This window comes from Marmota flaviventris, chromosome 13 (assembly GCF_047511675.1).
Source record: "Marmota flaviventris isolate mMarFla1 chromosome 13, mMarFla1.hap1, whole genome shotgun sequence".
Lineage (NCBI taxonomy): Eukaryota > Metazoa > Chordata > Mammalia > Rodentia > Sciuridae > Marmota > Marmota flaviventris.
Window position 1 is genome coordinate 98,218,640 of NC_092510.1, and position 67,671 is coordinate 98,286,310.

The following is a 67,671-nucleotide window of genomic DNA, read 5'->3' on the forward strand; positions in this document are numbered from 1 at the left end:
AGGAGGTCTTAGTGAGACCCAAGAATCCATGTTTTCTACAAGCTGAGGTTGGCCCAGGTTGTCAGAGAACCACTGCTCACTTGCAGAGACAGAAAAGGAAGCAATTAACAATCCTGTGTTGTGAGGGCTGAGGTAGAAAAGGGGATGCAACCACAGAAGTCCAGTGGAGGCCCCTCACTTGGCCACAGAAACCTTTACGTGTGAACAGACACTTGAGTCAGACTAGGCCAGGCAAAGTAGGGCAAGAGATGTGCATTCCAGGCAGAGGCACTGCATAAGCCAAGGTAAGGAGACAAGAGCACCTTACCTGGCCTGTAATTCATCTAGCTGGAGAGGGGGTCAGAGGGTGAGGTGGGTGGGGACGTATTGAGGTTTACTTAAGAATGTTTTGGGAAAACTGAGGGGTAGGTGGAAAACATGCTTCCAAGATGCCTCATTAAGTAGTATCAATATGGCTGAACCAATAAATCCTTGTTAAATGAGTGGAAGAAGGAAGGCGTCCTTAACCTCAATTAGGCTTCCGTTCTGTAAAGCGTTTAGGGTACCTAAACGTGTGTGTGCCCCCGCCCCAGGAGTTCCCTCTCTAACCCACGAGTTCTTTAACAAAAAAGCCCTCTGCTTCGTTGGACTCGTCCTTCCGTTGATCAGTAAAGGACAAAGAAAAATAAATGCCAGAGTCTTTGGTCTCAGTTTACTTATAATTAAAAGCGGATAGGACCCAGTGGTGCTGAGGTTTCCTCTTTGCTTCGAGCACGCGCTCTTACCGGCGCGCAGGTCCCGCCGACCGCAGAGGTACTTCGGTACCGGGAAACTTTCCTCCAGAGCAAATCCCAGCCGAACCAAAGCTCCCACCAAAGCTCAACACGCCCCCCAAGCTAGCGCCTGATTGGCCCATCCTACCCACACTGTGAGCCATGCTTACCTTCTGATTGGCTGGCCTGCTCTCTGCTCTGGGTTGGAACTCTCCTTCTTCCTAATTGGTCAGGCAACTACTTGCGCTGGTCCTGGATTGGGTGCCGGCTGGGACGGCTCGCAGGCTCCTAGGGGCCAGCTCTCTGATTCGCCGCTCGGGTCAGCCTCACGGCCTGTACGCTGAATGGCTGCGCCAATACCTGTATCGGTCTCCGATTGGGTGCGTGGCGCCTTCCCGGCGTGATAGGTCAGGACCACCGCCCCCCTGGCTCCCCATTGGCTGCTTGGCGAAGCCCGGTCTCCGGGTAAGATGGCAGCGGACGGACAGTGCTCGCTCCCCGCTTCATGGCGGCCGGTGACTCTCACCCACGTCGAATATCCTGCAGGTAAAAGGCGGCCCCGAGGCCCCCCTCCCGGGCCCGGCCCCGAGGCCCTGGGCGCTCCGGCCCGCGTGGGCCCGCGGAGGGGGCGCGGAGGCACCGGGGTGGGAACTGTCAAATAGTGAGCCATGGAGGGGCTCGGCCGGCGCGCGCGCCGCGCAGGCGCAGTGGGGCGGCGATGAGCTGGGCGAAATTGTGTGCCTCTTGATCGCGCACTCTGCGGCTGCGCGCCTGGGGCGATCCCCCAGGGTCCCGCGGCTCCGGTGGGCTGAAATGGGACTGGGGTCTATGTGAGGCGGAGAAGGATCACTGGCCTTTGTTCCCCGCCTTCCCCGAAGCCAGAGAGGCCGCACTCCCTCCTCGGCGTGCGGGGAGTGCCTGTTTCTTTGGGATAGCGCTTTGGACTGGCTGTAAGAGAAAGAGCTCCCTGTTGCAGGGAGTGTGCAAGCCGAGGCCAGGTTTGTGAGTTCTTGTGGAGTCACGCCCTGAGCAGCGCTCACTGGGGGCACCGGGCGAGGAGGCAGTCAGCCAGCCCCTGGGATCCTGACTTTTATGCAGCTTCGCAGTCCACACACTTCTAGGAGGGCAGGGCTTTCCAGTTGAGAGGTCCATTAGCGACCGTTCCGTGGGCAGTCTAGTAGATACACTGCAGAGCTTGGGCCTTGGGGTCAGACGTATCCGGGCTCCAATTCAGGCTGAGGCCTTGAGCAAGTGCCTATCCCCACCCTAACCCGACCCTGCCACTTCATCCCTGAAGTGGCACTAAGCTCAGTGCCTCTCTTCTGTAATGATGTGTGAATCAAACGAAGGCAGGCATGAGTAGTGCAGGGCACAGTGCCTACCACAGGGTAAACAACCCCTAAATACCTGCAGCTGATGTTACCTGTTTCACAGGTAGGATGTTTATGTGGTGGGTGAGGCTGGGGACCCCTCACTGAGCCCTAGTTTGCTCAAAAAGGGCCTGCTGTTACTGCTTTCTTGGGCAGGGACATGAGAACCTGGTCCTGCAGAGGACCTCAGGGCTGGATGCCAGAGAACTTTGACTGGTTGTTCTGGGCTATACTAGGGGTGGGGCCGTGCTGCCAGGTGCTTTTTCCTATCTGTCTGCCTGCCCACCATTCGATTATTGATTTAGCCAGTATCCACTGAGCACCTCCCAAGTGCTAGGCCCTGGGCAGTTCTGGGTTTAGATTGATGAACAGTCCTGGTTGATAGGTCCCTACATTCCTGTTCTTTGGAAGGAGGTCTCTGAGCAGGGAAGGGTCTTGACCAAGCATCTTCTTGACATCCCCTCCCTGGCCTCAGAGTAGCTTCTCAGAGAGCTTCAGTCTTACAAGGGAGAAGCAACTTGGCAGTGTACACACAGGCTGTGATAAGGGACCTGGCTGTGCCTGCAAGGTCTAATCCCCTGTAGATGCTTCTGGAATCCTTTGCTCTCCTCTGTGCCACTGCCTACACTGAACTTGCTTCCTTCATCTTTCACCTCACATAGTTTTTAGGCATGGTGAAGTGGCGGGCAGGGGAGTAGTGGAGTATAGAAAGACTGACCCTCCTTTCATGGGGCCTGAAGTGTAGGGGGAGACACACACTAGGCCAGTAGGTACATGAACTAGCAGATCATGAGCTGTGTCCCGATTACAGATTCTCTGTCCAGACTGAGAGCTATGCAATGGTAGGGTCTTGTCTTTTTTTGCCACTGTGGTGTATTCACTTATGTTTGTTGAGTTCACTCCGGCAGCATCCCAGATGGGGACTGTAGTGTGTACGAAGTCCAGAAGTAGGACAGAGCACAGTTCTTCAGGGAACTAGAGTGCTGTCCCTGGAACTGGAGCAGAAGGTGGAAGGGAAGCAGGCCAGGACTGCCTGAGGGGAACGTATCCCAAAGGCAGTGGGAGCCATGGAGGAACTTAGATCAGAGAGTGGAGAGACCAGAATTCCTGGCAGCACGTACAGGAAGGTCCCAGGGTAGTTCTGGCTCTAGGGCAGGCGGATGAGATGGCTGAAGGTATGCGGCACCAGCTACTTACTGCTGTGTCCTCACAGCTCAGTACCAGGGCATCAGCCAGGTAGCAGAGAGACCCAGAATCTCAGAGCTAAGAGGGGATGGATGGGGAAGCAGAGGCCCAGAAAAGGGAAAGGACTCACTCAGCATTGCCCAGTGGGGCTCAGACAGCAGAAGCACTTGAACCTAGACTGCTGCTCTGTTCTCTCAGACCAGCTCTAAGCCAGATCCCTGGGTAAGTTCAGGGAAGGCCCGATGAGGCACCCATCTTTTCAGGTTTGGAACCCATACTCAGCCCTCTGTGGGCACCTTTCCTGCTGCTTGGGGCCAGCCCAGTGTTGTGGACCGCTTCCCGCTCTGAGTTCTCCCAGCCTCTGTGTGACCCCCACGTGGAAGTGTCCTGGGTGCCAGGAACCAAGTTGGTGTCTCTCGGGTCCCATCACATCCTGTCTACACCATTGGAGGGGGTAGGTACTAATACCTGCACCTCCTGGGAGAGTACTGAGACTCAGGCAGGGGTAATCCTTGCCTGAGTTCTGTGCAGCATGTCCTGGCACAAGGACTGAGCCATCCCTCTAACCCCAGATCGCCATGGCCACCTTGTCTCAAACAGCAGAAGTAGCTTTTGGGCTCATCCTTGCCTTTGGCCTCAGTGTCTCTATGGGCCAGTGGTCTTCATGCCACCTCCCTCCAGGCTTGTCAGGAGTTTAAAACCCTGGTAGTCAGTAGGGCACAATTTCTTGCTGATGGAGAAGCAGTGAGAAACTGTTACCTGCCACAGGCAGCCACTGTCCCAGCTTGGCTGCATTGGAGCTTTAGTGTGGACTCAAGTCTGTGTGAGTCCAGAGACCATCAGCCTTCCCAGCGGCCCAGGGCTTGGCTGGGGCAGCAGAGGTGTGGTGCTGTGCCATTGGGCTGCCCTCCATGCAGGGACCTGCCTCTGGTGTCAGACCAAGCAGGCTTCAGATCTCTGCTCTGGCAGAGTGATGGGTGTGGCATGTGGACCAGGTTGGATCCTTGGATTTCTAAGTCCCTCACTTCTGTGTGTGTGTGATTTGTGGGAGTGACTTTGGGCAGGTCCATAACTCCTTCTGGTACTCAGAATGGGGACAGTGAAGGCACCTGCATTAAGATCATGCTGTGTGATTTTTGGTGGTTAGGACTAGACCTTTCTTGTTATACCGGCTTTACTAGGTTGGCGTGGTCGGTTGGTCTACTGGGCATCTTCACTGCCTCGCCCTGGGCGCCAGGTCCTGTTGGGACCTCCTTGCTGGCTCAGGCCCTACTTGGGTTGTAGGGACTGGCTCCTGTTCCCATGCCTGCTTCTCTGTCTCCCACAGGTGATCTCTCTGGCCACCTCCTTGCCTACCTGAGCCTCAGCCCTGTTTTTGTCATTGTCGGCTTTGTGACCCTCATCATATTCAAGCGGGAGCTACACACGGTGAGTCTGTCCCCTCAGCTCCACACCCTGCTCTGCTCTGCCGTCCCCTCCATACTGCTGCGTGTCTTGCGGTGCAGAGTTCTTTGCTGGTCTAGGCTGTTCACTTGTTGGCCTGGGAGGTCAGTCAGAAGCCACAGTCTTTGCGGCTGGGCTATGGCCAGCAGGTACACAGGCTCAGCTGACTGACATCTTCCCCTGGCAGATCTCATTCCTCGGGGGCCTGGCACTGAACGAAGGGGTCAACTGGCTGATCAAACACGTCATCCAGGAACCACGGCCCTGTGGAGGTAGGGCCCGGGCTGCAAGGGCCTGTGGTTCCCCAGGTTGGGGTGTTGCCAGGAGGCCTGCGTCCTCCTGTGATGCCCTGGTCTCCTTTCTCCCCCAGGCCCCCACACAGCTGTGGGCACGAAGTACGGGATGCCCTCCAGCCATTCCCAGTTTATGTGGTTCTTCTCCGTCTATTCCTTCTTATTCCTGTATTTAAGGTGAGCTTCTGTCCCAGTGGGTGTGACCCTAAAATGGCCCAGGATGGGCTGTGCTGGGGACTTACTGCTAGCCCTTCAGATACCCCTAGGGGTGGAAAGAGCTGCAGCTGAGGCAGAAGGTTCCAGGAGCGTGTGGATGGGGCCAGGGGCTATTTGGAAGGCCTGGACCACAGACTGTGGGCTGAGGCTGGCTGATGGTCTGTTTTCCCAGAATGCACCAGACGAACAACGCCAGGTTCCTGGACTTGCTGTGGAGGCACGTGCTGTCCCTGGGGCTCCTCACTGCGGCCTTCCTGGTCTCCTACAGCAGGTATGAGGCAGGAGGAGCCCTGCCCTGCACTGCCCACTTGAGATCCTGCTAGACCTCATTGTGGGTCCCCTCCCAGGTCTTGTAGGGAAGGTTTGGGAAAGGGCCCCACACCTCAGGTTTTAAAGGGACAGGGTTCCAGTTGCTCCTTCTAGCCCATTGACGGAGCCTAAGATTCTGGGGATATCCCTGTGTGTCAGCCATTTGTTCCTGGGGGAGCCTCTTACAGACAGACTCAGTTTAAGGGCTGGATGGGAGGGAGGCAGATCCCAGCTGAGCAACCTCATCACTTCTAGAGATAGGGAGCAGCCATTGGGCTCCAGTGCCCTGCCCCCCTTTGGAAGGTGGGCTGAGGCATGTTCCTGGGAGCTTGTCCTACCTGCGTGTGACACCACGTGTGCATACAAGGTCCCTGGGAAACTGACCGTGTTGACCACAGGAGATTGTGTAAGCCTGTCCCTGTCTGGCTCTCATGAACTTCCCTTCTGGCCTTGGCCCAGGGTCTACCTGCTGTACCACACCTGGAGCCAGGTGCTCTATGGGGGCATTGCTGGAAGCCTCATGGCCATCGCCTGGTTCGTCTTCACCCAGGAGGTCCTCACCCCGCTGTTCCCCAGGATAGCAGCCTGGTAACTGCCTCCTGTCCCTCCACCTTCCTGGCCTGTGGCACCTGTCCACTCCCACAGGTGTGGCCATCAATGGGAAGTCTCCAGCAACCTGAGTCCAGCCTCATCTCCCTGGGAGAGCCCAGTACCCAGCCACTTGCCTAGCTTCCACCTCCCCTAGGTCTTGCTGCAGGATCTTATGGGGCCTCCCCACATCCAGAAGCCAGAGTACCATCCTCTGTCCTTGCCTAGGCTCTGAGGGACTTAGAAAACAGTCGGAGTCATACAAAGTGGTGCACACCTATAATACTGCGACTCAGAAGGCTGAGGCAGGAGGATCAAAAGTTCAGGGCCAACATTGGCAACTTACCTTGACACCCTGTCTCAAAGTAAAATCAAAAGAGCAAGGGGATAGAGTTCAGTGGTAGAGTGCACCTGCGGTTTAATCCTCAGTACTGCCAAAAGAAAAGGAAGAAGGGAGGGCGGGGTGGGCCAAAGTCCTGCTGGGTTGTGAGTACTGTGGCTCTGTAGAAGTGGGGGAGGGTGCAGCACCAGCCCCAGGATCTGGTGGGGCATCTGGCTTGGTGGGAGGCTCATGCGCTGACACAGCTGTGGCTTTCTGGGTCTGTCTCTCCAGGCCTGTCTCTGAGTTCTTCCTAATCCGGGACACGAGCCTCATTCCCAATGTACTCTGGTTTGAGTACACGGTAACCCGGGCAGAAGCCAGGTAAGTTAAGGGGCCAGAAGTTACTTCTGTCCCCATATTTGGAGGGCTTCATTAAAGCCTGGAACTTGCCTACTTTTCTTTCATTGCTTTATTGAATTCTCCTGTGATCCTCATTTTGCAGATGAGAAAGTAAGCTCAGAGGAAAGGGAAATCACTTGCCTGACATCTTTCAGAAAGTCGGTGAGGGAGCTGGGCAGTGAACTTTTGTCCCAGAGCCCTTGCACTTAACATCTGCAACCAAAAACAGGAGAGCTTGTCCACTGAGATCTCAGGGGTCCTGGGCGTGGGGTCCTGGGCGTGGCCCTCCAAGCTATTTATTGAGATGCTTCCTGGTGGCCAGGTCAGCGGGCACACCCAGTTAGGGCAGCCTTCAGGTGCAGAGCATGTTGGGGCAGTGCTGGGCTTTGGATGCTCCTGACTCACACTCTTCCACTCAGCTCACCCCAGATCTTGGGTGGGATGTCTACTGGCTCCTCTCAGGGTTCAGAGAGGAGCTGAAGCAGGCTGGGCTCCAGAGGATGTTTTCCAAAGAGGAGTGAGAGGAACGAAGAGGTGGGGCAGGGAGGGGTGTCCCAGCAGCTAGGAAATGTGTTTAGTATATTAAGGTCCAAATTATGCTAACAAGCTTAACTGTAAAGCCTCAGCTCCAAGAGACAAGGGGATTTAAAGGAGTTAGGGCTGGGCAATCCCATTAACAGCAGAAAGGCCCCAGCCACCCTTGCTGTGCTCTTACCTGGCTCCCAGAGTGGTGCTGCCTTGCCCGTCCTGGCTGGCTGGCTGCCACCTGCCTTCATTTGCCTGTCCTCCACATGGACCTGCTCTGTGCCAGGCTGTGAGGTTGGGTGCAGTCAGCCAGGGTTCCACCCTGGGGGCACTCACAGCTGCAGGGAGATGTGTGGAATGAAGAGCCTGTCCGTGAGGTGAGGTCCGTGCCAGGGAGCCAGACCCAGAGGTTTGAGGGTTTGCAACAGGAACTTAACCTGCTGCGTGACCGCCCAGGACCACCTCCTAGGAGAAGGAACAGTGGTCCTGTTAGGGCCAGAAGTGGGGGCTCTCAGCAGAGGGAGCAGCATACACAAAGCTTCTGAGGCAGAAAAGTTTGCTGAGGTGCTCAGCAGAGAGGCAGATGTCATAGGAGCCCAGGGAACAGGAAAGGCTGGGGCCACGTCATATTGTGCCTCGTGGGCCATGGTTAGGTTTGTGGATTTTAACCTGGGTCCTAGATGAGCCCTGTTCTTCTTGAGCCTCAGTCAGCTGCTTTAGAAAATAGGGGCAATTCCCTGCTTTGATTAAGTTCCTGAGCTCATATGGATATAGGCACATTCCAAACCAGGATGTCAGCAGTTCCAAACTCTGCAGTCTGCTTTGCTTACATATTTCCAGATGTAGGGCTGCTTTTTTTTTTTTTTTTTTTTTTTTTTGGTGGTGATGGTGTTGGGATTGAACCCAGGGCCTTGTACATGTGAGGCAAGCACTCTACCAACTAAGCTATAACCCCAGTCCTGAGCTGCTGCTTTGTAATTCCATTTTGGTGATAACTGAACTGCTTGGGCTGACCTGTATGTAAGGGGAGTGCTCCATGATTAATTGGAATCAGCCAGGTCCCTCTTGTCCAGGTCTCTGCCCTGCCCGTCTCCTGGCCCTCTTCCTGGGCTCCAAAGTTGAGGAGGTATCATGATACAGTCCAGCAGAGACTGACCCTGTCCATGTTCCAGCCCCAGGGCAGGGGCTCTGATTGGTACAGCTTGGGTAGTCACTGCAGCTGCTGTATGGGCATTTGTCCATTTCATTGGAACTTTGAGTGGGGAGGGGATACCACTGAACACCAGGTGTCCCCACATCTGACCCTATCCTATTTTTCAGGAACAGACAGCGCAAGCTGGGGACGAAACTGCAGTGACTGGTGGGTAGGGCTGGGTCCAGCCTCCAGATCTGGCCTGCATGATGCCTTGCAGGATGGACAGAATGACTGACAGAGGGCTGAAGCAGAGACCTCTACAGACCTGAGTCACCAAGTGGAGCCTTTTTTTTTTTTTTCTTATTTTAATTTTAATGGACAAGGTGGACCAAAGGGCTGAGCCAGCCCCTCAACTAGGACCCTGGAAGGCCTGCTGCCTGGGGGCCAAATGGCCAGAGACATTTACTCTGCTGCTGCCAGCCCCCAGCTGGGCAGAAGGTGCCCCTGACGTGGCACCAGGGTGTGGGGAAGGGGATGAGGGCTTGCATCTCTAGTCTTGGGCCAGAGATTCCAGGGGACGTGAAAAGTGCACACTATTTATTTTTTGATTTTTTGTCAAAGGCAGATGGGAGTTTGGAGATGGGACCTAGAGAGTCCACGTTGCAGTGGTTGTCCTGAGTACAGAGGGGCCCAGGCCTTTTGCCCCGAGCCAGGGGCAGACTGCCTCTTCCTGGACCTGAGGGGCTGGGGGCCAGGAGAAGGGAGTGTCCCCTGTGCCCTCCCTGCCACCATTGCCATTCCAGAACCTCGTCAGTGTTTCGTTTGGGGGCAGGGCCCAGAGCAAGCACGCGTCTGGCGGCTGCTATCATTGTGTTCTTCCGTATCAACCTGACACCACAAGGGCTTTCTCTGGTCTCCTGTTCCCAAGATGACAAAGGAGCCTGCACGTATGGGTGACACACCCAAGCTGTTTACAGCTCCCTGTCTGCCACCCAGCACCAGTCAGTCTTCATCCCTCGAACAAAGGAACCAGGAGCCACGACAAGAGGAGTCTGGCAGCCAGTGCCTGATCCCCTGCCCTTCTCTATATGCTCTGAAGATGTCCTTGTCCTTCCCACCTCACCCAGCAGGCGGGGAAATCTGTCCAGGTGTGAGCTCACAGATCCCCATATGCCCAGCTTGGAGGAGGGCTCTTCCTAGGGACCATCTCTTGAGTCACTCTGCAACACTCATGGAGGAGAGGCTTCCAGACTCCCAGAAGTTTCCAGAGCTGACCCAGGCCCCTGAGGACCTGTGTTTCCCCCCACCCTTTTCTCAGTGGAGGGTCCTAATCTGCTGCTGAAGCACAAGTTTTCGGTGCTTTCTTTATTCATTTGTTAAAGGCAGTGTCCAAAGCCATTCCAGATGCCAGGACCAGGGCTGGTTTCTAGGGAGGTAGGTCAGTCCCCATGTTTCCCTCCCCTTCCCTTAGTATTTTTATTTTTTACTTTTTGCCTGAGACAAGCCAAGTGTAAGGTGGTTTAAGAAAAATCAACAAAATTGTTTACTATTGTTTTAAAATAAAATCTTAAACTATGGCGGCTTGAGCATGTGACAGCTTATGTGAGGCGCCTGGGGGTGGCTGTGGTGACATGTGACCCTTAGGACAAGGAAATCATAAGCATCTTGAGATAACTAGTCCCTCCACTAATGCTGGACAGGGAGCCAGGGGCCTCACAGGTGCCAGGTGAGTGCCTCACCCGGGCGCTGCACCCTAGGCCCCAAGGCAGGGGTTTGAAGGCCTTTGCATTTCCCACCAGGGCCTTCCAACCTCTGGCTCCATCCTCTCTGTGGTCCCACATCCTGCCTAATCTGCAGCTCTCAGCCTTGGGGACCATCAGTTTCTCAGTCTTATTCTCCCTTACTGCCTCATACTGGCTGGCTCTGGCCTGCTCTCAGCAAGTTGGGTTCCATCTTCATGGGGCAGCTTGTAAGACTGGGGAACAGGGCCTGCCTTTCCTAAGGCAAGAGGAACGTCTCCTCCACTTCTTTCATTCCATATTTCTGGGTGCATGGATGGATGAAAATCTTGCTTTTGCAGAAGTAACTGCACACTGAACTGGGTATTTTTTTTTTTTTAATTTTGGCTGTAGATGCACACATACCTTTTATTTTTATATGGTGCTGAGGATCGAACCCATTGCCTCACACATGCCAGGCAAGTGCTCTACCTCTAAGCCACAACTCCAGCCCCTGAACTAGGTTTTTAAAGGCCTAATAAGAGAGGGACCCAAGGATGGCCCTGAGATGCAGAACAGCTACACCCTCATGGGAGGAGGAATCAAAAGTTACCCCTAATCAAATGGGTGTGAAGGCCTGTGAGGTCCCCTGGGGCCACTGAACCTTGACATTCAATTAAGCCAACTTCAGATTAGTGGTGACCCAGGAGCCTTGTAGATTTAAAATTAGTTATCAACTTACTTTTTTTTTTTTTGGTATTGGGCATTTAACCCAGGGGTGCTTTACCACTAAGCTACTTCCACAGCCCTTTTTGTTTTTTGAGACAGGTTTTCTAAGTTGCTTATGACCTTGCTAAGTTGCTGAGGCTTGCCCCAAACTTGTGATCCTCCCTGTCTCAGCCTTCCTAGCCAGTGGGATTACAGGCACGTGCCACTGTGCCCCAGCTAATTATTAAATACTGCTTTAAATCACCATGGAGCCTATGGTCTGGGGTCCATCTCTTGTTCCGTGGGGCTTTGGGCAAGTGGCATCTATCTAGCCTTATCAGGAAAGGAGAAAAGAAGGCCACAATGAGTGTCCATCTTCACAGGTGAAGGAAAGATTTGGTCAGACCTTAAGGGCCTCAAGGCTGGATCAGTGCCTGGTGTACCAGTTCCTTCCTGTACTGCCCTCTCCTGCTTGAAATCCAGTTTCCACCAATAGCCACCTTCATCTCCATCCCCTGCCCTGGGTGGATATGCTGCGGGGCTGGGGGCTTAGCCACACATGTTCCTCAGGCTCTGACCTGAAGGAAATAAGTGTGCTCTCTTGGAATTTCTGTTCTGCTACTTAGTGTCCTGGTAACCTTAACTCTGAGCTTGTTTCCTCATCTGAAAAATGGAAAACCATGGGCCACACCCGATGGTCGCAGGTTGGTCGGGCCATGAAGTGCCTCACATGTTGCTGCCCTCCTAGCCCCAGTGCACCTGCTCCTGGCATTCCATATGTGCCCACTTGACCCTGACAAGATGCTCCACTTCTACTAGGTGTACGGGGTTGAGGGCAAGTACGTGGTGCTGGCAGGTGGCTGCTTCCCCGGTGTACCCCCAGCAGGTGTTTGCCCTGGCAGCAGTGAGGGCTGGGGTGAGCTGGGGCAAGCATGCCTGATCTGCTACCAGTCCTGCTGGGCTCCATGGAGGGCAGCTGGACCAGCCTATGGGCCCTGGGTGTTGGCCACCCCACCCCGCCCATCAGACCAGGGCCTCATGGTGCCACTCAGCTCATGGGACTTGGGAAGGCCCAAGCCAGGACAAGTGGGTGGAGAGTTGATGAAGAACGTGGCCCTGGGTGTGGCACCATTCTTGGCTCAGCACCTAAGGTCCCAGCTGGCCCTTAGCTCCCTGAACCCAAGGACTCCTCTGGGGACCCTTTTGGGACACCATTTTTCAGACAAGGACAGGTGGAAGAAGGCACCTGTCCCCCTCCTTTCCCCTCAGCTGAAAGACCTCTTTGCCAGCACATTTTCCCTTTATTAATTAATTACCTGGTGTGCTCGTGTTTTACAACTGTGAAGTGATTCAGGGACCATGCTGCATGGAAGCAAGAGGGCCAGGGCTCATGAGTCACCTTATCCAAAAAGACCATAGCAACCGTGTTGTTGATGGTACCTCAGGGGGTCCCCTTGACCCGGAAACCTTGCTCTCTGGCTCCTCAGCTCCAGATCATCCTTTGTCTTCAGGTCCTTGAGAGCTTGGAGTTCAGAGTACAGACCCTGACCTGGCTATGGAGATGGCAAGGACTAGCCAGAGCTGAGCTAGGAAAGAAACGGAGCTCTTTCTAGTCTCCTAGTATGGTAAGTGCTGGGCTAGACTGGGTCCCTTCTCCAGGGGATGATTCGCTGGAGGCCTGGGCCTTAGGTCCTGCTCAGTTCTGAACTGAGCCCCAGCTCAGAGAAGGCACTTGCTTGAGCCTGTAGGACCCCCAAGAAGATGTGTTCAGATCCTGGGGCCAAGGGCAGAGGAAGCAAAGGAATTGAGCCCTGGAGGGTGGCTATCCCCAGATGGGATTGGCTATGGCACTAGCAGGCCTGAGCACAAGGCTCAGAGTTTGGCCCGGGGGTGGTTCTGAAGTAGGGTACGCATGTCCAGGAGTGCCTTCTCCAGGTAGTGTGCCATGCGGGCAGCGTTGGTCTCAGCACAGCTGTTGTAGGCAGACACAGAGAAGTTGATATGGGCCTCCATGGGGTTATAGCAGATGCCGTAGCCATCGGGGACCACAGGCCCAAAGAACATGACGCAGTCTGTCTTGGCAGGGACCTGGGGACAGTGGATCAAAGCTCTCATCCCTGGTCCATGGTTTGCCTCCAATCGTGAGGAGGCACTAGCCTGTCTTCTCTTCTGTCTGCTCCCACCCTGCTCTGCTGCAGACACCCTCTCCTTATCTCCAGCAGAGGGGGACTCCCTCTCGTCCTCCAGGGTGCAGTCATCTCCTCTGGGGAGCCTTCCTAGGCATTTCCTGGGGTGTGGGGGATTGTAGCTGCTCCCTCCTTTGCCCTCCCGACCCCCAGCACTTCCCATAGAGGGGAGCAGGCATGGTGGTCTGTCCCTTGCTAGTCCAGCATCTAGCACAGATTGACCCAGATCAGGTGTTTCTATCTGACCAGTGAGTGAAGGAAGCCAGTTTTCTTAAGGAGCTCTGACACTACCTCAGCCTGCCTAGGCTGCAGTGTTGCCCCTGTCCCCACCTCCTTGGGGACTCGAGGCTTTGGCAGTGGCCCACCTGGCTGGTGGAGAGGTTGAAGTGCATGGCGATGGCATAGGAGGTGTCCATGAAGATGTCAGGCATGCTCACTAGGTCCTCGATGGCCTGCAGCTTCAGGCCCAGCAGGTGCCGGTCAAAGGCTTCTCCACGGATGGCCTGTGGGGAAGGGGCTGTCAGAAGCAGGTGAGGGCCAGGAGCAGGAGAGGGCTATGGTAGCACTGCCCCTTCCAGCCACTAGTCCTTGGGAACCAAGACATCAAAGTATCAAGGATCAAGGCAGGAGAGGAAATTTCCAGATGAGGAAATTAAGTCCCAGGGAGGGACAGAGATCTGGCCAGGAGGCAGGACAATGTGGGATTTAAAAGCATGAGCCCTGGAAGTGGGCAGCTCAGCCCTGTCCAGGCTGTGGGGCCTTGACAAACCCTTAGGTTCTGGAGCCTCAGTGTCTTCCATCTGTGGCAGAAAGCAGTAAGATCTAGATGACAGCTGCATGTGATGTGAGCAGTGTATGGCACAAACAGGTGCCACAGCTAGGATGGGCACCTAGACCATTAGCTCCCTGGCTGTAGCCCAAGCTACTGGAAAGCAGGAAACGCATCGTTGCTGAACCACGGACACCCTCAGCATCCCACAATACCCAGGGGCCCGTGCTAACTCTGGAACTGGGATGAGGGCAGTTACCAGGTCCCCCTTAGATTCCCCAGCTTCAAAATGGGGCTATTGCTCTGGGTGTTCCAGAGCTCAGGGAACGAGTGCTTCTCGTGAAAGGTTAGCAGCCATGTAATGCAGGGATGAGAAGAAAGATGGACAGACAGGTGGGGGATGTTAAGGGACAATAAGCGGTGATACACTGGGCTCACTCACCCTGTCAGTGTAGGCTCGGTGGGCTTGCACAGCCTTCCGCAGTAGCTCCACCTTCTGATATTCCTGGTGGGTGTGAAGGTCAGGGAGAGCTGAAGCACTGTCCCTTCCCTCTTTCTCCTCTACTTCGTAGCCCACTCTCTACCCAGCACTACGTTCCCAGCTCCTTCAGAGCCGAGTACTGCTATCTCTTCAGTCCCCAGCCCCCAAGGCCCCAACATAGGGATGACTCCCTTTTCCCTCTGACTATCAGAAAGCTCAGAACTAAATCGATGCTTCATCTTCTGTTGGATTCCCATTGCCCACCATAGGGCTGGAAGAACACACATGCGCAATCCATGTGTGATGGCAGAATGAACAGGAAAGGAGATGGCTCGAGTCCAGCTCACCGGCCCTTGCTAGATCTCTCACCGTCACACTGGAGTCATCAATAGCCTTGACGAAGGCCAGTGAGTCCATAGAGGCTGAGCGGATGGTGTCAGTGCGTCCCAGGTGAAACATGCGCAGGGAGGCACTTTCATATGTGGCACACGCCTGCCCGTAGATCCTGGGTGCGAGACATTGCTAAGCCCACCCTGAAAGGTTGCACCCCGTTCCCAGATCTCTCCTTTCTTCGCAAATAGGAGGTAGCACACCTGTAGTAGGCCAGCTGTAGGGCCATCTGGATGAAGGCATCAGGGCTCAGCTTCTCTGACTTGGGGAAGTCCTTTCCAAAGTGGTGGAACACCATCACTGTGATGTCCAGGTCCTGGATCATTCTTGGAAGGGGGACACAGGAGGAACAGGTGAGAAGCAGGTACCCAGTAGCCCCTGCCAACCCCAGGGAGGGACCCAGAGCACAGGGACAGGTGCCGGGACAGGCCTGCATGGAGCCTTGGGCTTGAAGGCTTGTTGGCCTTGCCCCTGCAAGACCTACATGCCAAGGTTCTGCTTGGCCTTCTCAATGTCGTTCTTGATCTCAGGGGTGATATTGAACCGCAGCTTCCTGGGCATGGGCAGAGGTACCATGGGGGACCGCACGAGCTCCGGCTTCTTCCTGCATGGGACATTGGGGGCTCAGGCTCATGCTGGTGCCCCAGAGCCTGAGTGTGTCCCTGGGACTGGGGTAGAGCGGTTGGGTCCCTGAAGATGGGGGACGAGTTCAGGGACAGTCAAATTTGCTCTTCAGAAAACTGCCTTTGCACCAGCTTCCACGCTGCTAAATGTAGGGACGCAAGGGACTTGTCCAAGGCCACACAGCAGGAAGTAGGGAGCCAGAGTTCCAACTGGCTCTAAGAACCATGTCCTCTGCCTGCTCCCTTTGAAGTAGATTCCCAGGTGAAAAGGAGAGTAACAATCCCCAAAGTTCCTACACCAGGAACTGGGAAACCAGAGTGTGACCTTACTCACGTGTACTCGATAACATGGTCCAGAAGGGCAACAATGGGTGGTCCCTCCGCTGCTGCATGCTCATAAACCAGGCCACAGGAGCCATCTTCTGCCACAATGAACTGTGGGGGGAGAAGGGACTCTGTCAGGCCCAGGTCAGGAGGGTGGTTCCTGACCCAGTCACTCCAGGTAGGTCTCATGGGAAGGGCCTCTCTGAAGTCATCTCAAGGGGTTGTGCTGTTTCTGTTATTAACGACAACTAACACTCGTAGGGTACCCTGGCTCTGCCAGCCCAGGCTGTCCGAAGCCCATCTCATGCTCAGCACAGCTCAGCCAAGCCTAGAAAGCCCCCCCGCCCCGGAGAATTCTGCCCCCACTATGTTAAAGGCGCAGGGAGGAAAAGTTGTGCCCAAGCCTGTACCGCCTGCCTGCCTGACCCCCCAGATTCCAGGCTCTCTGATGAGCCCAACCACTGTTCTGGGGCTGACAGTGGTGTGCAGGTCTAATAATGACAGGTTGGCTGCCTGGTAACTATGGTGGCATGGCATCCAGCCTGCTGGCTTCCTCTCTGCTTTATAAGTGGGAGGCTAGGGACGCCAGGTCCAGAGGGGCAGGAAGTCCCTAGGCCACAGTGGACCAGCTTTGGGTAGGTGTCTGGGGATCATGGCCCTGCCAAGTCCTCACCTGCAGTGTCTTGTCAAACCAGCGGTTGCCACTGTTGAGCTTGCTGCCGCCTCCGTGCAGCATTTGGCCAGCCACATGGTTGCGGTAGACGTCTTCTGAGACCCTGGGCACAGGCCTGTCCAGGCACACGGTGAAGATGCTCCTCTGGATGGAGCGCACGGACTCCCGGTTCACCTTGTCTGTGGGTAGTGGAAGGGGGAAGTGGGGGTGGGGAGACAGGGCTGAGTCCCATGACCTATGGTTTCCTGCCTGGAGATCTTCTGGCCTGTTTGCACCCCTTTGGGGGTGGGCAGCTCCCTACATTGGGGGATTCCAGGACATTCACTGAGTGCTGGGTGCATATTTGGAACTTCACCCCCAACAAGGCACTTCAGTCTTCCCCTGTACCCTCCCTGGAGGGCAGGGACAAACACCTGACCACCATGGACACTGGAAGTGGAAGCCCAGGGTCACACCAGGGGACTAATGTTGCATCAAGGATCCAGAGTGGGTGGTCTGGCTCTATGATGATGCCTTGACCAATATGGATTTGGAGCCTTAGGGGGACCTACGGGGATAGAGGCAGGCTCTGCAGCAGAAGACTTGGACTCTGATCCCAACCCGTTACTTAACAGAGAGAAACCAGCCTAACCAAACCAAGCCTCAGTTTCCTCATCTATAAAAGGGACCAACGACACTCTGATTTGAGAGGATCCAGTGAGACATGTGGCTGCCCCAGCCTGGTGCTGGCCCTGCTCACTGTGCAAAGAGGCCCTGAAGTATGGCCTCAGTGTGGGCCCCACCCTGGAGGCACCTTTGATGAGGGTATTGTAGGCTTTGGCCCATGTGTTGCGATGGTTGGATGTGAGGATGCCCACGGGCTCCTTATTGGCTTGCAGAGATGAGTTCCAGATCTTCTCCAGCTGCACAAAGATCTGATCCGAGGTGAGGGGTGTTCCGTCGCTGTGGTACACGTCCAACTCAAAGAACTGTGCAGGCAGAGGCAGGGGCTGGGGGATTTCGAGCAAGAACCGTCCTGACCCACCCCCCAGCCGCCTTTTGGCAGCTTGGAGGTCACAGTCAGTGCTGTCCCAGGGCCCAGCTGAGAGGATGGAGTCAGGCTCAGGGGAAGAAAGGAAGGAGATCCTCAGATTGTCCTCCCCAGGCTGGGCAGGCCCACAGTCCCTCCTGGCCAGGGCATGGAGTTCCGGGGCTGGTGAGCATCTGTGTTGGGAAGCTGCCTCCTGCTGCAGGGCAGGGCTGTGGCAGGGACACCCACCTGGTAGTTGTGCACCACAGTGATGTGCATGGGTGGCTTCTTGGTCTTTAAGAAGTTGACAACTGAGTCCTGCTTGGGGCCCGGCACTCGGCAGGAGGACAGGATCTGATAGTACTGGTTCATGCACAGTGGCTTTCCCCCCAGATACTCCACAGGCAGGGTCTCACTGTGGGGGAAGGGGAACATTGAGGGGTCACTGGGCAAGTAAACAGGGAGGCGGCCAAGGTGGACAGGAATCTGCTAGGGGCTGGGCCAGCCAAGTGGGAGCTTACACAGGGCCAGGAACCCCTGCATCCCTACTCACCCTCAGCATGAACAGGGGCCATCAGAGCTGGGCAGGGGTCAGGAGGTCTGTATTACTCCTGCCCAAGGGTCCCATTTATGAGTCATCTGGAAATTCCCTCCCTCCCGCTTTCTGGGCTTCGGTTTGCCACAGGAGATATGAGGCAGCAAGTCAATCTCTGGGGTCCTCTTTCTGGGATGGGGCAAGGTTACCTGGTGGTCCCAGTGGCTGGAGTGAGGAGGACCTAAACATTCTAATCCCCAGAATGTGCAGTCTCTAGCCCCCACCGAGGCTGGGTCAACAGGAAGTGAAAATGACTGGCCTCTGGGCCTGCCTAGCACCCAAGCTGACACATTGTGTGAGGGGTGCCACAGGCTCAGGCAGGCCTGAGCAGGAGTGGGACAGGGTTGGGGTAGAGCTGCTCACTTGTCAATCATGGCCTTGAAGTCCAACACACCCTCGATTAGTTTGGCAGCGAACCTGGAGGGATTGGTTAGAGATGTGAAACTGTGTGGACACTGAGGGAGGCCCAGGACACGTCGGATTGGGGCAAGATCACCTGGTGAGGGAGGGGGAGGCCTAGCCAAGGTAACCTACGGATTCCCTCTCCCCACTTCCCCCACTGCTTACAGAAAACTGGGGGCTCAGGCAGGGATCTCTGAGCCCCTCCACGAGAGGCTCTTCTGAGAGCTTTCTTCCTCACTCTCTAGAGGAGGGCCATCAGCAGGGCTCAGGGAAGGTTGGTGGCCTACGGTCTGACAGGACTTAGGTGCTAATCAATGGCAGCACATTAATGGTTAGTGGCATCAGGTCCATCCACCAAGGGTCTGAGGTCCTGAACCACAGGCTGGGGCCAGGAGAGGACGTATGCTGTGAAGTATCAGGCATGGAGGGACCTGAGGATGTGTGTGTGGAGGAAAGGGCAGCGGCTCATAGTGTCCCCTCTGCTAGGTCCCTTCCCCTCTCTGAGACTCTCTGTCCTCCCTGGGCCACTGGTCTCAACTTGGCCTTCCTCCCTGGGTCATCTGGGCTTATGAAGAGGGGTTTCCTAGCCCACACCAACCAGCCCCTATACCTGGGGCCTGCGGTGGCCTCAACATGCGCACCACTGGCTAGGGTTCCTGGGCCTGAGTTCCAGCCCTTCCCCAAGTGCTTTGGTCCATTGTGATGTGGAGATTGAAACCCAGAGCCCTGAGTATGTGAGGCAAGTGCTCTGCACGGGGCCACACCCTCCTGTCTCACCCTGGCCCTTTAAAAGAAGCAGGTGGCAGCATCGAGTGGCTGGCTCTTGAGCAGGAGATCCCTATTGCTGGTATTTTTATCTCTGGTAAGGACTGTAACGTGGAAAAGGGGACTGTGTACAAAGGTCACCCCTGTGGCCAGCTCAGGAGATTGGGAAGGAGTGGACTCAGTCCCAGGTTTGAATCTCTGACCCTGGAGGCCCTGCCTCCTATCCTGATTAGTGGTCTTGGGCAAGTCCCTTTACTGCTCTGAGCCTCAGTTTCCCTATCTGTAGAATAGGGAGGATGCTCCCCACTTCACAAGTCTGTTTGTAGGGATACAAGATCAGGGTTGGGTCCTTCCAATCTCCTGGGGCTTAGACTTGGTGCTAAAAACTGCACAGCCCTGCTGCTACGTCCTTGCCCCACCCCAGCCCCTGCCACTCACCGGAGCTGACCCTGCAGATCCACAAAGTCCTGCTTGGGCAGCACAACTCCAGGGCTGGAGTAGATGACCACAGGCTGGCGGAACTGGAGATAGGCTGTCTTGAGCCACCACTCAGACAGCTGGACGAGGACCAGAGTCTGGTTAGGAGAGGGGCATGGGCACCTGATACCCTTTCTCCCCAGGGCCAGGGACCTGGCTGGCCCCATGCCCTCTGCCCTATATCTGCAGCCCAGATTTTCCAAGTGAATGCTGAGGTTCAGAAACCCTCCACACCTCCTTAAACCTACCATCTTCCCCTTAGCCTGGGCAATTAGCACTGCCAGGAAGGAAACCTGGGGTGGTAGGGTGGCAGGAAGGTAAATGATTTTTTTTTTTGGTGTGTGTGTGGAGCTGAGATTGAACCCAGGGCCTCTGACATACTGTGCAAGCACTCTCCCACTGAGCTGCATCCCCAGCCCTTTATTAAAATTTTATTCTGAGACAGGTTCTCACTGAGTTGCCAAGGCTGGTCTCAAAATTGTGATCCTCCTGACTCAGCTTCCTAAGTAGCTGGGATTTTAGGTGTGTCCCATCACACCTGGCTCAGTGAATGAGTGTTTGACCATCCCCAGCTGAGAGGTTTTCTAAGGAGACAGGGATTTGATGTCAGGACAGCTCACAGGTCCTGTCCTCCTCAGTAGCCTCAGTTTTCTTGGTGTCAGACCAGAAAATAAACTTTGATCTCAAGGTCAGAGCAATCTTGACCAGAGAGGAAGGGTAATTACTGTGCTAGTGACAAGATATGGATGACACGTCCTTAAGATCTATCCTCTGCCCTGGGGGTGTGGGGGGTCTCTCTGGGGACTGGCCATGGGCATGATATTAAAGGCTATCTTGATGATGTGGACACTCCTAGGTGACTGTCCAAGGTGTCCCTGAGAATTCTGTGCTGATTACAACCCCTCTCCAGCACACACTGCCCCCACCACTGTGCACCTCTCTGCAGATCCCTCAGACCCTGGAGACCCAGGCCACCCCCTGTGCACCCTTGTCCCATTCCAAGCAGCATCAGGAGGTACTTCCTCAACACTTACTCCCCTTGAGGAACTGATGGCCTATGGCACCAGGCCACTTGCCTTGGATCCTTGGCAAGAGGGAAAGGGGAGGTGACTTGCCTTAGGATGAATACTGGGTGACTGCTGTCGCTGACTCACAGCCTAAGGACTGGACTCCTGAGTCACGCAGGTCTTCCTGTGTAGCACAGTGCCTCCTGAGAGCTGCTGTGAGGCTCTGGGCTTTGGTCTACCTCTCTGGGCCTTGGTGTGCTTTATGTACAGGGAGGGACAGATAGAAGCTCCCTCACAGTCAGGGGTCTGCACTCTCCCAGGGATCTCAGAGCCTTGGGCTGCACCTTGGGAGACAGGAAAACCTACTGGTATGGCCCTGTGAGATCCTGTTAGGTGGCATCAAAACTGCTTCAGGAGCTCTGAGTGTACAGGCCCTATTCCTTGAGCCAGAAGCTTTGGGTTGAAGGAGTCCCTGGCTAACACAACTGGAGAACCAGTGGACTCCAGACCCTCCAAGGTCCTACCAGGGCCAAACCCTGACTCTAGAATCCAAGGCCTTGACCTGCCAAGCCTCAGTAAATGCTGCCCCGAACCAACTCCCACCTGCCTCTCACCTCTGATGATCCCTGGGCCAGTTTCTATACCTCCCACCTCACAGTGCAGTTGGCCCTCTGAATCTGCTGGTTATGTTCACAGATCCAACACCTCAGTATGGAGAATATTTGAAGAAAAACCTATGTTTGTACTGAACAAGTACAGACTTGTTTTCTTGCCTTTATTCCCTAAGCTACACAGTGTAACAACGTTTACATAACATTTACATTGTATTTGGTGTTGTAAGTTATCTAGAGGTGACGTATAGTACCCAGGAGAACCTTCATTGGTCCTATGCAAATACTATGCCCTTTCCTATAAAGGACTTGAGCATCCTCAGATTTTGGTATGCACAGGGTCCTGGAGTGGATCCCCTATGGATACTGAAGGACAGCTGTACTTCACAGGAACAGAATCCAGCACTGGTTCTGTCCCAATCAGCTTCTCCCTTGGTCGTATCCATTCCTGCCCCTAGCTGCTCAGGATTGGGACTGCACCCCCACCCATCAGTTAAGTACCAGTGATACTGCCATCCAAACCATCCTGGGCCTCATGACTCCCCCTTCTCCCTGCAATGCCAGGCTGAGGCCACCAGCATCTCCCTGGGGGCAAGTGCCAGCCTCCCACTGCCTCTGCTCTCAAGCTTGCCTCCCTCCCAGCAGCTGGGATCACCTTCTCTCTTTATCTTGAAGTATAAGAACAATATAGGGGCTGGGGATGTGGCTCAAGCGGTAGCACGCTCCCCTGGCATGGGTGCGGCCTGGGTTCGATCCTCAGCACCACATACAAACAAAGATGTTGTGTCTGCCGAAAACTAAAATGTAAATAAAATTAAAAAAAAAAAAAAAAAGAAGAAGAATAAAGAGGAAGGCACAGGCACCAGTACAGACATGTGCCACACCAACACACATGACAGTGCAGCTGCAGAACAGGACAACTGACCCCTGGCAGGCACATTTCCTGTCCAAGACTATCCCACTGAGCTCAAGTCCATGTTCCTTCTACTTGACTTGCCCTGCTCTTCACTCCACTGTAGGCTCTGTCCCAGGCTGTTGTCACCGCTGCCCTAGTCTTAGAGCAGTTCCTCTTCCTACGGCTCTCCCTGCTCACCCAATATGAAGATGCTGCCATTCATCAGGCCACACTTGCATCATCATCTTTCTTTTGTAGTGCTTTTGGAACCCAGGGCCTCAGGCATGCCAGGCAAGGGCTCTCCCACTGAGCCATATGCCAGCCCTCACCACCTTCTTTTATTTCCATGGAATTTCCCTGCCTGAAATGACCTCACCCACTGACCTGCAACCTGTTTACCACCTTTCCCTCCTCTCTGCACTTTGTCAGTATCAGATCTGAGAGGCTGGTTACCAGGTCTTTCTTGCCCACTCAGCACCTGCTAGTGTCAGGCCCAGGTAAGGGCTCAGCAAACTCTACATTGCAAATAAGTGAAGACTCTGGGTGTGTTGCTGGCAAGAGGCCACAGTGAGGGGTGCTCAGGAGGACCCAGAGCTCTAGGAGCTGGGGACCAGTGCAGCCTACCATCGCACTTACCCAGTTCTCGGTTTTCTTGGCCCTGCGTTCCAGTCCCTTCTGCAGGCGTTCCCCTACACCCCCGGAGGTCTGAAACTCATCCACCAGCTGCTTGGTTTGGGCCCACTCCTCCTCACTCACAATGGGCTGCAGTGCCTTGAGGTAATGGTCCAGGGACTGCTGAAGTGGGGGCACAGGCAGCCTCGGCAGAGCATCTTGGTGTGTCTTGAAGCGGCTGGAAACCTTCGTCAGGGACGAGGGCCTGAGGAGGCCCAGGGGCTTCACCTGTGGGCAGCAGAAGACCTGCTTATTCTCTTGCAGGCTCTGAGCACCTGAATCTCCCAAAGTTGCAGTCCTAGGTAGGTGCTTATGTGACCACCCCTGAAGGCAGAGATGGCCTCATGGGTGGTGCCTGCCCTGGTCTCCCAACCCTTGAGCTACAGGTGTCCCCGCCTCCCAGGGGCCTGCAGCTACACGCAGGGATGGAGGAGGGTGGGTGTGGCCATTGATCCTGGCAAGGCTCCAGGGACCCCAGTCAGGATGAAAGGTGCTGTTGGAATGGTAGAGGTGAAGGGCCTCCCTGCTGTCTGGATGCACAGGCCCTGCCTTCTTGCTCTGTGAAGATGAATCAGTAGCAGAGAGCTGACAGCCCCCTCTCTGTGGTTCCCATCTTCCTTTCTCCCACCCTTTCCAGGTTGAGAAATAGAAGGGAGAAGAAAATTAGACAGCCAGACATTGAGAGCACCCCTGGGTGAGGCCTTGGCCTCAGGATTTCTCCTGCCTGTGGGGTGGGAGTAGGGGATATAAGGGCAGTGCAGTGGCGAGAGCTGAGTGGCCTGGCGTGGAGGGTGAGAGGTGGTAAAAAAAATGTGAGAAAGATACACAGAGGAATCCAGGAGACTCTGGAGGTGGCAGAAAGAGAGACAGGAGGGTCCCAGGCTGCTGGCTGGTGGCAGGCAAGCGGCAGAAGCTCCATTCCATACCTTTTCTCTCTGCTGCCCGTCTTCCATGGCAAGACTGAGGTTCTGAGCCCTGTCTGTCTGCCTTGGCTGGATCTCTAAGCCTAACTGTGCTACCAAGTGGGTGAGCAGAACCTACCAAGAGGCAGCCACCTGCCCGGGCTGGAAAAAAAGACAAGAGCCAAGATTCAGGGGAGAGGCAAGATGGTAATGGTGATGGCTATGGTGACATCTGGGATTGAGACACTGACGGGTAAAGCTGCCAGACTGAAGCAGCTGCTCCACCCTCCCCAGCTTCCTCAAGTGGAGGAATGGGGAGCAGGTGAATGGGCTGCCGGTGGTGGGCAATGGAGTAGCAGTAAATATTTAAGTATTTTTCCTTTCTTCTCAGGATGGGCCCAGTGCCAGGGAGGCAGGCCAAGAGGTATTTAAAAATCCACCTGTCAAAATCTATGTAGATCTTTTTGATGGGGGAAAACTTGACTGGAGGGCAGAAACTGCCGGGCTACTGAGTCACAGTAGCTCTGAAATCAGTAGTGAAATTGGGGTTGATGCAAGTGAGAGACACCAGTCACCAGTGAGTAGTGGCTGCCAAGAGCCCCATCCATCCCATTTCTCTCCTGGACTAATGAGACCCTTCTGCACCACCCCTCTACCAATGTCTGGTGTTTCTTCCTCACTGTGGCTGGTTCTGCTGGGGGTGGAAAGTGGAGAGCTTTTGTTATTTAAAATAAACAAAATGGGCTGGGGATGTGGCTCAACGGTAAAGCACTTGCCTAGCACTTGGGAGGCGCTGGGTTCGATCATCAGCACCACATAAAAATGAATAAATGAAGTAAAGATATTGTGTCCAACCACAACTAAAAAATATATTAAAAAATAAACAAAATGACACTGGCTTTGGAATTAGGGTAAATTTGAATCAACAGATCCAGGGGGACTGGCCAAGTCCCCCCTTGCCTCAGTTTCCCCAGCAGTAGAGTGATCAGGTCAGTATGGAGGATGACCTAGAGGCCCTCTGTGGGACAAAGCACAGATTTCTTGCAATGGAAATGGTGAGGTGGAGACTCAGGTGCTGGAACACCTTGAAGAGTCTCTTTAAGTCTGAGTTCCAATGTGTATCTTCAGCCACTGGCCTGGAGTGTCTGTCTGGGAAAGAACCAAGCAGAGAAATGCTTGGATCAAAAAGGAAAGGAACCCAGCCAGCACATGCCTATAAGCCCAGCAGCTGGGGAGGCTGAGACAGGAGGAACCGGGAGTTCAAAGCCAGCCTCAGCAAAAGGCGGCTCTAAGCAACTGGGTGAGACCCTGTCTCTAAATAAAACACAAAATAGGGCTGAGGATGTGGCTCAGTGGTCGAGTGCCCCTGAGTTCAATCCCCAGTACCCACCACCACCCTGGCACCCCCCAAAAAGGGAAGGAATCCATATCAGGATAGCAATGGGTGAGACCCTGTCTCTAAATAAAACACAAAATAGGGCTGAGGATGTGGCTCAGTGGTCGAGTGCCCCTGAGTTCAATCCCCAGTACCCACCACCACCCTGGCACCCCCCAAAAAGGGAAGGAATCCATATCAGGATAGCAATATCTGGGCTGCCTTCCGGGGAGAATAGGGTGGCTGTGGACAGACTGGGGAAGTGGGCTGGTGGGGAGAAAGGGCATGGGACTGCCACTTGCTGTCCCCTACCAGTTCCAAGGACTTTGTGTGCAGCTCAGCTTCATTCCTCCAACGAGTTTGTCTAGCTACACACAAATCCCGAGGGAGGGGGCATGTGATACACACAAGGAGACGATCAACTGTAGAACTGGAGAAGTGACTCAGGCCTGCGCAAGGGCGGCTCAGTCTGAGCTCCTGCGACAGGTGCCAGTCACCGTAACCGAGGGAGCGAATGCGGGGCTGCACGTTCCCGGTCCCTCCCAGCTTGGCTCCAGGTCTCAGGGTGCTGCCTGAAGCCAAGGTCTCCGCCGACTTTTGCAAGTGGCTGTCACTGCGCGCCCGGGACGCGGGTTCGCTCCCGCCTCTGCCCTTGCCCCTCCGCTTCCTCCTCGGCCCAGCCGACACCGCCCGGCCTCCCGCCCGGTGCCGGGCCCTACGGGCCGGGCGCGGCCGCACTCACCACGGTCCTGGCGGCGAAGGCTAACATGTCTGCGGTGCGGGCACCGACACTCGGTGCGCTCCGCCCCCAGCGCTAGGCAAAGTCCGCTCCGCAGCGGGCAGTGTGGGTCCCCGCTAGGGCTCCGGGGCCAAGGTCGCCGCGTAGCCGCCGCCCGCGGTGAAGGCGGCCCCGCGCCCACCCACCGGGCCCGCGGCGGGCTGGCGGCCCGGGAGGAGGGCTCTCGGGCGGGGCCTCGGGCGGCCGCGGCCCCGGGCTGGCCGGCCGCGAGCGGCGGGGCGGGGCGGGCGCTGCTAGCGGTCGGGCCGAGACGCGGGCGGGCGGGCGGCCGGCGGCACTCCGAGCGCGGGGCGGACGGGCGGGGTCGGCGGTGCGCTTCCCCACGACCGCCTGGCGTCCCGAGGAGCCGCTCGCGCGTGGCAGGGAGGCGCAGCCATGTCGACGGAGTCCTGTCCTCCGGGGTATTCGGGCTCGGCGCGGCCTCACGCACCAAGATGGCCGGCGGGCTCGCCCCGCAGAGACATGGCTGCCGCCCGCCGCCCCGCAGAGACATGGCTGCCGGCCGCGCTCGCCGCGGCGGTTGGCCGTTGGCGGCCGTTGGCGCGCATGCTCCGTGGCGCCCCGCACGGACATGGCCGCCGCCCCCGCCGGCGCGGACGCCGCGAGCCGGCCGTTAGTGGGCATGCTCCCCGCGCGCCCCGCACCGGCATGGCGGCTGTCGGCGCAGCGGTGACTGCAGTTCTCGGCTTTCGGCTGTAGCCGCCTGGCGCTCGCTCCTCTTCCGGACCTCGGAGCCCGCGCAGCGGAGGGCAGGTGCGGCGTGCCAAGCTAGGGGGCACCGCGGGCGCCGGCCGGCCGCTGGCGGGAGAAGATGGCTGAGGGCGAGCGGCAGCCGCCGCCAGGTAGGCCGGGGCCGCCGGGGTGTGGCGACGGGCCCGGGAGGCGGGGAAGCGGGGCGCGAAAGCCGGGGTGCACCCGGCGGAGACCGGAGTCGGGGGTACCAGCAGGACGAGGTCGGGACCCAGGGGGACAGGATTTGGGGAGCCAGAGAGGCCGGGAGTCGGGGGCTCAGGGGACACAGGAGTTGGGGGTCCAGTTAGGACGGGAGTCCGGGGTCCCCAGGGGCGTGGGTGCGGCACAACCGGGACGCAGCGCGGGGCCAGCGGAGGCGGTCTTCCCCGCTTTCTTTATGGGGCCCTGTTGGGATGGGCCTGGGCCTGCCTGCCGCGTCTCAGCCTCCCCGCGCCCTGCCGTCTCTCGTCCTCCTTCCCTCTCTCCTTGGAGGCAGGGCACTGGGGTTTCAGTGGCTGGGAATTTACTGAGAGAAACTGCCCTCGGTGTCTAGACCACTAATTTAAAAAGGCTGGTTGTGCCAGGAGATGAGAGTCTCTGGCGTCACCTACTGTAACTTTTATTTACACCTTGGCCTCTTTTTAGTTAATCTCAAATAACTGGGATGGAGATGAGGGACCGCTCTAGGGAAGGCCCTTCTGTCCATCCCTCACCTAGAGAAGGCTGTTGGCTGACTCTACTCTGAACTGAGAAGGACAGGCCATAGGTAACTTAGAAGTCTAACAGAAGCAAATAAGTAGTCCAAACACAACTAATGTTCTGAAGGCATTTGATATTCTGTATGTCCTGCCACACATGTTTTTGGTCCCTGGGAAGGTCTCAGGAAGAAATTTTGAAAATCAGAGGAGGCATCCTCTCTGCTCCCCCAAATAGATGAGCAGAGTGCTGGTTTGTCTGTTAGGAAATTCAAAAAAGACATTAATTTATACAAAACCCTCTGTGGGCATGTGCCCTTATAAGTTCTGGTGATGGCATTAGGAGCTGAGATATTCTTTTTGGTCATCTATCGATGACAGCTGGAGATATGAGATATCACTCCGGGTTTTCTGGGCATGACAGCAGGAGATATGAGACATGAAGCAACCAGAATTGTCAGTGAGATTCATGTGTCTCTGAAGATGGTGGGGGAAGAGAACCTGTGGACTTAGACAGGATGGCTCAGGAGTTTCTGGATCAAGTGGAAAGAATTTCTGCCTAGTGCAGGGGTGAAAACTTGGGAGTTTGGAATCACGTAGTCCTGGCTCTGGCCTGGCAAGCCACAGTCTCTGTGAGCCTCAGTTGTCTGTTAAAATGAGGATACTGCACTTTCTTCAGGGAGTTATGTGTGTTCAGTCAAAAGACTGAGCAAAACATGGGACATGGTGGGTAGTCAGTGAACGCTGATGCTGATAAGCTTCTCAAACTTGGACAGGTTGAACATGTAGACCTGTTCCCAAATGCTGGATGATAATCCACTATGCTCCTGGGGGCTTTTTAGGAACATCTCTAAAAACCCTAGATGTTGCTTGCCATCTTGTACTCTTGAGGTCATAGGGGATTCACCGTCCCCTTTGTCCTCTTTCATTCAGGGCCTGGAGAGAGATCCCTCATTCATCACACGTCTTTAAGTCTCTTGCTTTTTGGTACTGGGGACTGAACCCAGGGGCACTTAACCACTGATCCACATCCCCACCCTTTTCTAATATTTTATTTAGAGACAGGTTCTCGCCGAGTTGCTTAGAGACTTGTTAAAGGGCTGAGGCTGGCTTTGAACTCTCAATCTTCCTGCCTCAGTCTCCCAAGCTGCTGGATTACAGGTGTGTGCCACTGTGCCCACAGAAAGCTTGTGTTTTAAATTTAGGGTCCGGGCGTTGCACCAGTGGTGCCTTTCATTGCTTCTGCTAAAGGTAGCCTTTGCCGGTGGAGATGGGGCCAGGTTCCTTCCTCCCTGTGAAACAGCCAGGAGGGCTATTTCTTGCCGAGAAAGTCTACAAAGACTCAATTCCCAAAGATGGCTTGCAAGTTTGTTGGTTGAAGGTGGAACACATTTCCCATAGAAACCTGGGTTACCAGCTTAGCCTACAAAACTTTTTATTTGGCATCATACTTAAAGTAGCAATTTGCTAATTGTGGGGGCCTCAGTTTGGGGCTCTGGGAAACAAGCTTACAGGACAGGTGGGAGGAGGAAGAGCTGGTCTTTTCCTGGGGCCCTGGTTTGACTTGAGTTAGGCAGAGGCTGCGAGGCTTGTCTTCTTGCTCTTGGGTTCTCTGTCCTTCCCCCTCAGGTCTCCAAATCTCCTGGCACTTTTCCTTTCCTCAGGGCCTCTCCAGGCAGGGTCTATTCCCCCAAATGTCACATGTTCCAGAACCTTCCTAGTTCCCCGTCCCTTCATGCAGGTACTTGCAGCTGGATCTTAGAAGGGGGATTCGTGCTGTGTTGAGTGGTAAGCCCTCTTCTCAAGGGCCGCGTCTCTGAAGGAAGCGCCAGCAGCTCACTGCCCTCTCCAGTCGTGGGTCTGGGCCTGCATCCCCTCACCAATCCTGCTGCAAGCTGTGCTTTGGCATTCAGTTTCTCATGTTTAAGAAAGCTGCACCCCAAACCAAATGGTTATTTCCACAAAATGTATGAATCCCCTCACCAAGTGGGCCACACAAAGCCTGTAAGTGTCCTCATATCTCCTTAAGTTTTGTTCCAAATGAGCTTATGGTAAACTCATTTAAAAAAACAAAAAATCTTTGGGTTTCCAGAGATCTTTGGATTTTGGAATTCTGAGTGAGGATTTGCAGCTCATGTTTCTCAACGTCCCAAAGAAGAGGGTGTTCTGTGGCTTAGTGTGAGGTGTGCCTCTGGTTTGGCACATTGTGCTCCCCTGTTTTCCTTCCCCCAACCTCTGAAAATACAAATTTCTATTTAAAATTGTGGCTTTTTTTCGGATTAAAAAAGTGCTGTATGCTTTTTTTTAAAAGTAATTTATAGGCCAGGCACAGTGGTGCATGCTTGTAATCCCAGTGGCTCAGGAGGCTGAAGCAGGAGGATTGTGAGTTCAGAGCCAGCCTCAGCAATTTAGCGAGGCTCTAAGCAATTAAATAAGACCCTGTCTCTAAGTAAAATGCAAAAAAGGGCTGGAATTTTCGGGGGGGGGAATGCCCCCCAAAAGTAAAAAACCCGTAATATGTAACTTAGAAAATGGAAATCCTTTATATCACATCTCCTAGATAAGACCATTGGTAACTTTGGTGGGACCTTTAGGTTTTTTTTGATTCATATACTAATATGTGTATGTGTTGTTTATGTTAGAATGTGTAAATGTTTTTACGAAAATGAGATTATGCTAAATATAACATGCTGCAAATTTTCTTTTTTAAAAATATTTTTAGCTGTAGATGGACACAATATCTTTCTATCTATCTATCTATTTATTTATTTATATGTGGTGCTGAGGATCAAACCCAGTGCCTCCTCACCTGTGCTGCGAGGCAAGCGCTCTACTACTGAGCCATAGCCCCAGCCCACATACTGCAATTTTCTCTCTTTACTTTTTAATATCTAGGCTGCCTTTCCTAGGCCCATAATATAGATTTTCTTCCTTTTAAAAGCTTTGACTATTTCCATTATGTGGTCATATCCTTGTTTACCCATCACCTTATTGATTGATATTTGGGTTGTTTCCAAGTTTTTTTCAGTGCAGTGAGTGCCTTTGTGTGTTCCTCAGTCTCTTTGACAAGTGCATCTGAAGGGAAGGTTGCTGTAAGGAGCTGTTGGCCCCATGGGTACTGCTTGAGTTGGCTCTTGAGGAGACAGCAGAGTGCCACTGAGCGGGTCCTACTGACTGCTTCTCCTGCTGATACGATGCAGGAAAGTTCCTATCTTTCCCCTTCCCCAGTCCAGGGCCAGTTGTTTTAATCCGCCAGCCCTATTTGGGAAAAGGGCTCACTGGTAATTTACTGGTCTCTGCTTATTTGGGAGTTGGTGGGTTTTTTCCAAATGTTGTTTGCAATTTGTATTTCTCTTTTCCATCATTAAATTGCCTGTGTATCAACTTGGTTTTATTTTTCTAACTCTCTTGCCCAGTTAGGCAGTGGGAGGCCAGGCCATGGCTACTAAAGCCTCATCCCCAGCCCTATTTTGTATTTTATTTAGAGAGAGAGTCTTACTGAGTTGCTCAGCGCCTCACTTTTGCTGAGCTGGCTTTGAGCTTGTGATCCTCCTGCCTCAACCTCCTGAGCCGCTGGGATTATAAGCGTGCCCAGCTAGTCTCTTTTTTTTTAAGACAGGGCCTTGCTGAGTTGTCTAGGCTGGCCTCAAACTAATTATTCTCCTACCTCAACTTCCCAGGTTGCTAGGATCACCTTGCCTTTTATCTTTGCAGAGTGAGGAAGGCAGGAGGCTCGTGGGTTTGGCTTAATAAGGTATTCCTTTGTTCTGGAAGTGCATGTCTGGCTCTGCTAGGCTCAGGTGTTAGAGTCTTGCTTTAGAAAAGAGAGATAACAGTGAGCATGCATGTGTATGTATGTATCAGAGGAGGGATTCTAATTACCTATTTGCCATTTCATTATCTTTATAAAGATTCTTCAGAGGAGACCCCTTCAGGCACTCAGAACTTCATCATTCCGAAAAAGGAGATCCACACAGTTCCAGACATGGGCAAATGGAAGCGTTCTCAGGTACCCATGGTGTCTGTACTGTAGAGTTAGAACTGGGAGAGAGGTTGGGCCTCTTCATAGACAGGGTTTTCTAGGCATGACTGAGGCCATGAGTATCTTGGCCTTTCTTATTCTTGGAGCCTGAGTTGTCAGAAGTAAGGGAGAGGAATGGCAAGGTTGCTGACTGTCCCTTGCCCTCAGGGGCAGCCTTCAGAGATGCTGGACCAGGAAGTCTCAGGGCTAGGTCCCTGGTAGCCCTAGAGAGTTCTACTCTGGTTGTCATAGACCATGGCCCTGAATATTGTTGTACTGGCTGAATGTGAGTATTCTGAATAATATCTGGTCACTGGGATCCAGTGCGTCCGAGACAGAAAAGGCTGTTTCATGTTCACTTTGGCCAGGGACATGGCTGAGCCTAAAAATAGCTAGGGACTGTGGGCAGACAGGGCTCAGGGTTTCTCTGCTGCTCAGCTCAAATAGTGGCAAAAAGAAAACAGCTTGTACATGCCAGGCGTCTGGTCCAGCTGTGGAAAGATGGGGACTGAGAAAAACAAAGCCTATTTTGAATTCTTAGGGAAGGCCTTGGGCCCAGCTTCTATCAAGCTCCTACACCTGATCTGGTCAGCTGGGATAGAGAGTGTCTGTCATTCATGCAGGCAGGCAGGCCAGGGGCCCTTGTGTGCCTGGCAGATTCTCTGAGGAGTGGGATCTGCTCTGCTGTGTTGAGCCCAGACCCTGCAGCTCCTGTGCCTTGTCTTGGTGGGGTCAGGGGTCACCAGCCTGTGGCTCTTCCTTCACATGTCTGCCTCTCAGTGTTCTGAGTCTTCCCTGGGTAAAGACCTTGGCCTCTCCAGCTGCCCAGAAAACTGAGTTTGAGTCCTTTTATCTCCAGCTTCTCTGCCTCAGAGTTTCTCAATCTCCACCATGGACATTTTGGGGCAGAGAATTATTGCAGGTGGCTGTCCGGGAGTGGTCAGCTCCACCCATTGAATGCTAGCAGCACCTTTTTACCCAATTGTTAGCACCAAAATGTCTCCAGGCATTGTCAGCTGTCCTCTGGGAGCCATTGAAACCTGCTTCTCTACTTTCACCTGCTAGTGTTTTGGGATCCCCAGGATCCCTGTGAGGCAGTGAGTGAACACATTGTCGTGAGCCATCCATGGGCTGTGTGTGAGCTCTGCGCATTTGAGTGATATGAGGGGACTGGTCTGACGTTGCTGCCTGATTGGGCTCTGCAATGTATGTGTGCCTTTCTTTTTGCTCTGCCTGTGATCCCACACAGCACCTGAGATGGGCATGACTTGCCATGATGTCAGTCAATCTGCTGACCACAAGACATCACTGAGCAAGACTCCACCCTTTGAAACCCAATCCCTTGCCTTATTTGGGTAGAACTTTCTATCCAATGTCCTTTCCCCAATAAATAGAGGGGTTCAGGGTGTGCCTGCTCTCTTGCCTCTTACCTCCCTTGCTCCCCTTGCCCTCTAGCATGGGAGCTGATACCTGAGGTCTCAGAGCCATCCCTAACCTCAGCAGTTGAGAAAAAGTTATTTTCGTGTTTGAGAGGCTTCTTTGCCGTTTTCATAGTTATAGATACAGCAAACTCTTTTGCACCCAGCTCATCTCATCAGCTGGTATGGGCTGACAGGAGTATCTGGTGTAGGAATGCCTGGTTCCCATGTGCATTCCAGCCTGGCTCTGAGGAGGGGTCCAGCAGGAAGCTGGGGTTGCATGTGCCAGGGACCTGGCTGTAGGCAGAACACAGCTCCTGGAAGCAGAGCCTCTGCACTGCAGCCAGACACCCTGGCTTGTGTGCAGCAGGAGGACATCTGGAAGATGATGGGGAAGGACCCTTGGAGGTCTTCCCTGGAGTCCTAGGAGTGTAGCACAGTGGTCAGGCGCCCAGGTACTCTGCTATGGAGTTGGGCTGGCTGGCTCCCAGCTCCGTGTCTGGTGAGGTCTTGGTCCTGGAACATCTTGGGCAAAGCACTCCTCCACTGGAAGTCTTGGTTTCCTCATCTGTGAAGTGGGGACAGCAGTAGTGTCCCCCTCATGGGGGTGTTGTGCAGGAACTGGTAGCGACAGCAAGCATTCAGTGAGCATAACTAGAACCAGGTGTCATTGTACTTGGGAACTGCCAGCTTTACTGAGTATGTGACATTATGTGTTGAGCCCTCCCATGGGTTTGGGAGCCAGAGCAGTGTGGGTGGAGGTGGGGTCTGACGCCCTTTCCTCTGTTTGCTAGGCCTACGCTGACTACATTGGATTCATCCTCACCCTCAACGAAGGCGTGAAGGGGAAGAAGCTGACCTTTGAGTACAGAGTCTCTGAGGTAGGCGGAGCCTGCTGCTGTGCCACTCTGGCTGCTCGCCAGATGCATGGTTTGTTCTGCTGTCCATAGCTCTAACATTTTATGTCTGAGAAAATTAAAATTTATAACTGGAATCAAGGCCAATACACAGATTTGTTTTGTTTTGTTTCGGTAGCAGGGATTGAACCAGGGGCACTTTACCACTGAGCCACATCCCAGCCCTTTTTATTTTTTATTTTGAGACAAGGCCTTGCTAAGTTGCTTAGGGCCCTGCTAAGGTGCTGAGGTTTTGGCTTTGAACTCAAAAGTTCTCCTGCCTCACCTCCCAAGCCACTGGGATCACAGGCGTGACCGCCTCACCTGTAACTCTTCGTACAGTTTATACCTGCATTTTTGCTGTTTTTGGTCCTGGAAATTGAACCCCAGGGATTACCTGGCATTTTAATATAACTTTTGAAACTAAAATAAAGGACAAAAGAAGTAAATGTGCTCCCTGGAGAGATCACTTATTGAAATGTGTGTAACCCTATCAAAAAAACTGACCTTGGGCTGGGGATGTGGCTCAAGCGGTAGTGCGCTAGTCTGGTATATGTGCGGCCCGGGTTCGATCCTCAGCACCGCATACAAAGATGTTGTGTCTGCCGAGAACCAAAATAAATAAATATTAAAATTCAAAAAAAAAAAAAAAAAAAGCTGACCTTTCCCTCAGTGCCCTGGAGATGGCACGCCTCTTGGCACTGCCACTGAGTGACTGCCTCATCCACCCAACCCTTGTTTATTTAAACAGCCCTGACTTGAGGGTTAAGGTTGTGTCCCTGGACACTGCTGCTCTGATCACAGCTGACACACAGACCTGTGGGCCTATTTCCTGAGGTTTCATTCTCAGAAGAGGAAATGTGGAGCAGAGGTCACATGCAGTTGTTTGGTTGGTGTTTGGTTTGCACTGCTCAGTGGTGTTTTCTGGTAGTTCCACAGGCAGATTTGTTTGTTCCGGGTGGTCAGGAACTGTGAGCAGGCAGAACCTGTGGGAGGGCGTATTTTGCAGACTGTTCAATGTGGCAGAGCCATCTCCCAGGGCTAGGTCCTAGGCCTTCAGTGGCCTCTTGGGTTCATGTTCTAGTTGGCCCAGAGCCACTGTGAACCTTTTATCTCTGCCACCAGAGCCTGATGTCCTCTCTCAATGCTTCGGCCTACCCAACCGCAGCCTGGGGCCTGTTGGGTAAGGGCTGGCTTGCCCTGGCCCAGTTTCTTCACCTTCCAAGGCTGACATTGCCCACTCGGCCCTCACACCGTGTCCCTGGTGGAGTACCTCTTCTTGGGCCCTCTCTAGCTACTCAGTGGCCCAGGACTTGTTCCCGTCCTCTTGGGGGAGCTAGGCCTTTGCTGGGTGCAGATAGGTAGCCTTCCCTTGGGAGCCAGCCCACCAGTGGTTTTTAGGTTGGTTCTTCCTGGGCTGTGGCTCAGGGCACAGGTGACTGGCAGGAGAAAAGGTTCCTCCTTGAGCCTGTGGGGAGGTTGCTTATCTTGCTCAGTGGGCCAGGAATATGGAGGGACTAATTAAAGGGGAATGTCATAATTACCCCAGCAAATGCTTAGCTGCCAATCCCTTTCTGGTTCCTCAGCTGCTCCTGAGGGTATATGGGAAACGGCCACCATGCCAGGCATTGTCTTTTTTTTTTTTTTTTTTTTTAATTTTTATTGTTGGTTGTTCAAAACATTACATAGTTCTTGATATATCATATTTCACACTTTGATTCAAGTGGGTTATGAACTCCCATTTTTACCCCGTATACAGATTGCAGAATCACATCAGTCAGGCATTGTCTTAATGTAAGAGCTGTTCTTTTGGCAGGGTGTGGCATTGCTTATGTGCTGGGGTTCTGGAGTCAGGCTAACTGGGATTGCTGTTGCACCACTTCCAAACCTAGTGACCTTGCCCTTTTTGATTCTTGGTGTCCTCATCTGTATGGTGAGAAGAGACAACAGATGTATGTATGTATGGCCCCAGGGAGGGGCCCCTGAAATCTTGTGCAGGGTTTTTCCCCACCTACTGTGCCTGACGCAGACTACAGGCCCTTGCTGCTCTCTTGCTAGTGTTCTCGATAGGTTTTACTGGGTACTAATGTTTATGCTATTGCTTCATCTGTGGTCTTTCTGACCTGGGTTCATCCCAGTGCTGGCCCGACTCTGAGCAGAGATGACTCATTTGGTCTCCAGCAGACCCTCTTGGCTTCTGCCCACAGCCTGCAGGGTGGCAGAGGCACTGTGCATGGCTTGTGGCCTCTCCTCCTTCCGCCTGCCCTGCGCAACTGCTGAGCTGCCTTGTCCTCTCAGCTCTGGCTCCTTCCTCACAGATGGTGGCTGCTGCTCCAGCACAGGCAGAATGACCTGGCTACAGCTTCCACACACTGAAGCCGAGAACAGCCTGGGACAGGGAGCCGGTCTCAGCCTGTGATTAGAAGCTTTTATATTAGATTTAGATTGTACTTTAGATTTAAAAGATAGGTTTTATTTTAGATGCCTGTCCTACTCTTTGGGAGTTATTATTTTTTTGTTTTTGTAAAATAAAGGTGATAGTGGATAGGAGGTTTATTTTTGTTGTTTGTTTTTCTAACATGCTAAGGGGGCACGATGAGATGATGGCTGATAAGAGTTTTAGGGGAGGTTTTCCTGGTCCATGAAATCCGTAAAGGAAGCCCTGCTCCAGGCAGAAGGAGGGCCCTCAGGTTATTCTTGGTGCTTCAAAGGGATTCCAGCCCACAGTCCCCCACCTCCTTCACTCTTCCCTCCAGTGGAGGCAGCCTCTGCATTTAAAAAGCCCTCTCCAGGAGGAGGAGCTGGGAACCTTTTAATCATTCATTGACCCAGCTGAACTAGCAGCTGGGGCCTGGCTCCTGCCTCCTGGAGCCACACCTTGGTCTCCTTCAGTGCCCAGGGAAGCCGGGGCCTGGAGGGACCTCCAGGGGGGCTGTGCTTCCTGGAGCCAGGCTTCCCTTATCACCCTTCCTGAGCCTGGTTGCCTCATGGGGTCTGGTTTGGGCTGTGCTCATGAGCAGTTCCTGGTGACCTGGTTCTTCACAAAGCCAGGCTGTGGCAGCATTTGCTGTCACGGTTCAGCAAGGCAGCTTTATGCCACCCTAGCAATCTGCCTCAGCCAGGTATTAAAGGGAGAGTTCTCTTCCTTTCCCCCATGTGCCGAGCACAGGTACAAGGGAGCTGAGGGGAACAGGGGCTGCACAGCCCGGCACATTGCCTGTGATGTGGTTGGTGCTTCCTGACTGGACACAGCTGGGGCTGCAGACTAGCCCGTATTTCATTGACTACAGGGGGACAACAGCCGTTGGCATCTCCACTCACAACAGCGGCCCTGCACACAGCCGCAACCTGACTCTGCCTTTAAGACACTGCTTTTTCTGTGGGCATTGCCCTGCTGGTTCCTAGCTATTGCCAGGGTTTCCTTGAGGTTTCTCCTGATGCCGTTCATTCCTGTAGACACAGGCAGGATCTGCCTGGCTTGGGATTGCCTTTGTGTGCTCTCTCCCTCCTGCCTTCAGTTCTGGCCAGCTCCTCCAAGCCACAGTCTCTAGCTGCCCAGATGTCTTTTCTGAGTGATGTTTGTGCGCTCATGCCTCCCGTCTCCGTGGCACCGTTTCCACTCCCTGGTCCCTGTCTTTTGAGGGAAAGGTGTTGAGGTGGGCATTGCATGCGATGGTCCAGCATTTCCATGGAGGTTGAGTCGAAGATCGTTCACCATAGTGTGGTCTGTGGTGTGAAACAATTGGAAACGGCCCAGACATTTAGTAGCAAGGAATTGCCAGATCAATTGCCATGCACTGTGCAGTGGGATGTGCCCACTCAGTAGGGGCATCATAGCATTCAATTCGTGCTGATGTGGGAAGAGGTTCCTCTGGGTCTCAGAGTCCACGTATGCATCAGTCACCCCGCCACCCTGTGTGGGCACTGTGCACCGTAGGAACCCTTGTTCCTGGACTTGAGATGAAGAAATGGAGGCTCACAACTATAGTTGCAGCAGCTCAGTAGTGTTTTGGCTAAGATTTGAATACAGGCCCATCTGCTGTCAGAGTTCGTGCTAAACAATGGGAAAAGACAAAGTATAAAAAGAGCAGAGGGGGCTAGGCTGGGGCTCAGGGGTAGAGCACTTGCTTAGCATGTGTGAGGCACTGGGTTTCGATTCTCAGCACCACATATAAATAAAATAAAGGCACATTGACAACTAAAAAATACATTTGAAAAAAAAAGAGCAGAGGGCATGTTGAGATGTGGATCGTTTGTGAATGGCAGGCCACTCCCCACTTTCATTTCCTTCCTTTCACACTTCTGTATTCTGGGAGGGAAGGTGTCCTTATGGAAGGCCACAATAAACTCTATTTTAGCAAAGCTCAGGGCCGGACTTGTGCTTGTCCAGCAGCCCTCCATAAAAAGAGTGCTGAACCCACCCATTCCTTCCCATTGGCCTAGTGCTGGTCCCTCTCTGAAGCTCCACTGCCCCTTGCACCCATGACCCTCCTTCATCTTCAGGATAGTTGGGAAGAAAGGGGGTCAGCAAGGAGGATGATCAGAAGGTGCCATGGTGAGGCGTCACCATCCAGCAGCAGTTGGGACTTCCCTCGGTTGCTCTGGCCTAGGGCCACAGGTCACTGACTTGGTACCTCTCTTTCACCGTGCAGGCCATTGAGAAGCTGGTGGCCCTTCTCAACACACTCGACAGGTGGATTGATGAGACCCCTCCGGTGGACCAGCCCTCTCGATTTGGGAACAAGGCCTACAGGACCTGGTATGCCAAGCTTGATGAGGTAAGGCTGCCACAGCACAGACGTGGGGTGGGCTGGTGGGAGGCTGGTTCTGGCACTGGAGGGAGGGCCTACGTGTGTGGAGCAGGCATTTCAAGCTTTCAGGCACATAAAAGTCACAGGGAATTTGTTAAAATGGCAATTCCATTTTCTCAAATTGCAAATGTGTTTACCGTATGTCCCAGACATCTTCTGGGAACTGCTACTGTGGTTACATGATCTCATGAACAAGCTTACTTTTTTACTTAATTATTTGTTTTTTTTTTTGTGGTGCTAGGGATGGAACCCAGGGTCTCTCAATTGCTGAGTTAGTGCTCTACCACTGAGCTAAATACCCAGCCAGGAGGCTGCTTGTTAAGTTACTGTTGGTATTGGCAGCAGATAGGAAATATCCCAAGTACCCATCGAGAGGTATCCAATACTGAGCCACCCACACCATGGAGTGCCATGCAGCTATAAAGAAGAATAAGGACACTGTGCAGGGAGCTCATTGGAAGGGAATCTGTGACTTAATGTCAAGTGAAGGAAGAGCCTGTGTAGTGATGCAGGTGGTGAGAAAGAGGAAATAAAGTACGTGTCTGTGTTGCTTGCATTTGCATGAGGAGCACCCTGGAAGGTGCACAGGAGGCTCTTCCAGCAAGGCTTCTTCTGAGGGTAGGGAGGGGTGGAGAGAGACCTGAGCAGCCCATCTAAAGTGTTTGCTTGGTATTGGGGATTGCACCTGCGGCGCTTTGTCCCTGAGCCCTCTCCCCAGCCCTTTTTTAATTTTTTTGAGAAATGGCCTTGCTAAGTTGCAGTTCTCCTTCCTCAGCCTCCCCAGCCACTGGGATTACAGATGTGCGCCACTGCACCTGGCCAGCCAGATGGATCATGACCTATGTTCTTACCATTACACTCATCACCATGTCAAACTGCAGAGTATTTGGGCTCTCCATCAGGGAGAATAATGCTGCTTGGGACATTCTTTTGTGTTTCTTTGGCATATTTATGGCACAGGCTCTTGCTGCCCTGGAGTGTGAAGGATGTTGACTATGGGGACAGTAGCCCTGGCCTCCCAGAGTCCTTCTGGGCTCCCAGTGAGTTACCAGAATGAGAGTAGATTCTCCATCCTGGCCTCAGACCCCTGTGCCCTGGGGGAAGGTCAGCAGGTGATAGGTCACCCCAGGGTATTCTTTCTGCTGTGAAAAGTAAGTGTCCCTCCTTCTGAGGCACTCGGATCAGGGCGCAGGGCCAGCCTACATGGCAGCCTGGGCCCCAGCCAGATGCTGCCCCATATACTACCTGACCTGCTGCCCTCTCTTTGTGTCTCTTGTGCTATCAGGAAGCAGAAAACTTGGTATCCACAGTCGTGCCCCCTCAGCTGGCCGCAGCCGTGCCTGAAGTGGCTGTCTACCTGAAGGAGTCTGTGGGGAACTCCACGCGCATCGACTACGGCACAGGTATCTGCTGCTTGTGGGGTCTGTGCGGGTTTGGCCTCGCAGCTTTCTTCTTGCTGGGTATTGTCTCATGGCCCTCCGAGCTGGCAGCAGTTCCCCCAGCCCTCACAGTCTACTGGGGCCTGCTTGGGTGCCCTTGTTTTGGGGAGGTGTGTGTGGGCAGCCTAATGCTGCAGCTCTGGATTGGGCCACCAGGGGGAGCCAATGCCACATACATGGTGGCTACTCAGAGCTGATTTCTGGTTTTGTAAAGATAGTCTCTGTGAGCTCTGTATCATCACTCAAATAATAATTGATTGAGCACTTACTATACCTCAAGGCAACTGCTTACAGAAGCTTTGTCAGATGAAAGAGCCTCTGTGCCCCCAGCAGCATCTGGCCCCACTCCCTGGTGCCTCTTGCCTCCTACCCGTGTTCTCATTTGTTACTGTCTCCCCAGTACCCCACGTGGACAATGACTACAAAAATAGTAGGTGCTCAGTAAATTGGGTAGGCTTGCTGAATGAGTAAAACCATAAAATAAAATGTGCATCTCCCCCCCCCCCTTTTTTTTTTTTTTTGGTACTGGGGATTGAACTCAGGGGCACTTGACCACTGAGCCTCATCCTCAGCCCTATTTTGTATTTTATTTAGAGACAGGGTCTCACTGAGTTGCTTAGTGCCTTGCCATTGCTGAGGCTGGCTTTGAATTTGCAATCCTCCTGTTTCAGCCTCCCCAGTGGCTGGGATGACAGGCACGAGCCACCGTGCCCAGCAGGTATGTGTCTTTTTAAGAAGCCAATAGCCTGGCTAGGTATAGTGACTCACGCCTGTCATCCCAGCCACTTGGGAGGCTGAGGCAGGAGGTTTGCAAGTTTGAGGCCAGCCTCCGCAATTTAGCAAGGCTGTAAGCAACTTAGCAAAACACTTTTTCAAAGTAGAAAACAAAAAGGGCTGGGGTTATGGCTCACTGGTGAGGTTTCCCTTAGTTCAATCCTTGTATCAAAAAAGACAAAAAACAAAAACTAGCCTGGGCCTTTGGGGAACTCTTATGGATGTTTTGGAAAGGCCCAGGTCCTCTTGGGTAGGACAGAGGGCTTGTTACCTCCTCGCTGGCCTCTAGCAGGTCAGGAGCAGCCCGGACTTTCTCCTGGAAGACTGTCCACTTGGCTGTTTCTTCTCCCCTAGGGCACGAGGCGGCCTTTGCTGCCTTCCTCTGCTGTCTCTGCAAGATCGGGGTGCTCCGGGTGGATGACCAGATAGCTATTGTCTTCAAGGTGTTCAATCGGTAAGGGGGAACAGGGGCAGGAGAGGTGCTGCTGGGGTTGGGAGCCAAGGGGGTCTCTTGTCCTGGGGTGGGGTGCCGGAGGGTCTTTAGTGCCTACAACCCTCATCCTGTCCTAACTGAGCCCTGGCTGTGGGCGTCCACAACTCCTTGTTCACCCGGTTGTGGCCTCAAATGAAGGCCAGGGAAGGAAGTGTCGTGAGCTATGCTCCTGGTGCTGGGCCTGTGAGGCACCGTCCTGAGTCCTGCTCAGCTCACAGAGTCCCGTGACAGCCCTTTGAAGTGCAGGCGTCCCCTTCCTTTCACAGAGAAGGAGACGGTCTCCACTGAGATCTCTCAGCCCCTGAAGCCAGGTAGCCCACTTGGCAGTGCCGTGTGCACAGAGCCTCCGCTCCTGGGTGCGTTCCGCCGTGCCAGTGCACAGGCCCACGGGCGGTGCGGCCTGCAGAAGCCCCATTCTGACAGAATGGGAGGTTGGAGCTGAGAGGACCAAGGAGATGATCTCTTAGACTCCCGCCAACCTCTGGACAGCACCTGGAGGTTGGAGAAGTGGAGGCTCTTGCCTGAGGTCTCACTTGCTGCAGTTGATGGCAACAAAATCCAGTTTCCTAGTTGGTGTTTTGTCCCTTTTCCTGCAGAAAGAAGACTTGAGTGGGGGGACAGAGTGACTTGGTTCGGAGGTGCTGGCTGGGCCTCCCACCTTTGTCCAGCTACGCCCTTCCGTGGTTCTTGGCTGCCTTCTTCTGGAGGCAGGGGCTGAGGGGTGGAGACTGTACTCACTTTTCACCCCCATTTCCACTGCAGGTATCTGGAGGTTATGAGGAAGCTCCAGAAAACATACCGGATGGAACCGGCTGGCAGCCAGGGTGTGTGGGGCCTGGATGATTTCCAGTTTCTGCCCTTCATCTGGGGCAGTTCACAGCTGATAGGTAACGGAGGGGGCGCCCATCCTTTTGCCCGGACCCTGGGTGCCTTCCGTGTGCCCCTCCTCCCTTCCCTCCTTCCTGCCCAGGGCAGACAGTGACAGCTTGTAAAGCCGGGCATTATACCCGCTATTGACGAAGACTGTTTGCTGTCGACCTTCTGCTGTGAGCCCGTGTGGCCAGCCAGGGGAGGCGGAGGCCGAGTGCCACCAAGATAATGGAAAGTGACATGGGCTGGAGCAAGGATGCATAATGGACTGTGTGAAATGCACCTTGCTCCTGGCAGCAACTGCGGGATTTTATGTTGAAAACGAGGGGCTCTTTCGATTTGATGACCAACGTCATCCACTTATTATCAAGCTGTGTTCTGGGGCCCATCAGGGAACTGCTGCTATGCTGGGGTGTGGGCTGCTTCCTGTGGGGCTTGGACAGGCCTGCTCTGTGATGCCCCACTGTGAAACTGTTCTCCAGACATGGTCAGTCGCTCAGGATGCACCAGTGGGCTGGGGGTGTGTGTCATAGTCTCTATTATTTTTTTATTTTTTTAGTACTGGGATTGAACCCAGGGCACGTAACCACTGAGCCACACCCCCAGCCCTTTTTATATTTTATTTTGAGACAGGGTCTTACTGAATTGCTCAGGCTGACTTTGAACTTATAATCCTCCTGCCTCAGCCTCCCAAGCCACTGGGATTATAGGTGTGCACCACTGGGGTTCATCTGCACTCAGTTCATCTCTATTTTAATGTAGGATGAACTGCCTACAAGGTGATACTTGGGTGCCTGTTTGTAGAGGACCCTCTCTGAGTGAGGTGCTGCCCTCAGTGCCTAGGTAAAGGTTACTCCCTGACCCCACAATCTTCTCAGTGACCCAATGGAGAGTCACCCAGTGAAGGGTCTTTGCCCGCGTAAGGCCAGGCGTGGTGCTGACTGCTGTGTGGTAATTTTTGTCATGTGGTCCTCAACATCCTGAGGGGCCACTGTTCTCATCTTCACCGTCCAGGTGAGGAAACAGGGCTGACCTCCTTCATCCAGGGTCACAGCTAGAGAGAGACAGCCATCTGAGTGCCTGGGAACACAGTCAGGTCGCTTCATGTTGGACACAGTTTGAGAAGCGCGTTTTCAGGTGGTCTCATTGTGCCAGCATCCTGTGCTTCCCGTGCCACCTGGGACAGCTGAGCCGTACTTAGCTGTCTCCTGACACAGGCCGGTGGCCATAAAGATGAGGCGTTCCAGGGGCTCGGGATGGGGCTCAAGTGGTAGCGCGCTCACTTGGCATGCGCGAGGCACTGGGTTCGATCCTCAGCCCCACATAAAAACAGATATTGTGTCCCCCTAAAGTTTAAAAAAAAAAAAAAATATATATATATATATATATGTATAAAGAGGTGTTCCAAAACAGTTTTATGGTACTTTTTTGTACATAAGAGTATACTCTTAATATAATGATGAAAAGTATGGTATAGTAAAAACATAAAGCAGTAGCAGATGTTTATTATCGTGATCAAGTGTTATGTATAGTACCTAAGTGTGAGTGTTATGTTTTTGTGACTGGTAATGCAGCAGGTTTGTTGCACCAGCATCACCATGACCTTGAGAGTGACAGGTTCTGCTCCATACTGTGACATCATGATGGCTGCATCACTAGCTGATGGGAGTGTTTGAGTTCCATTACACACACATACACACCACACACACACACACATTCTCTCTCTCTCTCTCTCTCTCTCTCTCTCTCTCCCCCCTCCCTCCCTCCCTCCCTCCCTCCCTCTCTCCCTCTCTCTCCCTCTCTCCCTCCCTCCCTCCCTCTCTCTCCCTCTCTCCCTCTCTCCCTCCCTCCCCCCCCCTCTGTCTCAGTGCTGGGGTTTGAACCCAGTACACCATGCCTGCTGCCACATGCAGCACCCCAGCCCCTCCATGATCATCTTGCAGGAGGATTGCTCCTGGGCATGGTCCCTCATTGAGCATCACCATGTGATGCACAACTGGACACACAGAGAAGGCCATTTATTGCTCTTGCGAAGTCAAGTGTTGAGGACATTGCAGGCAAAACTGGCCCTGGAGAGTGCTGGGCTTGGGAGCCCAGTGGCTTGAGGGCCTGTTCTGACCCCCAGGGCTCTGCTCTTCCCAGACCACCCATACCTGGAGCCCAGGCACTTTGTGGACGAGAAGGCCGTGAACGAGAACCACAAGGACTATATGTTCCTGGAGTGTATCCTGTTTATCACTGAGGTGAGAGGAACGGGCAGGGGGGAAACAGCCTCCAGCTTAGAGGAACCAGGGCTGATGGCTTTGGGATGGCTCAGAGCAGCCCAGGGTGGGCTACCAAAGGTGGCAGGGGTGGCACTAAAAATAGGCATTGAAAGAGAAAGTCTGTTCTGCCTTTCCTGAAGGGACTAACCAGCCTTCTGGACACTGCAGGACTCTTGATCTAGTTGGACTTGGCGACCTGTGCAGTGGGTCTGAAGGAGTGGTGGGCATTGTCGGGGGAGGGCCAGCATCTTCCAGGTGGGGCCTCCAAAGTCTGCAGAGCCATTGTAGGAATGGAGGACTAGAGTGACCTGGAGGGGACAGCTTTTCACCTAAAGGGACATATCTTAGTGCCTGAGGACATGCGCCTGAGTGAACTGTTAGAAGTGAAAATGAGCAGCCTGTGGTGGCAGTTGCTGGGTCCAACCCACCTGGCAAGGGCTCTGACTGCAAGCTCTTGTCTCCCTAGGTGGGAGCCCCCATGGGTGGTGGGGTTCTACGGAATCCCTAGGCCTCGCCTTAGCTTTTTGAACCAGAACCTCAGGGGACAAGCACCAAGAGCTGTATTTGGACACCTGACTGCAAGGAAATCCTGGGGCCCAGGGCTCTCAGGGCCTTGCTTCCAGGAGGTGTGGAGACTCCATGTCTCCACCCTGTGCCTGCAACCCCTCATCCCTGAATTTGCAAAGGGTGCCCTAACTCTGCTGTCTAGAGGTGGCTCTTATCTCTTCCCTAAAGCCACATGCTTGTCTGCCCCCTGGTGCCTGTGCACTCCCACCTCAGGGGGCTGCCTCCTTGGCTGCCTGTTCTGAGTCCCCTGAGGCAGGGAAAAACATGGTTAGCAGCCTAGAGCTCACCCCCCCCTCCTGGTCAGCATTCGGCTCAGGCTTCTGCCAAACTCCAGAGGCCAAAGGGGAATGACACATTTTTTCCAAGTCAGCAAATGGAGCTGGGACTGACGGCTGGATGGCTACTGCTTTGCTTTTGGAGATCTGCTGCCTTCAGCAGTGTAGTTGGCCCAAGGTCGGAAGGACTCGGGCAGCCTGGCTCTCTGCCTTGAAAGCCGATCATGCACTGCTTTCTTGGGAGTGCAGTGTGGGGGTCTGCAGAGCCCTGGGAGGCTCTGGGATGAGAAGAAGAGCAGGTGGGAAGCTGGGGGTGCAGATCCACACCCCGCTGGCCTTGAGGCCCAAAGGCTAAGCTATCTGGTTCCCTCTGGTGGCTGTGCCATGCTCCTAGATCCCTGTCAGTAATTCTGATAAGGAGGAATGTCGTGGGAGCTTCAGGGACTATTGAGAATTGATTCCATGCTAAAACTTTGCAATTTTTGTTTGTTTAGTTGGTTATGGTGGTATAAAAACCCCAAAACCTTTCTTGAACTGTAGCCAGTAGGTGGCGCTAAAGGCACACTGAACTTTGGGTGAATTTGGTAACATTTAATTGGGGGACATGTGGGAGCTGGGGGCAGTTTGGGGCTGTTTTGCACCTTCTCTGCAAGGGCTGGTTTTCAGGGGGTCGAGACTCACTGAAATACATGGTGTTAAGCAGTGGATTCTGGGGGACGTGTACCTCAGGACCTGCTGGGTAGCCTCACACTTGTATTTAATTCTACTTCAGAGCTCTCTTACACTTTAGTGGGTGAGTGGCCTGGTTTGGTGCACCCAGACTCTGGGGTTCAGGAGCCTGGGGGTTTATGTGGAGGCCCTGTGCTCTTTGCTGAGAAAGGGGGCGATGTTGTTTTGGAGACCTGGAAATTCCTAAGGTTTGATGCAGCTAGGAGGTTAAACCAAACACCAAGAAATTGGGAATCTTGGAATTGGGCCGCTCTTCCTGAGTCTTCTGCTGCCCTAGTAGCCCTGGAATGCATCCCCAGTGAAGGACCCTGCGCTGGAGTTTTTCTTCTGCTTGGGGAAATGCAGCCCTGGCGCCTTTAAGAGCTCAGGGCAGGCAGGAAAAGAATTTCAGTTTCAGTCTGGCTTCTAAATTTGGAGTTTTGGGAAGGGAGGGATCAGATTTCAGCTGGAAGGGAAGGAGCTGACAGGAAGGCGCTGTGCAGAGCCTCCCCCACCCCCTGCCCATCCCCCTCAGTTACTGACAGAGGAACCATTTACAAAAGGCCGATTCTCTGGGGAGTGGAGAGGCAGGAACGCAGCGTCTGTGAGTAATTTCCTGCTCAATATGGCTGCTCTGACTCACACGATTCCCCTGGGGTCACTGCGGGACTGCAGCCTGCTTGCTCGTTCTCCTGCGCTCTTCTCCCTTTGTGGCTAGAATGAGCTAATTTTTTTCGTCGCCTCGCCCCCAATTTCTTTTTTCTTCCTCATCTGTTTTCCTTTCCCAGAGTTGCAGTCTCCTTCTGACTTAGGCAGACCTGGGGGCTCTGGAGGCCTGGGGACGTCTGCCTTTCCATACAGCCCAGCCTCACTCTGGCTCTGCCACGAGGCCACAGAGGCCTTTGGGGGATGCAGCCCATGCCCCTGGTGGGCGAGGCCCGCCTTCCCTGCGTCCATCTGCATGCCTTTTCCTTGCAGAGACCAGGGTGCCTCCCTGGCAGTTTGCTCACAGGGCCTGGGAGTAGGCAGGCTGGGCCAGAGCCTGCAGAGAACCCAGAGAAGGGGCATCTTGGAAAGGATTGGGTGGCATATTGGCGAGTGGGACAGTTGGAATAAAGCTGTGCAAAGGGGCCCTGTCAGCTGGGGTGCACTGATGCTATGAGGTGCAGGGAAGGGCCAGGAAGAGCCTCTGGGGACCAGGGTGGGCTAGGCTCTGGTGCCCTGGAGAAGTGAGGGGCCTGCCCAGTGGGTCCCCAGCTGGGGGTGCCACTCTGTGCTCCTGAGGGCTTTGTGCCCCACCACCCAGAGGGAACTTAGGGCTTCTCCTTTCTGCTTGGAACATGGAACAGTCCCCCACTCTCAAGCCTCCATGCACAGCTTCATCTGGAACTTTCCACCCACTCAGAGTCCAAGGCTGCTTCCTTGCCAGACTCAAGCCTCTTTGCTTTGCAGTCTGTCTCTGCAGTCTGGGGCCCCAGTGCTGAGTCCTGTTCCCCAGCATAGTGCTGCCTACAGGCTGGGGAGGGAGCTGGGATGGTGTTGTAAGCCTCATGCTTTGGAGTGCAGAATAGCTCCAGACACACCCACCCATCCACCCACCCCCGCCCACACACACACACACTTCCCTCTCCCAAGTTGTGAATGTTCTTCTTCCTTCCTGGAGGGTCAGACTTCTGGGCTAAAGGATAGACTATGTCCCCTGCCAGTCTTGCTGTTGTGGTTGCCATCCCTTCCTCCCTCCTGCCAGCCAGGCTGTCTTTCCTGAATCTGCTGCTGGTGCCCCTGCCTCCTGTGCACCCCGCATTCCTTCCCTCCCCTGTCTGCCATGCAGGGGACAGTGGATGCCTATGTTTGGCCAGACCCACCACAGCCCTCCTGCAGCCCCTTTCCTCTGTCCCGCTAGCTCTGCCTGGCAGGTAGGGACCAAGTATGCTGCAGGGAATGGAGGTGTCTAAGCTGCTGCTGCCGTTATCTGAATGGGAATGAGTCCACTGCTGGAGAGGCACTCTGTGGCTTGAGGGAGCTGGTAGGAGCTGTACCAGGATCTGGATGGCCATGACATTTTCTGTGGGTGCAGGATATGGCAGGTGATAGAAACCCAGCCCTTATTTTTACTGCAGGAAGAGTGATAACTGGGGTTACAGGCAAGTGCAGTTGTATTTTTCCAGTGGGCCTCAAAGGCCAAGGGGACCCCTGCTTCTGGCACTTGCGTGCATGTGTGCCCCTCAGAATATGCTGTGGCCTGGCCCTGGCTTGTACGTGTGAAAGACAGAGCACAGGCCACAGGGGACAGGGCCAGCCTCCGGGTGACTTTCTTTTAGCTGGTGGTCTTCTTTTCCAGATGAAGACCGGCCCGTTTGCAGAGCACTCCAACCAGCTGTGGAACATCAGCGCCGTCCCCTCCTGGTCCAAGGTGAACCAGGGCCTCATCCGCATGTATAAGGCTGAGGTGAGTGGCTGCCGCCATCCCCCTGCTGCCGTGCTGTTCCTGGGGCTGGGGACCAAGCAGATGGGGGCCAAGACTGCTGCGCCCACCCCATTGTTCTGCTCCAACTCTTAGTCCAGGGCCTGTGACACCTGGAACCTCAGAGTCCCCATCTGGTGTGTGGGCAGTCAGAAAGGCACTGGGCTGAGCCCCGTCTGCCCAGAGGCCCCTCAGGCAGCCTGAATGTCTGTCCCTGTGGTGACAGGAAACAAGGCATTCTTGGGAAGGGGCTCCTCCAGAGGCCCTTTTGGAAGCTGTGTGTGGCTGCCGAGTGGGAGGGGATCTGCAGGGAGGCTGGGAACTGGCATTTTAATGACCAATGGCAGGTACTGTCCCTACTCTCAAACCTGTGGCTGGGAGGGGCCTCGGGTGCTGGAGCTCCCCCTGCTGGGAGGTGCTGCCCCTCTCTTGGTGCCTCCTGCCCACAGCTCCTTGGTACCACCCTCCCAGCCTGGAGAGAGCCGATGTCTTTTCATCCTGACCCTTCCACTAGCCCTCCCATGTCTTGGGCACACTAATGCAGAAGCTGCTTGACCTTGGCCAAGGAAGACCTGGACCTGTAGTCCCTCACCTGAAGCCATGGGACCCCAAAGTACCTTTGGTGGTTGTCCTGTGGCTGCCCATGTCTTGACTCCTGGTCAGTCTTCCTTCCCTCCTGTGAGGGGGTGCTCAGAGCTTTCTCCATCTATGAGTGGCGGCAGGACCATGGAGGGGTGAGAGGGTAGCGTGATTTAGTAGCACAGATGCTTCCAGCTGGCCTGTCTCCTTGCGCTTGGCCTGAAGGGGTTAATGGCGAGCTGCTTGAGCTGACCAGACCTCTCCTTCCGCCCCTCCCCCTGGATCCCCTTCCTCTGGGCTTCACATCCTGTGTCTGGGTTCCAGCCCACATACCTCTCTAATCTGAGAGGCAGTTGCTGGGGCTGCCCAGGCTCCTTCCGGCCTGAGTGCACCCGGGTCAGTATCCTCTGTCCCAGCTCTGTCCTTTCTGACAGCTCTGCTGGGAACTTGAGCACAGTGCTGGCCCTCTCCACCCCTGGGGACTGTCCCAGCAGTGGTGGTAGGGGTGCCTGCCCCACTCGTGTGTCAAGACAGTGCTGTAGCTGCCTTCTTTCCCTGTTTGGGACCTTGGCCCAGGGTCCCCGAGGCAGGCCAGAGACAGTGCAGGCCGTCAGCAGGACAGTTGAAGAGTAAAGGTGGCCGGCATTTCTATGGTTGTTGAACACAAGGAGGACACTGCTGAAAATGGCCACCAACTCAGGACGAGTCACGGGAGCAGCAATAGGTGACAAGACACATCTACCGGGCTGCCCGCTCTGGGAGCTGGGATTGCCCCTGCCCTGGGCGCTGCCAGGTGACTCCTCTGAGGGGTAGAGCCCAGGCTTTATAGTGTCCCCCCCTCACTTCTGAGTTGGCAGCAAGCAACCCTTACCTATGGTCCCCCAAGGGCCCAGGGAACTTTGTCAGCCCAGTTCTCATATGGCAGTGGGGACCTTTGAGACCCACCACTTTTGAAGTCCAGAAGGAGGTTAGCAGGACCAGGGCCACGAGCCACAGTTGGCTGCTGGAGGGAAGTGGCCTCCTGAGCAGCCACAGAGCCTGCCCAGGCCTGGTGCTGGTGCTCAGGATTCGGAGGACCTGCCTGGCCTGCCTTCCCGGGGCTTTGCGCGGTAGTGCCTGTCTCTTCTGAGGTCGTCACTGTGTCTGAGGAGATGCTCCCTCTACTTGAATTGCCGGGACCTTCAAGGGCCTGGTGTTGGGAGCCCTGTGAGGGTCAAGTTGAGACAGCTCTCTGTCGAGGTGCGTGGCAGGGCTGCCTGGTGTGCCTAGAAAAGGGTTTGCTGGAGGCTCCCTACCCAGGAGCCTTGACTTCTTCCCAGTAGCCTCTGGCCTCTGCTCTGCCCTGGCCTCTCCTGTGGGTTCTCACATGAGAGCTGGAGGCAGGTTGACCTTTGACCTTTTCTGGCATTTCAGGGCCTGCTCTCCACATTCCCACCACTTGCAGATGACCAAAGCATAATGGTAGCTGCCTTGTCCCTGGTTTGGATCTGCTGCTCCTCCAGGAACCACACCAGGGGCCCAGCTGTGGCTTGGGACCCTGCTCACCTGAGCCTTGTGTCCCTCTCCTTTCCTCTGACTTGTGGACCCCCCAACCCAACCCACCCCCCCATTTCTGCAGCTGGTTTCTGAGGTGAGGGAAGTTAGTCCACCCATTGTCCCTCTGCATTAGCTTGAGGTCAAGACCATAGCCAGAGCGAAGCTCTCACCTGCTCTGAGGCCATAAGTCTTGTTCTAGCCCAGCCATGAGGCACCTAGCATACTGGTTGTTTCCATGGCCAAAGGTGTGGGAGGAGGCCCTGACCAGCCTGGCAGACCCTGCCTGCCTGTCTGGAGTTGCTGCCCTGAGACTTGAGCTGGGCTGTGGGCACAGGAGGCCAGTGCAGGGCTGTGGCCTAGGCTTGGGCTGCCTGTGCACTAAGCCAGCCTCTGGGGCAGGTCTCATTGGTCAGCCTCTGTGAAGGGGCTGGGCTGGGCGGGTTCAGGGTGTCAGCGTCCAGTGTTCTTGCCCCTGTACCTACACAGGGCTGCAGGGAACTGCTTTGGGTGTCAGCTGGTTCCCATTGTCTCACTCTTAAGTGCCAAGATGCCTTTTTACAGTCCAGAGAACCTAAAAGTGGAAAAAACGGGCCCTAGCTGCTCTGTAAGCTTATGTTCAGACGTTCTCGTAGCTCTACGGCCAGGACCTGGGCTGGGCTGGGAGGTCCCATGATTAGGAGGGTCCTTTTTGTCTCATATCCAGCTTCCCCTCTGGACCAAGTGACGTCTCTCGTCTCTCGGCTTCCACTCTGGGGCCAGTCTGCCTCTCCCTCCCTCTCCCTCCCTTCCTCTGCGCGCGCTCGCTCTCTCTCTCTGTCTCTCTCTCCTTCTCTCGTGATAGGGAACAGGAGAGTATCTGTCACCCTTCCTTGAAGGCCCTGCTCTGACTTGGCCATTTCCTAGGTCCTGTTGGGACACCTCCTGGAAGCAGCTTATCCCAGCCTCCGTGGCTGTCCAAGCTCCCCCAGGACCTGAGTGGCCGATCTTGGCCGGCCGGGTGCTGTGTGGCCTTACCTTTCCACTCTCTCTTTTCCTCACAGTGCCTAGAGAAGTTCCCTGTGATCCAGCACTTCAAGTTCGGAAGCCTGCTGCCCATTCATCCTGTCACATCTGGCTAGGAGGGGCCAAGCCACCAGCGCCATCCAGGCCGGGGTTCCTGTGCCCTTCCCGACCCTGGCACGCCTCCTCCTGCCCCTCCCTCTGTTCTTCTGTTTGATGAGAGGCTGTTGACTGGGTGGGTGGTAAGTGGGGGCTTGAGGAGGGCTCAGATCCCAAAGCTGAAGGACCCAAGTTGGGAGAAGTGACCAAAGTGTGGCCAGTTTCCTGACCTCCCCTGTGGGGGATGGGCAAGAAAAAGGGACAGGATCTGTTCCCCACTCCTGCTCCCTGCCCCTCTCCTGCTTTACCTGTCCAGTCCCACTCGGAGGCAGGGGCTGAGGAGGCATCTCACTGTTTCCATTGCTGTCTGGTCCAGTTCTCTGTGAGGCCTTTCTAGGGGTTGGGGTGGCTGCCCCGCGCAGGGGTGGGTCACTCCTAAGCCATGTAGTGAGGGCATATGGGCTGGAGGCTGAGGCTGGCTGGCAGCCATGGGGTGGGCAGGGTGGGTGTTGGAGAGGCCTTGACTGTTCTAGCCAGTGACCTTCCAGACTCCTCAGGCGGCCCCAGGGCTAGAGTGCACCTATACCCAGAGCTCCGTCCTGGCTTTCTGTGCTCCGGCCCCTGACTTTGCCAGATTTACTGTCCATAGCTGCATACCCCCACCCCCCCCACCCCCCCCCACCCCGGGGCTGGCCCAGCTATGGAAGCTGCCCTTTGGGTAGGCCCTGGACACCCGGGAGGGCCGTCTCATTGGGTGGCCTGTCTTCCCAGAACTCTCCCCAGCAAGGAGCGGTGTCAAGAGACTGGTTGGCGGGGCGGGAGGCCTCGCTGTTGGGTCTGTGGAGAACCTGGATTCATTCCTCCAGCCTGTCTAGGGCCCAGCTGCCTCTGCCCCCTCCTCACTGCCCAGCCTCCCCCAAGCCCTGGGCTTCTGCCCTGCTCCTCTAGCAGGTTGAGTGGCCAGTGTGGGAGGCTGGGAGGCTGCAGCCACACTCCTCGTCCTCCCACCCCCTCACGGGATGAGGTAAGCAGCGGCCCCCAGGCCCAGGCACTGACTGGAGCATGGGAAGGGCTGCCTGGCAGACCCCCAAGGGTGGGGGTGCTGACAGCAGCTGGCCACGTCTCTCCTGGGGCTGTTCCTGGGCTGACTCTTGCAGGCGTCCCTGCCCAGCCAGGCCTGCCCTTCTCCACAGCCCCCTCCCTGGTGTAGTCCACAGAACCTTCAGGGAGGGGCACCGAGAAGCACAACCGAGGGCTTGAACCAAGACCAGCCAATGGTCTGGGCAGAGGCTGGGACAGGATTTTGAGAGTCACAGATGAAGTTTCCCAGGAGAGGCCCAGGGCCTGCCTCCCTCCCAGGGTTAGATCACCACTCTTCTGGTTCCCATGTGCCCCCCTGGGCCTGTAGCTCCTGCTTTTTTGTTGCTGTTTGGATTAAAGCCTCTGTTTTGCACCTGTTGCCTGTGTGAGGCCCATCTTTTCCTGCCACCTTCCCGCATGACTGTCCCATCAGGTCCTTTCCTGTGGGCCCCTGTGTCTGGGGCTTGAGGGATTTCAGTTTGGGTTGATTTCCCTGGCAGTGCAACACACGGAATTCAGGCTCTGGAGCAGAAACCAGGATTCAAATCCTGTCATCCCTACCCCCAGTGACAAGGTTGTGGGTAGATGACCAGATCTCTCTCAATCCCAGCTTCCTCATCTATAAAGTGGCCATTGGACGTGAAGTCCTCAGCCCAGGTCTGGCACAGAGCAAACGCTTGTGGTCACGGCTGCTGGTTGTGGTGCTGTTTGGTGCTCTGGTGGAACTCTGTCTCATGCCTGCAAAACACGAGCTCTGCCACTGAGCTGTACCCAGCCTGCTGTGGCTGTTGATGAAGCAGCCCCTCTAGCGTGGCACTGGGACACACTCTGCAGTTCTTAAGGGGGTGGCCTTCCTCCTCCTCCTGTTCCACCACCACCACCACCACCACCCATCTATTCCTGTAGTGCTGGAGTGAACAGTCTTAGCTGCTTTCCCCAAGCCCTGGTGGCCTCAGCACTGGGTCACCTGTACCTCCTTTAAGGGGTTCCTTTAGGCACATGTGAGGCCAAACCTGAGGCTGGCTGCTGGTGATGGGACAAGGAAACCCAGGACAGTTGACTTCTTTCTGAGCCTGTCATTTCATAGGTGGTGGCTGTGTGTTCACGGCAGCCTTGATCAAAAAGCAGTGATGCTGGTGGGGGAGTGTGTTGTAAAGAAAGCAGCAGCAACAGCGGGAAGGTGGGGTGGAGAGGTTTCTTGAGCTAGAGGAGGCCTCAGCCGAGAGCAGCTGCAGGGGCAGCCCACAGTGCTGCCAAGGGCCAGGGCCTGGGGACTTGGAGTTCAATCTGGGTTTTGTGCCTGAGAAGGGCCTGCGGTGAGGTGGGAGGGGAGCAGGACCTGTCTGGGAGGCTGCAGCTGAGGTCAGGCACAGAATGGTGGCCAGGGAGAGGGTACAGGGTGGGCCGAGCAGTGGTCCAGATCAGGTTTTGGGAGGTGTGGGAGGAGAGCCCACCTCTTGGCCTGTGCAGCTCGCGCCACTCCTGCTGAGCCAGAGGGAGAGGGTTCGTGCTGGTGCTGGGCACACCTCTTCCCCTGGGAGGACCAGAGCGGGCACTGGGTGCTGGTCTAGCCCTTGGCTGGGTAGGGTGGGCTGCCCAAGAAGATCAGAGATCGGGCAGCGTGGCGAGGATGCAGCCACCAGACCCCATGATGAGGGTGAGGAGGTGGGGGGAGGGAGAAGGGCAGCTGGGGCAGGGTCCTGCTAAGGGCTGCTTCCAAGGGAAGCTGGGAATGGGTGGAGGGAGCCTCATGATGCCTCTGGACACACCAGTGTTTTAGAAGACCCCTGAGATCTGCTCACTCAAGGGCCCCCTGAGGGCCCTCCCCGAGCCCACCCACCTGAAGGAATCTGATTCCCAGGCCAGCTCTTAACTGCATACCTGCCCCTCTTTTCAGGGTCCTGGAGGAACAGAGGCCTGAGCGCAGGTGGGACTGGAGGTCTGGGGACGGCTTTGGGAGGGCGTGCTGCTTCCTGAGGTGCGCAGGGGAGGGTCTAGCGGGTGGAACGAGGGCCGAGGTGCAGGCAAGAGGGGAGGTGAGAGAGCTGGTCCTTGAGATGCTGAGGCAGCCAGGCTAGTGCTGCTGTCCTTCCGTCACGGGAAGCGTGGTGGTGAGAGCCATGCTGGTGGGTTGTGCCAGGGTCACCTGAATGGAAAGGTGAGGCAGTGCCGTCAGCTCCCGCCGGGCAAGCAGGAGCAGTGGAGTTGTGAGGACGGCAGGGGGAAGCATCTCAGGCCTAGAGGGCAGGACATGGAGCCTCCCACTACAGGTGGCTACTTGCTCACCCCTGAGGGCCAGTGGGTCCCAAGGAAGCTCTCAGAGTGCAGGGTGGGCTCTGCCCATCACCCTAGGCCAAAGAGACCCTGGGAACAAGGGGGGCTTGCAGGCTGTGCCCCTCTTGCCTCTGCATGCAGAAGTCAGGGAAAGAGACCACTGTACACACCTGCAGAATTGGTCAGAAGGGACACAGGGCTGGGGGCTTGGAGCCCAAGACGGGCCCCAGTCAGGTGATGCATTTTTCCTAAATCCAGCAAGTGTGAAGTACATGTTAATAAAAGGCTCTTGGGAACGTGGAGATGTCCCACTGCTCCCTGGGGGTGCAGGGCCCTTTTCTGTCCATCTCCATCTGCCTTCAAGAAACTTGAGCTTAGTGGAGAAACAGCGTAGACCAGCCAGGGAGGGAGGCAGCCAGTGATTCAGGCGCTGGACTTAGGGACTGTGCCCAGGAAGGCTGTGTAGGAGGAGTGGGCCCTGGATGGTGGACACAGGCCCAGGGCGGCTGGTGAGGCCACTGTGGCAGCAGTGTGGAGGAGTGGGTGGCAGGAGGCGGCAGCAGAGATGTGTGGGGTCGTGCAGGGTATTGAGGCCAGCCTGGGGCCCTTGCTGTGGATTCCTATAGCAGTCTGCATGTTGCCTTGACCCTCAACCCAAGTGCATTTAATTCTCTGCAAGAAGTACGTGTTTATGTGAAGCTTCTCTGCTCGGCGAGCTGCAGGAGGGCAGGGATGAGCCAGCCCGCCCAGTGCTGGGGATCCCAGGGCCCAGCAGACATTGGCACGCAGCAGGCACACAGTCAGTGTGACGCAGTTGAGTCCAGGGCATCGTCGAGCTGGAAAGGCCAGGGGACAGGCTCGTGTGCATGGGCATGGTTGGGGAGCTGGGAACTCCGGCGGCCACTGTGTGCTGGGTTAGAAATGCTGTTAGCGATGGCGCTGGTGCCCAGGCCCAGGTCAAAGAAGTCGAAGACCCTGAGCCAGGAGAGGGACATGGAGGTAGGAATTTGGTGTGGAGGAAGAGGAGGAGCTCCCGGTGACACCGGCCCATTGCCGTCTCTGGGAGAGCACAGAAAGGAGCAGTCTGCGAGAGAAGGTGCTGAGCTCTGCAGGGAGGGCTGGGCTGGAAAGCTCAACTGGGCAGAACGTGGGCCTGACCACAGAGGCTGGCAGAGCCACCCAGGCCCCCATATGGGGGCGCAGAGCCAGGATCTTCCCCCTGGACTGGCCAGGACTCCAGCCTTAGGCTCCCTGCCCTCCCCTGCTCTCTGTCCCTGTCGCACTGGCCTTCTCTGCATTCCTTAAACTCTGGGTGACTGAACGGTTGACCCTGTTCCCAGAACCCTTTGCCCATTGGGGATCCCTGGTTATTCTGCAGGGCTCAGCTAAGGCCTCACTTCCTCTGAGAGGCCTCACCTGGCCCTGAGCGTGGCCTTAGCCGTGGCCATGGGGGCTGTAGTTATGCATGCCTGGTGACTTTCTGGGGAAGGGGAGAGGTGGGCACCTGCTCTTGGCACCTGTCCCACTGCTCCCTGGGAGTGCAGGCCCCTCTTCTGACCATCTGCTGATGTCTCCAGGAAGGTGCCCACATGGCAGATGCTTGGGACACATCTGTGAAGGACCCAGATAGAGTCAGGGGTTCTCCCATGGAAGGATGATGGAGATGAAGGAGAGGGTGAGATCACCTGGAAAGATCCAATAGGAAGAAGTGAGACTGGGCACTTAGCCTGAGACCAGGTGGCCGTGGCTGTCCTGAAGCCTAATGGCCAGCACTGGAGGTGGGGGCCTCAGACAGTGTTCCGAGGGTGCTGGGCTTGTGAGGCAGAGGTGCCCTGGCCTGGGGAAAAGAGGAGGGTGGGTTAGGACAGCAGAGAAGGGGAAGGACAAGGCTGCAGAGGAGCAGTAGGGAGGCCAGGGCCAGAGGCTGGCTGCAGCGGCCTCTGGGAAACAGCTCTGTTGTCCAGTGGTTGGGGTGGTCCGAGGCCGGTGGGGCAGTCATACAGTGGACAGTCAGGGGGCTTGTTTGTGTTCTTTCTGGAAAGGTGCAAACGATCCCTGGTTCAACGGGGAGCAGCTGCAAGGATGGTGGGTGAAGTGCAGCCTGTTTTAGTGAAAAACAGACCCACATTCTAGATGCTTCTGCCTCTGTTTGCCCATCTATTGGGTGAAACTGAGAATGTGCTCATTTCTGGGTGGTGGGGCTGTGAGAGTTCTGGGAAATCCTACTGGTTTGTCCTGTTCCCACAGATGGTCATGAAGACGTTAGACATTGTGAACAAAAGAGAAAAGGCATTTGGGTATTAACTTCACTTTTTGTTTCTTATTTGAGTTTCAGATCTTTCCACAATGTTCATGTTACTCTTGTACTAAGGGGAAAAAAGGAAACTAATTAAAAATATTTTCTTCTAAAGTGTACCTGGGAGTTGTGCACCTCTGGGGGAAGGAGGGGGCTTGTCCCTTCAGGCAGGTGGAGGGACATGGAAGCAGTGCTTAGGGACCTCAGGTAAAGGAAGGGGCAGTGACTTCTCAGCAGGTAGTTTGGCCCAGAGACCCTTGGAAGGAGCAGGCTAGGGGAGCTGGGGGGACAGGGTTTGAGAGTCCATCTGGTTGGCCTGCAAGAGAGGCAGTGGGTACCTCCAGGGCCTTTGAACCGGGGCGAGGGGAGGGCTAGCAGTTTCCTGATGGGCATCTGCAGCCTCCCTGGCCTGGAAGTGAACTTTGGGGCCCAACTGCTGCTCCTGGGACCCTGACAGACATGGCTTGGGTACAGAACTCCGTCTCCAAGTTGAGGTGCTCTTTTCTCCACCTGTGGCTGGATTGGGCGTGGTGGCAGTGGCAGTTCCATTTTCTTGATGCTGTGGTTCTGCTGAGCATTTCCTGAGCCCCAGAGAGAGGCAGCGCCCTGGCCGTCCAGCTTGAGCCAGTGTCTTCCCTGCACCAGAGTGCCTGGGACAAGAATCAGCCCTGTGTGACCATGGCCTGGGCTCCACCCCCTCAGAGCCCTGGTCACTTCTCTGCACATGGGGATGACAATCCGGAAGCATGTCATGAAGCAGACTCTGCAGTGCCCCACGTGCCACCGGAGCTGCCCAAGCACTTCCCTCCTGTGGGCAGCCACCACACCCACTTCTGGTCTCAGTGCTCTCCCTCTGCAGCCCCCTCTCTAGTCGGACCTTTGCCGACTCGGGAGGGCCTCTGTGTGGACAAACCCCTTACTCTTATTTGCTTGAGACTAGAATGGGGCTTTTCAAAAGGGACACCTGAAAAGCAGGCACAGCAGGGACTGCGCCTCTCCAGGTGCCTGGAGAGCAGCCCCAGCGGGACTACAGGCTGGGGGTCCAGGTGGACTGGCTGCGCAGACCTCTGCCTATGGACATTCTGGCGACTATGTCCTGGCTATGGGATCCACCAACCCTTCCAGTGCAAGTTGGTAGCCTCTGCAAGGGGGCCTGTGGTGGTCAGGGCATGTCTGAGTTCTGGATTTGGCTGTTGGACTTGCTGCTGTGTGACCTTGACCCATTATAACCCCCTACCCCGGTGTCCTCACTTTTTGCATGGGGTAAGTAAACATGGCCTCCGGGTTGGCTGTAGAAGCCACTGAGTACCAGGGCCCTGCCGGCACAATCTCATTTAAATTCCGCAGGCCCAGGAGGTGGGCGGGTGGTGGTGGCACAGAGGGGTCAGGACTTCATTGACGAGCGCTGCTCAAACCCGAGCCACCAAATGAGCACAGCCCTGTAACAGCCTCACCTCCATCCTGGGTGCAGTCCCTGAGTGCGAGCCAAGGGTGAAGGAGGAGGCGGATGCTGTCCTTCTCTTGAGAGGGTCAGAGGGACACAAAAGCGTGCAAGAACTGTGACACTATAGGGTAGGGTGAGAGGCCTCCCTGCAGCAGGAACAGAGCCCCCAGCCACGAGGACCCTGTAGGGCTCTGAGGTGTCACAACATCTGGAGCCAAGAGTGCCTGCCCCCTTGCTGGCTGTGGACCCCAGGCCCAGCTCTTTCGGGAGTGCTTCATACCCCACTCGATGCCAGTTTCTGGCCAGCATGTCCTCGTTGGCCACAGGTTTCCTGACCCCTGGGGTTTCTCCAGATCCTGGGAGTTGTTGTTCTATGTGTCCCACCTGCACACTGGGCCAGGAGCCAAGTGCCTGAAAGCCTGTCTCACCTCATCCTCTTCCACAGAAGAGGAAACTGAGGCTCAGGTTGGCCTCTCCCTGGGGCTCAGGCTGAGGCTGTCTTGTGCTGCACCCATTCCTGTGGCTGGAAGCCCCCCTCCTGCTGAGATCCTGGCCCTGGCTGGGGCACCCAGCCCAGCTTCTTTCCAGATGGCAGGTGCCATCTTGCACAAAGAGTGAAGAGGCAGGACAGTGACAGTGGCGCAGTTCTGACGGCACGCATCTCGGCGTGCTGCCTACGGGGCATGCTCCCTTGCCCCCTCATGGAGTCCCCACAACAAGCCGGAGAGTGGCATCATGCCTTGTTTAGGGATGACAAAGGTGGAGCTTGGGGATCTTGGTGGCTGTCCAGGGCCTCCAGCTCGTCCTGGTTTGTCTGACACCAGGCAGGTCCTAAGGGCCACCATGACATGGCACTTCTGGCTGGGCAGGGGGAAGACTTCTCAGCAGTAGTGGGAACTGATTATGGCCAAGTGGGCTCCTGGTCTCCCTAGGCCCAGGCAGCCCACCTCAGTGGACAGGCATTGGGTCCCAAACCAGGGCACTGCCCTTAATTTGTTTTACACCCATGGGAAGGTTCTGCTGGTCTCCCTCCTGGGCTACACCAGGTCTGTCCACTTGTCCCGTATCTGCACCATGGCCAGCTCGGTCTCAGCCACTGTCAGCTGTCACTGGTTCACTAGCTGCAGCATTCTCGCTGTTCCCCTGACTGCCCACCATCCCGAGAGTCTGCCTGAGCGGCGGCAGGTGATTCCCTTCAGATCCCTCAAGGAGCCCCTCCAAATACAGAGACTCTGCTACAAGATTTGGCCCCCAGGGCTCCTTCTACTCCCTCCTGTCCCTGTGCCTGTGTCACCCTGCTCTCTGTGGTCCTCCAAGAGGTAAACTTATTGCTGTTCCAGGGCCTTTGCACCTGCTGGTCCTTCACCTAAGACCACCTGAGCCCCAGGCTGAGATATTATCATCTAGCAGCTCGTTGACTCTGGGTGTCAGTTACCCCTCTCTCCGCTGTGCTGCAGGAGCTCCTCTGGAGAGCCACCATGCAGGACAAAGTCCCACGTCCCCCGCTCTGAGCCTCCCCAGCACGGGCAGCACCCTTGATGGAGACAGGGCAGACCAATGACCTTGGCCTTGGGTGGGCTGAACTGGCAGTGCTTCAGCAACATAGAGGTGGCTCCTGCCACAGCAGGAAGAGTCCAGGCCCCAGTCCTGGCACCCATGTCTCTCCCGGGAAAGTCTGGCCTCCTTGTCTCCCCCTGGACCATTTTTGGTTTGGGCCAGAGCTCATCCCAACCCACAGGAGCAGGCTCCTTCAACAGAAGTTTGCGCAGCACCTACTATGTGCACAACTTGTACTCTGCAGGTGCTGGGCCAGAGCTGGGAACTGAGGGGATCTGCTGGTGGGATGAAGGAGCAATGCACCCAACGCATCAGCAGTGAGGACATTTGTGAAAAAACAGGATGAGCGTGACAGAGGGGTGTGGCTTGGAGACAAGTGAACAGATCCAGTGGGCTCCAGAGTTAACCAGGGAAAGAACAGAGAGGAAATTCCCAGCAGGGGAACAGCCTTGATGCAGCGGGGAATGCTAGAGGCCACGGCTGGAGGTCGCGGAGTGAGGCCGGAGAGGCAGGGCTGCTGGAGCGGCTCAGAGGGGCCTGGGAGAGCCCTCGGTGCGCATCAGCGGGAGGGGCCACAATCCAACCTAAACACTTCCGAATGCCAGAGAATGGCAAGAAGGAAGAGGGTTGGCGCTTGAGCAAGACCTCGGCTAGTGAGGGCCCCTGCGGGAGTCGGGCAAGGCGGAGAGCAGCCCTGAAAGTAGGCGGGTGGTGACCCCGAAAGGAGAGCAGACCGATGGATTTGCGATGAGCTGGATTTGGGTGTGAGAAATGAGGAGTCAAAAGTTCTGGCCTGAACAGCTTGCTGGGCTGTGGGAGAGATGGTGGCTCTCGGGTTTGGTCTCAGACAGGTGAGCTCTGAGAGGCCAGTAGCTCAAGAGCAGAGGTCAGGTGGGCCTGGGACCCCCACAATGGCGTTTGGAGAGACACCCTGGCTGGACAGCGCTGTCAGAGGATTGAGGGGCCCAGGGGAGCGGGCAGGGAGGGAAAACAGTCGTGCAGAGCCCTGGGTATTCCCAGCTCTGAAGGAAGAGGAGGGCCCTGCAAAGGAGCCTGGGCCCATGGAGCAGCAGAGAGGAGCTCACTAGCTCTCTCCTGCCCGGCGGTGCGGTTTGGGTTTTTTGCTTTCTTTTTTGTTTCAAACTAAGTGTGTGGAGGGAGCACAGTGGAAGTTTGTAACTTGCTGCTCCCTTCCCTCTGGGCACAGGATCCCTCCTAAGAGAACCCACTAGAAGGGGAAGAGGTGGAGCTAATCAGGCACCCTACGCTTAGGGATGGTCACATGCCCAGACCTGGCCATTCAGAGAGCCCTCATCTCCCTGCCCACTGTGATTGGCTCTGGGGTGGGCATGTGATCCTGATTGTGCCAATGATTATTATGCCTGGTACTTCCTGTAGAAGCTGTTGGGAAGCTGCCCCTTTTGCCAGGGCTGGTGAGCTGGGGAGGTGTTTTCCTGGGCATGGCCATGGCTGGGCCAGGTACATGATCCATGGGGTGCAGAGCAAAATGAAATTTCAGGGCCCCTTGCTAAAAAGTAAGGAAGAATGACACTTCCATAGTCTCTCTCTCAGCTTGTCCTGGTGTTTTAAATTTTCTATTTATGTCATTCTAAGTAAGGAAAAATTAAAAAGTTGAGTTACTAGCATGAAGCCGGTCGCAGTGGTGCACGCCTATAAGGGAGGCTGAGGCAGGAGGATGGCAAATTCAAAGTCAGCCTCAGTAGTTTAGCAAGGCCCTGAACAACAAGTGTGGGCAGTGGTTAAGTACCTCTGGATTCAATCCCCAGTACCTAAATAAATAAGTAAATAAAAGAAATTACTAGCATGAATTTTGCCACTCATTTTTATATAGTGCAGTTTGGTTTAAATAAATATGAATATCAATTAAATTCATGTGCAGGTAAAAGGAGTCATTAGTTTGGGGCTGTTCCCAGGAAAGGTGTCACTGTGTGTAACAGATTGTAACTTTAAAAAGCATGTTGTTTTTTTATGAATATAAGAGTGCTTGGGAATTCCTTAAATTTCATGCAATAAACTATTTTTTATAAAATAAATAAACATTTAATATATAAATATCCATCCATATATGGTTGGATGGATATTTTTGTAATATATGTATGTACATATATATACACATATATGAATTCATCTGCAGAATCATCAAAATGAGAGGCTGGGGTTGTGGCTCAGAGGCAGAGCGCTCGCCTAACATGCATGAGGCACTGGGTTCGATCCTCAGCACCACATAAGTATAAAATATATTGTGTCCACCTATAAGTAAAAAATAAATATTTAATATTTCGTGGCTTGTCTTGGAGGGTCCCTTGAGCTGACCAGAAGCCAGGCTCGGGCAGGTAGCCACAGCAGGAGGAGAGGACTCTCCCAGCACAAGGGACTCTTCTCCCCTCTGGAGAAGGTTGCCACCAGGAAGCATGTACCCTTCCAGCGCCTTTCACCCCTGCTGTGCCAGCCAGAGGACATGCCCCGTCCCTGGGCCTGACACCTGCTGCTCGGGCCCTCCACCTCCAGGCTGAGGTCTTGAGCTGCAGCACTGCCCCCTTCTCTCAGGCCTCCCTTCTAGCTTGCAGAGAAATAGCCCCCAAGGATGTCAGTACTTGGACAGGGGAGGGGAGAAGCTCTCCCCACACCTAGGTATCGTCCCTGGTTGCTTGCCAGGTCAGCTGTGATGTGGTCAACCCAGGGCGGTGACAGCTGCTACCATACCCTGAAAGCTGCTGGGAACATTTGCTTGAGCCCAAGCCCTCTCTGTGCTTGTGCCCAGGCCCTGGCCAACTCTGGGAGGGCAGGTAAGCGGGCCAGGATGCCAGGGGCAAGCATTTGCCCCAAGGAGGTGGAGGTGACAGGAGACAGGACCACGGGAGCTGAAACTCAAAGCCCCTGGATCATGCTCCTAACGTCCCAGACTTAAAACACAAATTCAAAGATATGGTTGTGTATTTCAACACAGCAACTGCAGAGCATTAAACCCCAAGATGGGGACATCCGGATTCGGGATCTGGTGTGACTGCACTGGTCCTGGCAGGTCTTGTGCATGCCACAGAAAACCTAGGAAGAGGCCAGGGAGAACCGGGAGGTGCCGGGAGACAGCACACCAGCCCTGCCACAGCATGTGCTGTGCCCAAACCAACACACCAGGGATCTCCCAGCTTCCAGCTCACGACCAGACCCCTGGGGCAGAAACCGCAGAGTGTCTGAGGCCTGACCATAGGGTCCTGCAGAGTACAGAGCCAGGCCTGGGTTCCAGACCCAGGTTCCTCCCTTGACTTAAAGTACCTTGGTGCCGTCCAGACACTGGACTGTACTTCACTCAGAGGTCTGGGCGCCCCTCCCCACGTGGCTCCTTCTGGCCTCAGGCCATGGGCTTTATCTTAGGCCCAGATTTTTTCTCGAACAAAGGAAAGCTTTATTCCCCAGTCTTTCCAGTTTCACTCCCCAGGCTGGTTGATGTGGGTGTCAAAGGAGGGGTGTGTGTATAGGGGCTGGGGGTACCTGGGGGCTGGAGAGTGAATGGAGAGCAAGAAGGACCTGGGGGTCTTTAAAAAGCATCTGGAGATTGGGGCTGGGAGCGCCTGGGGGTGGGAAAGGGCTTAGGCCACTCCCTGGAATGGACCAATAGTCCATTCATCCACCTGTTCACTCATTGGGCCACTGAACGACATTGTTTAGCAAGTACTGAGTAAACACTGACTGTCCGGCACAGCCAGGCCCTGAAGACACCCAGACACCTTGCTGGGGACTAGCCTTTTTATTAATTTATTTTTAACTTTTTGGTATTAGGGATTGAACCCAGGGGCACTCTACCACTGAGCTACACCCTCAGCCCTTTTTATTTTATTTTTTATATTGAGACAGCATCTCATTAAGTTGTCAGGGCTATTCTCAAATTTGTGATCCTTCTGCCTCAGTTTCCTGAGTCACTGGGATTACGGGTGTGCACCACCACACCCAGGTTATTTTGGCGGGGGGCTACCAGAGATTGAACTTGGGCACTCGACCACTGAGCCCCATCCCGAGCCCTATTTTGTATTTTATTTAGAGACAGGGTCTCGCTGAGTTGCTTAGTGCCTCGCTTTTGCTGAGGCTGGCTTTGAACTTGTGATCTTCCTGCCTCATCCTCCCGAGCCGCTGGGATTACAGGCGTGCACCACCATACCCAAGTTGTTATTTGTTGAGAGCCACGGCCAGGTCAAGATGGTGCCTGGCATTTTGCCAGAAGGGGCGGCTCCTGCTGCCTTGGGTGCCCGCTACTTTTGAGTTCTCACGGAGTTCCCGTTGAGTTCGCGTGGTTTGGGGAATAAAGTAGTTCCTGTTTTGAACCTACAAGTGGCTCGTGACCTCCCGGTTATTTTGTGCCCAGCCAGACTGCGGCAGTTATTATTATTTTTTTTTTAAGTAAATAACTGAGGATTGAACCCAGGGGCACTGTACCACTGAGGTACATTTCCAGCCTCTTTAAAAAAATTTTTTTTTTGAGTTAGGTTTCACCAGGTTGCCCAGGCTGGCCTTGAACTTGTGACCCTCCTTACAGCTCTTATTATTGGGGGCACTTAACTGTGCCATCTGCCCTTGGAAGCTCACTGCACAGGCAGGAGCTCTCGGGCCTGTCCTTATTTTGCAGAACTTATTGGCAGGAGCTGGTTGCCATGGCGCACACCTATCTATAATCCCAGCTAGCCTGGAGGCTGAGGCTGGAGGATGGCAAGTTCAAGGCCAGCCTGGGCAACTTAATGAGACTCCACGTCAAAATCAAAATGAAAATGACAAAGGAGGTGGAGTAGCTCAGTGGTAGAGCACCCTCGACTCAATCCTTAGTACTGGGGGAAGAAGGAGCTGCAGTCAGTCACCTAGAACCTGGCAGAGCCGGGTCCATGCTCGGTGGGTGTGGCTGGGAGGCTGAGTCTGGACCACCAGCTGGGGCTTTGGACAGGCACTGGGGTGGGGGGGCCTGCTGTCCCCAACCATTCACCTGCTGTTGAGCCACTTGGAGAAAGGCACACCTTCTCCACCTTGCTCTGCCTGGGACACTTTCCTCCTCCCTCTTTGCTGAGGGTCCCTTAGAGAGGCTGTCCAGGGGGCTCAGCCCACTGGGACTAGCAACATCGCTCCGGTTGGCTGGTCTGCAGCCTCAGCCTGCCAGGCACAACCAGGAAAACTGGTCGGGGCAGCTGCCTTGTCCCCACCCTGCCCCTCGGCACCTCCCTCCCCCAACCTGGGAAAGGAAGGAAGAGCCGGAGCCACCTCCAGCTGCCGCCGCCTCTTGAGAGCGTGTTGGGCGTCAGGCTGCTCAGGCCCCTTCCCAGGCCACCACTGAGTCACCCAGCGCTCTCCCAGGAGACCGAGTCTCAGAAACCTCAATCCCACAGCCCCTCGCTGTGGTCCTGGGGGGAAGCTGGGACCCAAATCCCTGTCTGTCCAGGGCCCCAGTTGAATGCTCACCCTCTGTGCTTAGGAAACACCTCCCACAGTGACAGGGCTGGACCCATCCCTGCCTTCCTCTCTGTCCTGTCTCTGCCCGCCCCTTCCTTCTGCCGGGAAGGTGCTTTGGTTGCTGTTTGCTCTACTGGTGTGATAGAGGTCTCGGGTGCTCATTGACATGCACTTCAGCCTTCCTCCCAGTCCCCTTGCAGCTAGGCAGGGGCCAATGAGCTGCGAGTGTAAGTGAGGAGAATCATTTTCAGACCGAGGCCATAAAGAGCCCTTGCAGGACCTAGCTCTCACTCTCTACCACGAAGGTGGTGTTGAGATAGGAGCAGCCAGAATTGCTGAGTCACTGCATGGAAGGCCAGAGCATGGACTTTGCATAGTCAAGAAATGAATCTTTGAGGGGGTAGCTCCAGGGTAGAGCACTTGCCTAACACACGCAAGGGCCTAGGTTCAATCCCCAGCACTGTACAAAGAAAAAGAAAAGAATTCATTGTTGAATTAATTCTCTGAGAATGAGGATTAATTTGTTACTGCAGCATGACCTGTTCCATACTGACTCATTTAGGTCTCAGCTAAAATGCCAGCTACTATAATCACCAAATCCAAAGTTATCCCACCCCCTCCCCTGGCCCTGATTTTATTTTTCTGTATCACTTTTCTAATTGTTCCTTGGTTCACTTTTTTTTTTTTTTTTAAGTACTGGGGATCAAATCCAGGGCTGCAAACATGCTAGGCAAGTGATCTATCATTGAACTACATTGAACCTCTTTTAAAATGTACTTTTAAAAAAATTTTGTTGTTGTTGTTTAAATTTTGAAACAGGGTCCCACTAAGTTGCCCCAGCTGGCCTTGAACTTGTGATCCTCCTCCCTCAGCCTCCTAAGTCCCTGAGATCACAGACATGGGCCACCATGCCCAGCTGGTTTACTTGGTTACTGTCTGCCTCCCTTACTAGAGTGTAAACTCCATGAGGTCAGAGCCCTTTGTGTGTCTGCGTCCTTTATGCCCAGCACAATGCTGGACATGTTTAAGCATGCAAGACATATTTGAATGAATGAGTGTTTATTGAATGCATGAGTGGGAGGCAGATGTCCATGCTTGAAGGTAGCTGTAGAATTTGGTATTCATTCGGCACTTAATCTGCTTGGACGCAAAGGCTCAGGTCATTAGAAGGCTGGAAGCCATGGTTGCATTTCTGAGTTCCAAAGCATCCAAGTTGATTCAGGGCCTTACCTCTCCTCTCATGCAGCTTTACAGAGGAGAGAATGTGGGCCTGCTCAGGGGGTGACTCATCTCAAGTCACTAGGTGAGTCTTCGGCTGAGCCGGGACCTGCCTTCGGTCTCTGGCTGCCTGGTTCATGGCTGTTCTATGGAGTTTCACGTCTTCCTTTTTAGCTTCTGCCCAAGCTGCTGAAAAGATCTCCCTGGCACATTTGCCTCTTCTGCACCACCTCGCCAGGTAATCTAGCAGCTCTAAGCAAACTGCCCTGCGATGATTGATGGGTAGGACTGTGGAGCTGGGACGTTGGTCAGCCGTAAGGATGAGCAGACTCCCTCCAGAAGGCCCTGCCACAGCCCTTGGAGAAGGGCTGGTGCTTTGTCTTGTTGCTTTGTGTGAGGATGGGTTTTAATATGCTGAGGATCAAACAGGCCTCACACATGCTGGGCGAGCCCCTGGCCACCAGCTACACCCCAGCCCAGGCCTGTGTTTTTGTCTGCCACTTCTTTTAACAAGAACAGGATGCAGGGCTGGGGTGTAGTTCAATGTCAGAGCACTTGCCTGGCACGTGCAAGGCCCAGCCCCTGGAATAAACCACAGTGACCAGAGAGCCGGTGCAGGATAGTCATCTCGAATCACACCACCGAGGAATGCCATTCCAACACTGTGAGTCTTTTTCATCTGAACATGTAAATAGATGGTGTTACCTGACCCCAGAGGTCCCCAGGTCCCAACCAGCTGGGGATTAAAGGTGGCCATGTTGGCTTGTATGGCCCTGTCCCCTCCACCCTGCTGGCT

At 54.7% G+C, this 67,671-nt stretch overlaps 3 protein-coding genes across 4 annotated transcripts; 2 read left to right on the forward strand and 1 right to left on the reverse strand.

Annotated features, from left to right (window-relative positions):
- The first annotated feature begins 1,184 nt into the window (after window positions 1-1,184).
- On the forward strand, window positions 1,185-10,114 carry Dolpp1 (dolichyldiphosphatase 1). Its single transcript, XM_027943087.2, has 8 exons — window positions 1,185-1,298; window positions 4,635-4,735; window positions 4,938-5,022; window positions 5,121-5,220; window positions 5,432-5,530; window positions 6,028-6,156; window positions 6,770-6,859; window positions 8,723-10,114. Exons 1-8 carry the CDS (start codon window positions 1,223-1,225, stop codon window positions 8,757-8,759), a joined length of 717 nt encoding a protein of 238 aa, XP_027798888.1. The 5' UTR covers window positions 1,185-1,222; the 3' UTR covers window positions 8,760-10,114.
- Window positions 10,115-12,244: 2,130 nt separating this feature from the next.
- Crat (carnitine O-acetyltransferase) lies at window positions 12,245-26,077 on the reverse strand. 2 transcript variants are annotated; one of them, XM_071601044.1, is made up of 15 exons: window positions 25,862-26,077; window positions 23,769-23,906; window positions 22,807-23,070; window positions 19,619-19,737; window positions 18,377-18,430; window positions 17,668-17,833; window positions 17,203-17,377; window positions 16,410-16,588; window positions 15,747-15,847; window positions 15,274-15,393; window positions 14,993-15,115; window positions 14,769-14,904; window positions 14,361-14,423; window positions 13,515-13,652; window positions 12,245-13,051 (listed from the first exon to the last, which is right to left on the reverse strand). In XM_071601044.1, the coding sequence occupies exons 2-15, from the start codon at window positions 23,793-23,795 to the stop codon at window positions 12,836-12,838; spliced, it is 1,881 nt and encodes a 626-aa protein (XP_071457145.1). In that variant the 5' UTR covers window positions 23,796-23,906; window positions 25,862-26,077; the 3' UTR covers window positions 12,245-12,835. The 2 variants fall into 2 exon arrangements, with proteins under 2 accessions (XP_071457145.1, XP_027798870.2); XM_027943069.3 differs by lacking the exon at window positions 23,769-23,906.
- Window positions 26,078-26,488: 411 nt separating this feature from the next.
- On the forward strand, window positions 26,489-53,016 carry Ptpa (protein phosphatase 2 phosphatase activator). Its single transcript, XM_027943004.3, has 10 exons — window positions 26,489-26,760; window positions 31,257-31,354; window positions 33,579-33,665; window positions 38,333-38,458; window positions 39,777-39,894; window positions 41,059-41,158; window positions 41,960-42,084; window positions 44,210-44,310; window positions 48,223-48,330; window positions 51,501-53,016. The coding sequence occupies exons 1-10, from the start codon at window positions 26,730-26,732 to the stop codon at window positions 51,576-51,578; spliced, it is 972 nt and encodes a 323-aa protein (XP_027798805.1). The 5' UTR covers window positions 26,489-26,729; the 3' UTR covers window positions 51,579-53,016.
- The last annotated feature ends 14,655 nt before the right edge of the window (window positions 53,017-67,671 follow it).

What these genes read in the sequence shown, in the direction of transcription:
- Crat (XM_027943069.3), bottom strand. Translation starts at nt 25,888, where the DNA reads ATGTTAGCCTTCGCCGCCAGGACCGTG. An exon ending in GACCATGTTATCGAGTACAC is followed by an intron (nt 15,394 to 15,746) that starts GTGAGTAAGGTC and finishes TGTCCCATGCAG; the next exon opens with GAAGAAGCCGGAGCTCGTGC. An exon ending in ACCGAGCCTACACTGACAGG is followed by an intron (nt 13,653 to 14,360) that starts GTGAGTGAGCCC and finishes CCTTCCCCACAG; the next exon opens with GCCATCCGTGGAGAAGCCTT.
- Ptpa (XM_027943004.3), top strand. Translation starts at nt 26,730, where the DNA reads ATGGCTGAGGGCGAGCGGCAGCCGCCGCCAG. An exon ending in GCGCATCGACTACGGCACAG is followed by an intron (nt 39,895 to 41,058) that starts GTATCTGCTGCT and finishes CTTCTCCCCTAG; the next exon opens with GGCACGAGGCGGCCTTTGCT. An exon ending in TCCGCATGTATAAGGCTGAG is followed by an intron (nt 48,331 to 51,500) that starts GTGAGTGGCTGC and finishes TTTTCCTCACAG; the next exon opens with TGCCTAGAGAAGTTCCCTGT.
- Dolpp1 (XM_027943087.2), top strand. Translation starts at nt 1,223, where the DNA reads ATGGCAGCGGACGGACAGTGCTCGCTCCCCGCTTCATGGCGGCCGGTG. An exon ending in TCAAGCGGGAGCTACACACG is followed by an intron (nt 4,736 to 4,937) that starts GTGAGTCTGTCC and finishes TTCCCCTGGCAG; the next exon opens with ATCTCATTCCTCGGGGGCCT. An exon ending in GGAACCACGGCCCTGTGGAG is followed by an intron (nt 5,023 to 5,120) that starts GTAGGGCCCGGG and finishes TTTCTCCCCCAG; the next exon opens with GCCCCCACACAGCTGTGGGC.